Raw genomic sequence first — 72,089 nt, forward strand, 5'->3', positions numbered from 1 at the left:
CATGAAAGAGGGTAGATGTTCTAAATTTTATACAAAAATATTTACATCTTCCACTACCATTGATGAATCCTTCTTATAGACGACGTGATGATGGTAAATTTTTGGAAAAGAATGTAAATATACTTAACAATACTAGTTTTGTTCCTTATAGTCTAAAACTTCTAATGAGATATCAAGCTTGTGTCAATATTGTGTCAATATTGAGTATTCCAACAAGTTAAATTCAATCAAGTATTTGTTCAAGTATATTAACAAAGATTCAGATAGAGCTACAATTAAAATAAGTAGTTGTTCAATAGAATGTAACAACACACCCATTGTTAATGAAATAAAGACGTATTATAATTATAAATATATATATAGATATAGATATATATATACACACACATATACATATATATATATATGTGTGTGTGTGTATATGTATATATGTGTGTGTGTGTGTATATATATATATATATATATATATATATATATATATATATGTGTGTGTGTGTGTGTGTGTGTGTATGTGTGTTGTGTGTGTGTGTATTACCATGTGAGGTAATTTGGAGAATTTTTGCTTTTGACATTCACCATAGATGGTCTACTGTTCAAAGATTGACATTCCATCTTCTGGGTCATCATTCAACTTTGTTTAAAGATGACAATGATATTATGTAATTTTCAACGATTACCAAAATATGAACACTATGTTTCTAGCTTGATTTCAAGCTAATAAAACTCATTTTGAAGGAAGGTTTGACTCAGTATGAATTTCTAATCAAGTTTGTATTTATGACTTAACCAAAGCAATGAAAACAAAGAAAGCAAGGGTACAACATTGGTAAACTTAATTAATTATATTCCTTTATAATATGGTGAGTTGTATTACATGAGAATATTGTTGACAATTCAAAAGAGTTGTATTGATTATGATAACATTAAGACAATTAACGGACATATTGAAACTTATGAAGAAGCTTGTTATGCTTTAGGATTATTGGCAGATGATAAGGAATTTATTGACGCAATCAAAGAAGCAAGTGAACTTGTTTATGGAAATGAATGAAAAGATTGTTTGTTATTTTGTTGATGATTAATACAATGCCCAAACTAGATATACTTTTGAAGGCTACTTGAAAATCATTATCTGATGAAATTTTATATCAAAAGAGAAAAGAAATCAACTTGCCATTACATGTAGTAATATTTTTGGTGCTTTCACAAAAAAGGGAGAATTTTTTTGTGTGTGCATATAGTGGAACATTAAAACTTTCATGTGAAGAACATTATCAACTGTTGTGAGATGCAAATAAATAATTGTTTTAAATGTAGCTTCCAGTGATATTGCATCTATACTAACACACTCTACATTTTGCATACCAAACTTGATAAATGAGTAATCAACTTGCGACATCATCCAAGATAGTCTTTATGCCGAGCTCTTAATAGAAACCAATTGATCATATGGGATGAAACACCCATGATGAATAAACTATGTTTTGAAGTATTTGATAGAACATTAAGGGATATTACGAAAAATGTTGATAGTGTAAACAAGGATAAACCTTTTGGGGGTAAAATAGTTTTTTGGGAGGAGATTTTAGGCAAATTTTTCTTGTGATAAAAAAAAGCTAAATATGATGTTATCAAATCATCAATAAACTATTTTAAGTTATGGAAATATTGTAAAGTGTTCAAACTTTCCAAGAACCTAAGATTAGATGCTATCACAAATCAAATTGCAAGAAATATTAAAGAATTTGCCGATTGAATATTGAAAATTGGAGATAAAGACATGAATTTAAATAAAAATGGTGAAGGAATTCTCAAAATATCGACAAAACTTTTAATTTAAAATAGTGAATCATCTTTACTATCATTAGTCCAATTTGTCTACCTTGAATTTGTGATAAATATGATGTCTCATGGATTTTTTTATTATGGAGGAATTCTCTGGCCAACAATTGAATATGGAGAGAGAGAGTTATTGACTTCGTGTTATCTTTGATAAATGGTGAGAGAATTACTTATTTAAGTTTAGATACAACTTTTCAATTAGATGAAGACCAAAAAATTTAAGTTGAGTGATTTACATATGAATTCTTGAATGAAATAAAATGTTCAAGCATACCAAATCATTGATTGAAGTTGAGATCAAGTGTACCCATTATATTTCTAGGAAACATTGATCAAGCAAAAGGTCTTTGTAATGGCACAAAGTTGTAAGTTAATGAGTTAGAAAAATATGTGATTTCTGCTACTGTGATCACAAGAAAAAAATTGGACAAAAGATATTTATACCAAAAATGAACTTAACGCCTTATGATCGAACCATTCATAAACATCACAACAAATATTATTAAAAAATTTATAGTACCCACGTAAATAAGTAGTTATGAGGTACGAAATGAGAATTTGATAAAATATAGAATGAAGATACACAAACAAGAACTAGTCCCAATGAAAAAGCAGAAAAAATAGGATTCGTAAATAATACTACTCATAGACTTTCTAATATGAGATCTGACCCAAGAAAGATTAAAATAAAATCATGTAGCGATTCGGATAAATCCATTATATGTAAAAGAAGAGATAGATAAAAAGTTCATGACCTTATTGATATGACCAGGAAATAACTTGTTAAATACTAAAATTATCTGTGCATAAATTTGAACCAAATCCTAAGATAAGATATGTGAATTGTTATACCTTGTTCTATGACAACCTTATCTACAAGCAAACCTCATGGATCTCTTTCTAACGTGACCTTAGTAAAGTTCTCAGCCTGGTATGTAGAGTCACCTTGTGTTTTTATCATTTTTGTAACAAAAAAAGGACTAAAGTTATTAAAAAAATAATAACAAAATTGGATTTCAAAATCTGAAACATAACCTCAACCAGATTTCAAAATTTGGTATATAACATTAACCAGATTTCAAAATCCACTATATTCGCTAACCGAATTTCCAAAACTAAAATGGATTTCGAAAGCTAATATATATATATATATATATATATATATATATATATATATATATATATATATATATATATATATATATATATATATATATATCAAAATTTGTTACTTTTTGTCAAGTAGATTTCAAATCCGGTATTTTCCCTAAATTTACAAATATGTTGTTTCCCTGAATTAAATTTTGAAAGATGTATATATATATATATATATATATATATAAATATAAATTTATCACATTTCCTTAACCAAATTTCAAAATCTGGTATGTTCCTTCAACCAAATTTTGAAATTTTGTACATTCCATCAATCAGATTTCGAATTATGATTCATGTCCTTACGAATCTCATCCTCTTCAATAGATTTTGAAATTCGTTTCATCTATCCAGCTAAATGAACAAAATTTCATAAACCTGTTATCTATCTAATATAATAGATTTAAAAATCCGTCACCTAGCTTTTCACCTGCTTGATTATCCCCAAATAACCAAAAAAAGTTTGAAACTTTCTTGAGAGGAATGGAGTGCACGATGCATATGAAGAAGAAAGTGAGTGAAGAAGGAGATGCACAGAAGGGAAGGAGGGAAGGAAAGGACGAGGTTAAAGGTGATAAAAGGAATAAAGAAAGACAAATTTTGAAGTGAAGAAGTGCAACATTGACACTAGGATAAAAGTGTAAGGGGTAAGTGTTGGGAGGGTTAAATAAGGTGAGAGTAATTAGTTTTTAACCCTTGTTAAAGTGAAAGGACATCTAGTAATAGGGATGACAAAAAAATCCGTGCCCACGAGTACCTACGTATAAAATAAAATCTGCGATGAGTAGTTGATACCCGTGAACCATTTTAGTAACAAGTATTTTAATACCGTTTATAAACAGGTTTGGTGCAGGTATTATACTACCCGACCCGCGAGTACCCGTTGCTCGCAAAAAAGTAAAAATAATAATTTAATTTAATTTAATTTAAAATAAAATAAATTTATATTTTATTAGATTAAATTTAATTAAAATTAAATTTTGATTTATATTTAATTTAATTTATATTAAATTTTATATATATTTTTGTACAGGTTTTAAAATATCTGCAAATTTTTTTGAAATGGATACCCATACGAGGAGTGGACGGGTTGTGAGTAACTTTCATTTTACGGGTCGGATTGTGAGTAAGAACTATCTGTACCTGATCTGATCCGTTTTCATCCCTGTTTAGAAACATTTGAGTGTGCATGAAGAACAATGTGGGGTGCAGGAAGAAGGCCCCTAAGCTTTTTTTTTGTCCGTGTAAGGTTCGTTTGGAGAAAAATATGGGCTGGCCCATTTAGAAGATCAAAACAAGAGAACATGCTAGGAAGCCCATTATAATAAGGAACTTAAGTTGCATAAAAGCACCACTGGTTAGCGCAAATTTATAATTTGACATAGCTTCTTTAGTCACAGTCCAACTCGAACACGCAACCAAAGCGGAAGCCCACAGCTCCCTCCCTCCCTCCCTCTCTATATATATCCCAAACCTCGCCTCACTTTGTCCACAACTACCTCCCTCAAAAACGCAAACCTCGAACCCTAAGCTTTCTCTCGGGTTCGGTTTTTATTTCTCTTTGTTCCGCGAAACCCTAGGTCGTATTTTAGATCTATTTTCGTCTCTCCTTTCCGATCCTCTTGATTCGTCTTCGATTAGCGATTAAGGATGGTGTCGGACGCTAGCAAGAAGAAGGCTGCACAGAAGAAGGCCGCCGCCGCCGCTAAAAGAGGTGGAAAGGCCGCCGCCGCTGCCGTCGTCGCCGCTGCATCTTCCAAAGCTGCCGATAAGGCCGCCAACGGAATAGCCGATATGCATATATCTGATCGGACCTGTACCGGTGTCCTCTGTTCACATCCTCTTTCCAGAGATATTCGAGTGAGTAACACCAACCGTGACTGTTGTGATTACATAGTTATACATAAATCTCTTTGTTGTAGGGAATTCTCTCATAATATAGAATCATTTTTGTAAAATTGATGAAAAAACTACGACAAAAATTTATTTTAGTTATATCATCTATCAGAGAGACTTTTATGTTATGCTAGGTTTTTTTTTTTTCCTGAACTCTACTCCTAATTTTTGATGATATTCTATCAGCCTGCAAAATGTTTAGTAATTTAGCGCTTAGATTTTTTCGTTTGCACTTTTAATGAGAAATTATGCCTTAGTTTGTGGAAAACACAAAATTCTGGGAAGAACTTTCATTAAATATATATTCGATTTAGTGTATACGTTTTTTAGATCAAAGTTTACAGCAGACCTAACATTATTGACGCACTTGTTCCTGCATCCTTATAGCGGACATAATCTATCTTGATAATGTGTAAGTTTTCTAGAATGTGGTAGGCATTCCCGGTTTAGTGAGTCTTACTTGTAGCTTATTGTTGCTAGCGTGCGTGCACGTATTTGAGCGCCTAGCTGGGCAGTTGGGTCTGTAGCTTGGCTATTCTACCATGTTGCCATGGTTCTCCTTTGTGAATGTAACCAAATACTCACCCATTACAAACCCTTCTGAGGTAGGTAATGTTGTGCAGCAAATGGACATTTCTGCCAAATTAATTATAACTTTGTAATGCTGAAAATGATTAGTGTTTTGTATTGATGCGATTGGTCATGTTTTCTTAAATTGCAGATAGAGTCTCTGTCTGTTACATTCCATGGACATGATCTCATTGTTGATTCTGAACTGGAGCTGAACTATGGAAGGTTTGTTGTCCTTACCCTTTCTGGTACATATGTAATGCATTACTTCAATTTTTTGCCAATGATTGTTATTGCTTTGAATTTCTTTCAGGCGTTATGGTTTACTTGGGTTAAATGGGTGTGGAAAATCTACACTCCTTACAGCCATTGGTGAGCGGGAACTTCCAATTCCTGACCATATGGATATCTATCACCTCACGCGGGAGATTGAAGCCTCTGACATGTCTGCATTGGAAGCTGTCATAAGCTGTGATGAAGAAAGGTTGAAATTGGAGAAAGAAGCTGAAATTTTGGCGGCACAGGTTTGTTTAAGTGATTATTTTTCTAGATTTTACCCCTTTTTGTTTTTAATTTTGTAGGCTTGCTAACTTTGTGTGAGAAATAATTGTTCTAGGATGATGGAGGTGGTGAGTCCCTGGAACGTGTTTATGAGCGATTGGACGCCTTAGACGCAGCAACTGCAGAAAAACGTGCTGCGGAAATCTTATATGGTCTTGGCTTTGACAAGCAAATGCAGGCAAAAAAGACACGTGATTTTTCTGGTGGTTGGAGAATGAGAATTGCATTAGCACGAGCTCTATTTATGAACCCAACCATTCTTCTACTTGATGAACCAACCAATCACCTTGGTATACTCTCTACCTTGGCAATCGTCCATCTTTGGCCTTTTAGGCATCTTCAGTTTTTTGATTTAGTTATATTGAATTTGGTGTGTGCATTTTGTTCCACTATTATTGTTGTTATGATTGTTGCCATTTTTGGAAATTTCTACCTGCTTGTTCTTAATTTTTTAAAATCTGTTTGCAGATTTGGAAGCTTGTGTTTGGCTGGAGGAGAGTTTGAAGAAGTTTGAACGCATTCTGGTTGTGATTTCACACTCTCAGGACTTTCTTAATGGTGTCTGCACAAATATTATCCACATGCAAAGCAAAAAACTGAAGCTCTATACTGGTAACTATGATCAATATGTTCAGACTCGTTCTGAGCTAGAAGAGAACCAGATGAAACAGTATAAGTGGGAGCAGGAGCAGATTGCCTCAATGAAGGAATATATTGCTCGATTTGGTCATGGTTCTGCAAAACTTGCTCGCCAGGCACAGAGTAAGGAGAAAACATTGGCAAAAATGGAACGTGGTGGACTTGCAGAAAAAGTGGTCAGGGACAAGGTTTTGGTTTTCCGTTTTACTGATGTTGGAAAACTTCCCCCTCCAGTTCTCCAGTTTGTTGAGGTGTCGTTTGGTTACACTCCTGATAACCTCATATACAAGAACATCGACTTTGGGGTTGATTTAGATTCTAGGGTCGCACTGGTTGGACCCAACGGGGCTGGGAAGAGTACACTACTGAAGCTAATGACAGGTGATTTGATGCCTTCTGATGGCATGGTTAGGCGTCATAATCATCTTCGGATTGCTCAATATCACCAGCATTTGGCTGAAAAGTTAGACTTGGATATGTCTGCTCTACAGTTTATGATCAAAGAATATCCTGGAAACGAGGAAGAGAAGATGAGGGCAGCGATAGGGAAGTTTGGTCTATCAGGTAAAGCCCAGGTGATGCCAATGAAGAACTTGTCTGATGGGCAGAGGAGTCGGGTGATATTTGCTTGGTTAGCTTGGAGGCAGCCACAAATGCTTCTTTTGGATGAACCAACCAATCATTTGGATATTGAGACAATTGATTCTTTGGCTGAGGCATTGAATGAATGGGATGGGGGCTTGGTGCTTGTTAGCCATGATTTCAGGCTCATAAATCAGGTGGCCCATGAGATATGGGTATGTGCTAATCAAAGTGTGACTAGATGGGAGGGTGACATTATGGAATTCAAGGCTCATCTAAAGGCCAAGGCGGGTTTATCTGACTAAAGAAGGTAAGGTAGTAGGGATTTCTCATTGCCCAAGGATTTCTCACTCGTTGTTCATGAGTGGGTGGTACCGTTTGAGTTGGATTTCCCTCAACTTGGACGATTTCCATTGGCATAATCGGTATATGGTATAGAAAGTGGTTATGATTTTTGTCCTAGCCGAGATGCCGGGGTTTGGACTGGTAATATTTTTTTTTTCCATTCTACTATTACTATTTGTTGTGCTTATCATTTATTTGCTTGGTTGTTAACCAGCATGGATAAATGGGATATCACCTTGGGGTAGACAGTCCCTATCTGAATATCTACGATTGAGAGGCTTATTCTAGAAAATGAACTATTGTACCCAGAGTGTTATATTTTTGGTATTATAATTACTGTTAGTTCACTATTTCACTTTCTTCCCTGGTAGCTTTTCATGAAACCTTCTAGGGGGAATTTCGCAGTACATGTCAAAAGTTTAAACCTTCTACTTACCGAGAGTTAGGAGACTTTAATAAACAAGGAAAAAAATAATGACTTTTCTTATTTGCTTCTCTCGGATGAGAAAATTTAAGAATTAAACTGCTATGTTTCTATAATTTTGAATTTTAAAACAGGTAGATGTATTTTATTGAGAAACTTGAAGTATTGTAAATATCTCTTCTGTTTAATTCTTCTCAATGCTAAGACTCGTTTTTTATTTTTCTCTTTTATGAGTATATAGGTTTTATATAAACACATAATTTATATTATTTTTTAAGTTGTAAACTGCACATAATGTGTATTTAAATCAATATAAAATTAAAGTTAATATGAATATTTATATTTTTTCTATAAAATAAAGTAGCGTAAGTAGTAAGAAAATGTGGACACGCAGTTATTGCTTGTGTTATTCAATAAAACGGAAAAATATGCAAGACATGTTCTCGCCTATACAAGACATGTATCCGAAAAATGAGAAACACTCTGAATGTGTTCTAGTTAGCTATTAGTAAGTATTCTGTGGTCATAAGACTTTATTTTCGCCTTAATGCATTGATAATTCATATCTCATGCTGTTGTATTGATTTGTTGGTTCTCTCTCTAATGTTCCTAGTTGAAGTGTTTTAAATGAGTAGTCATTTTTAAGGGAAATCTAGCAAATTGTATGAGAGTGGTTTAACACATTAAAAATAATTTAACATATTAAGATAATAAAGACGAGAATATTAGAATATTGGTTTAATTGCTTTCTTTGTCTCTAGTTTGGGTGTAATGTGATAAGTTCGTCTAACCTTTTAAAAAAGATTTCAATTTCATATTAACTTTAAGTAAAAGATGACGGGTGCACCTCTGGATAAAGTGATACAAAATAAGTAAAAGATGTTTCCTGTACTTTTAATGATATTTTAAAATTAAATATATAATAAATGGAAAGACTTAAATCTCACACTCTCACGAAACTTGTCTCTCTCTCACTCTAACAAATTTCATACTCCTTTTCATCACTTTTTCTTTCTGATTTCGATCAAGAACAATACTTTGTATTATTTTTTTATTTGATTTCAAATCCAATCCTCATTCATCGTCTTCAAGCTCGAAGCGCTGGGTGAACCAACAAACCCTTGGCTTTGATTTTCTCATCATCATTCATCCGTTCAAAAAAAGTTAAATTAAAATTAAAATAATCATAAACATTCTATTATAATTAAACTTTAATTTAAAATGATTAATTTTATATAATTAAACATTTCTTATTTTACTTTAGGATGATACTATTTTACATAACAAACGAAATCATAAAAAATAAAAATATATAAGTTTTTATTTATAAATTATTTTTCAAATATAATTAAAAAAATTGTATGATAAAACATAAGTTGAAATGAATTTTATCTTTTAAAAAACAGTTTAAAAAAATTGTATCACAAAATATAACAAAATAATTTTTCTTAAAAAGGAATTTTAATTATAAATAAAGAATATATAAAATACGTTAATATTATTTTAACTAATAATCTTATTTTGATAATTTAACTTTAAAAAAACTTAAATAAAATTCATTAACAGTGATGAAGATTATTTGTTAAGGGTTTTATCGGTAGAAATATGTGGCTACAGTTTTTCTTTTTCGTCTTACAATCACGGATGTTAGATTGTGTATTTTTCTTCGTATTTATAATATAATCTAATAATTTCAATTCAATTTTAAATTACTCTATAATAAAATAATTAGTAAGATTACTGTAGTGCAAGTTTAAATAAATCAAAAATATGATTTAAATAAATTATATGACTGAAAATTATGATTTCACAAGTTTTAAAATTTTTTTACTCATTTTGTATCACTTTATCCATAGGAGAGAGAAAAAAAAAGTTAATCCATTAGTTTGTATTTAACCGAAGGGACTTGATTGAGACAAACTTTACTACAGATGAAATTAAAACTTTTAAACAACTTTTGAACTAAATTGAAACTTTTTTAAAAAAATGGACGAACTTGACACACTACAATCAAACCAGAGACAAAAAAATAAATTAAACCTAGAATATTCATCTAATGCACTGATTTAGTCAATCAAATACTATTTTAATTGACTTATTGAAAATTATATTTTAAATTGTAACTCAATATAATATTTGTAAGTTGAAATTTACATAATTTATTTACTATAAAACACAATCAAAATATATATTAATCTTGATTTAATCTATTAAATTATGTGAAAGTATTTTTCGAAACTCAGAGATTAATTAACAAATTTAATATGATAGTGCCTAGATATGCCCATAAGAGATTTTTTAGAAAAAAGAAAAAAAAAAGCATATTTTTACGTTGATCTAATATCTTTGAACAGGATTAAAAAAAATTCTTTGGCGATAAAGATCAAAGTCTTCAACATCTCTTTTACAAAAATCTTTTGGCAAAAGCTTAGTCGAAGTGATGCCTAAAACTTTTCATTTACTTTAAAGAATCTTAATAAGGGCTGTGTCAAAAGGTATACATACTTATGGTAAGTTTCACATAAGAATATCTGAAAGTGTTTATGTAAGCTAAAAAGGAAAATAAAAATTGTTGATTATTTGTTTATACATGAGTAATAATAAACTTATGAAAGTTTATTAGAATGTTAATATCTACATTGAGAGTCTGGATACAGCTCTTTATTAGGATGAGAAAGTAAATCATATATAAAGTCTTGATATATTATTATTTCTTTTGAACTCAAACTTTTTTATATATGCTTCTCCAAAATCTGAGAAATATCTTTTATAATGTATTTTTCAATATTGAAAAGTTTTAAATCAATTTCATAATCTTGCAAAAGAAATGATGATACTTGATTAGCATAATTAATTAATTCATAGAAAATAGTTTTCGATTCTTTTTAAAAACTAAAAAAATATCAATTCCCCCTGTTTTTTTCTTCTAATTACCTACTAACTAAACCCCTATTTTTAGATATTTTAAATTAAAAAGATCTTGCTTGAATACAGTAGAATCATTATGTTTAATATTTAAAATATTTAACTCAGTAGATATTTAACTACAGATTGCATTGAAACAATCTAACAAGAATTGATATATATGCACTCTTGAAACCAATCTCAGTCGTTATATATGCAGAAAACATTATAAATGTTTCAATTTATACTGTCATGTATAATTAGTAAACATTAATAATATGAGAATACTAACATTTTCAGCTATCTGCTATGAATCTATGATCCTTTTTTCCTTTTTCTGACAACTACTAATAGTACTTTAAATAAAACCCTCAATGTAAAAACTCTAGCAGTAGTATATGCTCAATATATGAGTACATAACTTTTGTAGCTTTTAGCCATGGTTTTTCTGCAGGAGTTTTCCCTAGCAGCATCAGAATCGTCTTCTTTCTTTCCATAGTTGAGCCAATAGCATCTCAAGTTCACTAGGCCTGCAAGGTATGGTCAGTGCACCATGTTGATCAAACCCATATTCTTCTGCTGCTTCCTCCAACAGCCTCAAGAATCTTGCGTTCTTTAAACAGCTCAACGGAACCACCAATCTCTTTGTCTCAATATTATCCTTTGCAATCACAACAAAATGCCCTTCTTTCACATCTTCAGCAACACACCCTCTGTGATCTCCCAATTCTTCATAATCTCCTTCACAGAAACTTGATTTATGTCTCCGCAACAAGACACTCTTTTGAAGCTTTTCCAACACACCCTTCAACTTCAAAATACATCCCAGAACCCTCATTTTCCTGCTGCTGCTGGTTCTTACGCTGAACCCCCCCATTGTTTATGTTCTACTGCTAGATTATTGCTTCTTAGGTGACTGACTGAACATATATTTATATGTGTAGTGGTGGACGAAGAGCTTGAGAAAAGAAGAGACTAATTGGAGGGTAGATACATCAGCATGTTGAACAACACTGAGACCAAACACGAAAAAGAGATATGGTACAAGTTAGTGGTTGAAAATTGTACATGCATGAGACTAGTAGTGCATGCATGTGCAGGTCCTAATTTGTCGAACTTTAATTTACCAAGAAACGTCTTTTGTTGTGCATGTTGTGTCATGTCATGTATCTGCCTGCACTTCCTAATTATTGATTAACGAATTCTTAATTAACTCTTTGAAGGAATTTCTTTTTCCATTAATGTCATTCCTTATTGAACAGGTTGGAGTAGGAACTAATATCCGTGGTGCAGGTACCTATCAGGAAGATCTTTTATAGCTACCTTTTCTTGTTTATAAATGTTTTTAAACAAGTTTTAGCAACATATTATAGCCACTGTTTTCTGGTTTTTTATATGTTTTCTCGTTTTTGATATGTTTTTAAATAAGAGTGGCATAGGGATCTGAATCACTTTAAAGGAGACCATAGAAAATAGCACTGAAAATTTTGTCCCACAAGAGGCAGGCTGACGGATTAACAAGCAGGTTTGCTATTTTTTTTTAATTCTTAAAATAACTGCAATTTAATATTTAAATATTAATAATTTAAATTACAAGTATATTTGTATCATAATATAGAAAAGTTAAATTTTATATTATTTTAATTTTAATTGAAAAGAATTAGTATACCAAACTAATATATTAAAGTTCAATTTTGACTTGTTGACAAATTAGACTAAACGAGTCAAAATATCCTAACCCAATTTGTTGGCGTGATCAGCTTTATATTTTTATACAAGTTTTAGTAATTATATAGTTACTATTTTCCTATTTATAATGTTTTTCTAAAAAAGTTTAGGATCATATTATAGCCACAGTTTTCTTATTACAATATGTTTTTAAACAAGTTTTTAACAATTTATTGGATAGTGGTTTGGGAAATAAAAACAATCACGCATTTTACACAAATTGGTCAATACTATAAATATCTACGAGAAAATAATGTTTTAACTTGTAAGATATTATTAGAAACTTGGTTAAGGGTGGTGAACAAGAAAGATATATAAATATGTAAGTGATAGATGTGATTACAAAAGAGATAGGTGGATAAAAATAATAGGTATTAGTTATGTGCTAAGAAAATGTGAAGAAGATTCAACTAAAACAAGAAAAATAAACAATGCACGAAATAAACATTAAGTTTAAATAATATAAAACTAAAGACGAGTAGTTTCAGGTTTTTTTAATTGTTAATTAAAAGTGGTCACAGTTAATATATTTTAACAGTGATTATTTAGTTTGATCTTCTGCCTAATGATAGTGTCTTAGGTCTTGTAGAGAGGAGTGAGAGTTACTTATAAGAATCAACAAGGAGATGTTTGTTTAAAGACATTTTCAGGAATTATTTCCAGAAGTGTTATTACAAGGAGTACCATTGTATAAAATGTTTAAAGATGCTTTTATTATGTTTTAACATTTAAAGAAATATGTTTGATAAAAAACAATAAGCAATTGTTGACACGAAAATTATAGATAGATTAAAATAAATAAAGTAGGCAAAATATGTTTTGAGTTCCTATAAAATTTCTAAATTATTAAATATGTTTCTATGTTGTATTATTTTGACGTGCCTGAAATTTATAAATATTTTTAGATTTATCTAAAAATTTAACATATTTTTCAATAGTATATATGTGTTCTCACCATTCGTTTATGTGTCTTGTCTTAGGTCTTCACGATATTGTTTTGAGTTGTATTTGTGATGCTGCTAGTTGAACGTACTGCTTTGAGTTGTATTTGCGATATTACTAGTTGAACGTCATTGTTGGTTGTCGCTTGTTTGCTTGCTTCTTGTAACACATTGTGTTCTCCATTCCAAGTAAGTTTTTTTAATATAAGTAGGGTTATTATTTATAAAATTAGATATGATTTAGAGATATTTGATTAGTGTTTATAACTTAAATATAATTTTTTGTTTAATGTTGTTTATATTTAGGATTTTGATAATGTTATGATGTGTTATAAATACTTGTTTTGTTGGTGTTGTTTTAAATGTCGACCTTGCTTCAAAGAAAACATTATTTGGTGTTATTATTGGAAACTCTTTTGTACCATATTATTGATCATAGTAGATTTTTCTTTGGTCTGGATGACTCGTGATTTTTACCCTTGCATTGAAGGGTTTTTCACGTTAAAAATTGTTGATATATCTTTGTGTTTTGGATTTTATTTTTGTTTTATTTATTTTTTCCAAGAAGAAAAATTAAATTTCCGCTACGTTATTACTCTTTGCTAAATTACTATATTTTTTGCCCTTCTCCCTGTTCTATAACAAAACTTTTTTTCTTCAAATCAAAACCATCATTGATAAAGCATAGTCAAGTACGTTTCAAATGACACCTTTGTTCATTCATTCTTTTATACTGAAAACAAACTCTCATTCTATGGCTCAAATTCCGTTTTCTTTTGGTATTTAATCCTTTTCTTCAATACATCATTTTCTATTCCACCTTTTCTTCATTATGTTGTTTCCTATTACAATATAGACTAATTTTTACTTCAATTCATTTTTGTAGATTTTTTATGACACAATCCTTGGATTCAAATGTCTTAGCTTATGTTAAAAAATGCAGTATTGTAACAATTTAAAGTAATAGACAATTAATTTATACAATTTGTATATGTTTATAAAGATTTGTTCAGAACTATGGTTATTAATCTTTGTTTATAATTATATATGTTTATTAAACTCTGTTTATAATCTATTAAACTGTTGTATTGAATGATTGAATAATGAATATGCATCTCACAATTTATGGAGATTGAGGCTTTTGTAAAAATAGTCATTAAAATTAAAAAAAATCATTTTTAACTATGGTTCTATAGGGAACTATTGATGTACCTTTTTGCTAAATTTTTTTTCCATATTTAACAATGGACAAAACCAAACCATCGTGGTTTTTAATCTTTTAACAACAGTCATTTGAAACAGTTGCTTTGTCCAAACTTTTAACAATGATTCAAAAACCGTCTTTCGAGAAACATTTTAACCGTCTTAACCAATATGACAAGACTACATTCTCAAATTTATATTTCAAAAAATATTTTCTTATTTCATAATTAAAACAAACACACGTGATGCTCTGGAAAATATGAAAAAAATAATCATTTTAGTAATGAACATCCTTCCTAAGCAATGGTTGTGACCAGGTGATGAATCTCTACCTAACATACTTTCCTCTTTAAAATGCTTCATTTATATTTTCTTTAAGATATTTCTTCTACGTATTTTTATAAAACAAAATGATTTTTATATCTTGTTATTTTTTTAATAAGTAACATATAAACTAAAATTTAAGGAAAATTAAATAAAAAATAATTATTATATATGAACAATATAAAAAGTAATATAGTCATTCAGTCATCTATCACTATATATAATTCATATTTCTATTTTACCCTTTATAATATAATTGTTGTTAACTGAATTTTTAAAATAACTACTATTTTTGTTTTTTTAATAAAGCTCAAATACAATTAATAACGAAAAAAAATAGTAAACTAAAATATAATTTTTGAATTATTTTTATAATGTTAAATATGAGTAGCTTTTATTTTTAATAATTAAGTATGTTTCACTTATAAAAATTAAAGTAATTAATATAATTTATATTGTTTTATGAAGTCATGCATACTTGATGCAAAAAAAAAAAAACTAAAATTATTTATAATCATTTATTAAATAATTTATTATATTAAATAATTTATTATATTAAATCAAACATATTTTTATATTATCACCTCACTTAAAATATAATATATACACAATTATTATTATTGATCTCACCGCCAAAGTCCTTTTGTTTCTTTTCTGTTTTTTTTTTTGGTTTTTTTAATTGTTCCTCTTTTGTAAGAAGGAGATACATTTGTATTCTTCATCCTTTTATTTTATAAAAAATATTTTTCTACATTTGTGATTTATGTTTTATCCATATCCTTAACCTTCTTCATCTTCATGTTTTCTTTTGTCTTTATCGACACGCTTCCACTACTAATTTAATAAATACTTTCGATATTGATTTATTACACCATAACCATATTATCACATGTGCTTATATTTAGTTTTTGGTCATCATCCATTAAAGTAAAGTTTTGTTGAATAGACATTCTATATATTAAATCACATACAAATTAAGAAGTTTCGTAGGTGTAACATTCCAATTTCTTTTCAAGAAAAGATATATAATTGTCATTACAATTATCCAAAATAATATATATATTAATAAGATATAATTATATTTATTGTTTTATACTACAAAAGCGTAATATAAACTTTTCTAAACATAAGGAAATGACAGAACATTCTACTAAATTTCAGGTCCGCGACCGGTTAGCTCATGTTCACTAGAGACACCCCTAAGCTTACACTATTAAAGTGATGCAAAAGACAAAACAAAACACACAAACAAACAACACAAAAGTAAATAATATCACATTCATAATATAAATCAAACAATACAAAAATAATCTCATCAACCTTAAACTCCAACCATCGGATATATATATATATATATATATATATATATATATATATATATATATATATGTATTGATGTCAGACTCATGGAAGACCTGCCTTGTGTGTGTTGAAACAACTTTCCCAAACCATAATACTATACCATCAAACTTCCACAGAGTTAATCCATCAAACATCTATGACCCAAACTAGTGATCATAGACTTGGACCTCCTGTTACTGTCAAAATTTGTACTCTGAAAACACATGCATGTGGACCGAAATTGCTATCACTTGGAAGGTTTATGATAACCCTTTTTCTTGTGGTGTTGCATGTGACAACATGAATTGCTATTGTTCTTATTGGTATTATATGACTTTGATGGACACGATATGTCTATGATGATTAACTTCGTAGCTTGGCTTTAGTGAAGTTTAACCAATTTTAGTTTTCTATAGTGAGTGAACTGCTAATGATGCAGGGATTGGAGCATTGTAGTACTTGTTAAGGTAACACTTTGATTTGGTGCTTTTGATCTTAACTAGTGGACTTTGATATCTTGTTTAATATGTTTAATATCTTGTTTTAATTGGTTACTTCTTTGAATAGAATCGATGGACAAAGATGTTTCCTTCTATGATTTCTAGAGTTATCAACCTCGATGTTATATCTAATGACATGGGTGGAACAAGAAATGACACTCTCTACAAGTGGTGTGTTTCTTTGCTGTATCTATGCTTGACTTTGTCTTAATAGTTGCTGGAACCGATGATTAGGATTATACATTTCAGATGCATATTGAGGTACAATTGCTTTCACCACTAGTTCCTGTTTGCCAAGTGAGATTCATACGGTTCTGTCTAAGTTCTTTTTAAGACTATTTTCTTTTCTCTTTAATCTTTACTTCAATTTGTTTATTGCTTCTTTTTATAGCATATGTAGTTTTATAAAATGGTTTATGATATCTTCATTCCTTTTTTATAGTGAACAGGGTGTTTTGACATATCTGATGTAATATTTTTGCAAGAAGTTTCACTCTACTTCTTTGTCAAATGAACTTTGTTTTGATTGATGTAACTTATTGATCCTTTCAACTTCTTTATCAAGTGAACTTTGTAACTTTCTTTAATGTTTTAGTTAATAATAACAGTAAACACAATAATAACTTATTGATTCTTTCAACTTAGTATGTTGCTGCAAACTTAGTGCAAACCATAAGGACAAAGGCTACAAACTTTCATATTCTTGTTACTTTAATAATTAGCCATGGCCAAAACTTTCATAAAAAATACCATAAAAAGGATCGTAAACAATACTAATGAAAAAAACATAAGTTTAAAATAGTAGGTATGAAAACTATTATTTAAAAGTCAATTTCAGCATGAGGGAAGAAATATCTCTCGAAGATAATCCATAAGAAATAGAATTGGAGATTTTATATAGGAATTACATGCTACAGCCCTAAACCAAGAAAGCTAAAAACGCTCTCAGTCTATTGATGAAAAACACAACATGGAGATCTTACCGATTATTTTTGTTCCACCAATTCGGCAAGCCAAGGAAAGCTCAATAGTATTATGAAGACAGAAAACCAAACTTTTATGGGAAAAATAAAGAGAATTAGAGAAGGGAGAGCATTAATTAAGCGTGTGTAAGAGAGAAAGATGAGGCGTCAACATGAATTAGAGACAAGTAGAGAAGGAAGAAATCATGAGACATGTGTAACAGAAGAAAAAAAACCTTAAAGCAGAGAAAGGCATGACTGAAAAGAAGAGTGCAGACACGTTAGTCTTTTAAATGAGCCAAATGTTTGTTGTATAAGAAGCCATAAACCACTATTTCCCTCTTTCAGTAAAAGATTTTTGTCTTTTGTTTTTTTGAAAAGAATGTGGTTGTGACACATGTAACATCCCGTAATCTCAGTTGATAATTCATAATTGATATATTGTAGCATTACATTTAAGGTAACATCTCTTAATCTCACACTTGATAATTTATAGTTGATATATATATGTTTTAAACTCAGATTTCAAATATAAACTCATAATATAACTCGAATTTTTCTAATTTATTCTTCTATCTCTTTCTTCATTGGCACTAAATCAGACGACATTCCTCCATCTGCTCCGGTATAACGAATTATACGATCATCGCACATACACAAACACAAATAAGTAGGGTGAGCTAACATGCAACCAATCATTTATAAAACATGCATAATTACTTTGATACACTCAAGAAACCTCATATAATAATTATGTCAGACACCCTCATACCATCATACAACAATCGCATCATAGATACTCATACCATCATACAACAATCGCATCATAGATACTCATCCATTACTTTGATATACTCAACAAACCTCATATAATAATTATGTTAGACACCCTCATACCATCATACAACAATCGCATCATAGATACTCATACCATCATACAACAATCGCATCATAGATACTCATCACACAATACCGCAATTACTAATAGACGCTCATCCCACAATACTTAATAGACACTCGTTCCACAATACTCAATAGACACTCATTCCACAATACCCAATAGACACTCATTCCACAATACCCAATAGACACTCATTCCGATGATATGTTGATGAGCGGTCACGGGAGGTTATGCACTTGTGATGCGTTCTACTTCCTCTTACAAATACACTTCCAAAATACTTCATACCATCCACAAGGTTAGTCCTCAACACTATGTCCAAAACCGGCACATAGACCAGGACCTCCTGCCCCTCTCACCACATAATTCATCCTTCTCTACTTGAGACTGAATGATTATTAGAGTATCAGGATAACCTCCAACTACAGGACCCTCAACATCAACATATACACAAATACCATATCATTACTGAATCTCTCCGCGAGACTCATACCATACTCATATTCCTCAACTCACATTATACGCTTACAAAATCTTCCCATAATACTCATATCATGTTCAAATGCATAAATTCAAATCCAATATAATAAAATCCAATCATCGCAAAAAGCATACAAAATGAATATATCACAATAAATTAACAATACTAAAATATCACCATAAATGGTCACCGGAGAAGAATCAAATGTTTGACGAATCAAACTCACCATAAACGCCAGTACATATGACTAGTCACAACTTCTTGGATTTGACCAGGGCTGCTCTATGATCAGGGATGTACCAACTCCGGTTTTTAAGATTCCTCTATCCTACCATCACAATTATAATTCATAATTCCATATCTACTACAATAACATGAATTCATCAGAAATTTTTATTCCAACAAGATATATTGTACAATAATTTAACAGTACATAATCTATTCAACAAGATTTAAGTTAAAAACTTGTCGAGTAGACTTCCAGGAAAGAGAGGTGCGTCACAATGGACAACTTAAGTACCAAGTCTTTCCTTAGCCAAAGTGTTCCTCAACTAGTTTTAACAAATTTCTTATTTACAGATTCAAAACAACAACATATAATATTAGCACAGAAATTCACTAGTAAGCACCTATGTTTTTCATTAACAGTATTCACACAGAATTTCAAGACATGAATAGTAATAAAATAATACTAAATCATAATATAAAAGCTTAGAAAGGTTAGCTCCCCTACCTCTATTCCAGACTTAATCTCTTGCTTAGAATTTGTTTCCCCGAAAACCCTCAAGAACTTCTACTCTTCTTGCAACTACAAATTTCTTCCTAACTCTTTCTTCTCTATTTCTCAAGCTTTCTCACTTGATTCTTCCTCTCTTTGTGCAGAATAGTCTCCCCTCTCATGGCTATTTATAGTGCAAAAATTTTATTATTCACCAATTTTTTAATATTATTTTATTATATTAATATTTTAATCACCACTTGACATATTGGATCCCTCAATAATGCCTTCTGTTTCTGCTAAATGGGACCGGGGAAAACTCCTACTACCTCCGTCCGGTCTTCCTTCTCTTGCCTCCTCTACGCTCGGTATCAGTGTAAATGGGTTGACCTGCAGCAAACACTCCGACGATGAAGTCAGAATAGGCTCTCGCAAGTCTATATTTATCAAAAGAACAGAGAGTTTACCTTCTCCTTTGACTACTATTTATATCATTTCAGAGAATATTCCCCATTAATTTACCTCTTAGTGGCTTTTAATGCACACTTTAAATGCTCGACAAGGACCGTTACCTCATTAACCACACATTCATGAGCATTCAACTGCTGTCTCCAGCCCGCAGTTTTACACAACTGCCCGATTGGATACGTTGTGCTTACGAGCTCCGATCGGACATACCAGGTTTGGAACGCCTGATCGGTAGTGTCCAAATCTTCCCGGTCGGTTGTCCACCCTCGGTAGTAACACCTTCAAATCTGAGTGTTTTATCCACTATCAATATTTTAATTATATATATATATATTTTATTATTATTATTATTATTTTTTAACGAAAAGGTAAAAGAGAGTTTGAACCCATATTCTTGAAATCACCACAATTTTCTATCAATTAAGCTACCAAAATTTCTTATTTAGCTTTCCATTCACAAAGAAATCTAGTAATAAAATTGTTACTATTAAGGTAAATATTTTTCATGAATCTTACAACACATGTTAAAAACATGTTTTTTTGGGTTTTTGTTAAATTTTTAGATTTTGAGAACAGTATTTTGGAACAAACTTTTTAGGTTCTAAAACACATAAAATAAAAAATATGTATTTTAAATTGATTGTTCCAAAATGCATATTTTTACTTTCTTGGTTACGTGTTTTGAAAAGTAAAAATATAGTTCAATTTTAGTGTTTTTTAACACTTAAATTTAGTTTCGTTTTAAACTAACATTCATTCTTTTTTGGTAGTTGACTGATCGAGAAAAAGTTAACGTAAAAGATGTAGCATTTGGCATTTCACCATATACATTAACTGCAAATACAAATGTAACAAGTGGAATTTGTCATGCTTTGTTTTTGGAAAATTATCATTTTTAGTATAATATTAGTTTATTAATTTTATGTCCCAATCCTGGAAGCTTATATGGCCCTGATGTCCGACATAAAATAGTCAATTGGCTAAAAGAGCATGCATATTCTGGAACATTTCAGAAGGGTTTAAAGGTCAATACCTTCACACTTTCAATATGTATAATTAAAATATAATGCTTTTTAAAATTTTCTTTTTCTGTATATTGTTCTAGTGTTTTGTTTTATTACTTTAACCCTTTTGCATATATATAATCAACATTCGGTACTTTTTTATAATTTTATTTCTACCTCCAATTTAAAGGTCTAATGGAAGTGGAAAAGTGGGTGATAAGAGACTATTTTGAGCTATTGACATGACTGCATTTGAGTTTATCTACTAGAAGGATTTGATTCACACTTTAAGAAGCTGAATCTAGGTGATAAATTGTCTATCAAATTCTTCAAATGATTAATTGTTACAAAGACAAGTTATTGAATTATAGTCAATGTAATTGTTAATTTTTTAAGTTCGATTGCAAACAATGTAATTTTCAATTTCTATATAACCGTTTATAGATGATTAGATGTTTCAATATTACATTTTAAATTGAAGAACTATTTTATGTGTAATTATTTATGTAAATATAGTTATGAACTTTGTTAGGTTAATATTAGGAACTATTTTGACGTATTAATAATAGAAACAATATTGATTATTTTGTTTGTTATTGATTATTCAAACGGTATTCTGAATTTTATGCAGGTCTGGATATAGATATTAGCACATACAAATTAAATATTCTTAAAAAGCAGCACTTTTTGCATCGATTCTAACACCAACAGGTATAAAAAGTAGATCTTTTTACACCAACAAGTTTTTTATACTTTTTTTTCACATATCGTAAAATACCAGACTTTTATACCTATTTTGAGCAGACCCGATATAGAAAGTTAACTTGTTTATACCTATTCTAGAACGATATAAGAAATTGAAAACTTTTTATACTTCATGTTTTAAACATGCTCGAAAACCGTTATAAAAAACCTTTTAACATGTATACAAAATCGAGCTTAGGATAATGTCCTTCTAGTTGATCCAATGAGGGTAAGGGTGAAACAACGACATAGTTAGGTTTTTATTAAATAGGTATAAGCGTTCTCCTTAAAAAATCTCTAGGTTTTATCGTTAGCTATCATCTTTGTAACATTTTATTTAATAATTTTACATTATTAAAATACAATGTTATACTTCTCACTATTAATTATAATATTAAGAAAAATATAAATGTTGTTGTGACTATATATATTCATATTTTTCAAATATTTATGATATTATAATATATTATAGAATATGTTATATTAAGATGTGTGTTAACTTATATGATATAATTTACCAAGATTTAGAATTAATGTGGTATAGGTTCTTTCACCTAACGAGAGTCTTGTTTAAGTTTCAATCATCATTGACAATAATGTTCATCTTTCATCTCGATATTTCTTGCCATAGATACTAATATGCGTGATATTTATTAATATATATGATTAGGACAATATTTTATAAAATAATATTTATTTCATAATATTTAAAACATATAAATGATTAATAACATTTATATCCATAATCATTAAAATAAAAATAAAATAATTTTTAAAAAAGTTAGACACAATCACAATAATTTAGATTATCTAGTATATATATTCAGAACAAAAATGCCAAATTTTATTAGTAGTTAGTTTTTACATTATTGGTGGTTTTGTTATATATTTGTTATGATTACGAAAATCATTGGAAAAAAAAATAATGTTGGTAAATAATTATTGATGGTTTTTATTTAATCACTGTTATTTAAGAATATTTTCATAACGTCATTACTTTTTAAAATTTTCCAAAATTATCATTGGGGTTAATTGAGGTTTCCAAAACTACCGCTAAAGTTTTCAAAACCACTCCTAATTAATGAGTTTTTTAAAATCACCACTACTTAGAGTTTATCAAACTGGTTGGAATTTCCAAAAGTGTTGAGATTGGAAATCATTTTTTTTACATTATTAAAATTATTTAATTAGCATAAAAATACTTTAATAATAAAATAGACAATTAAATAATTTGAAACAAAAATTAAATATAATTATATCAAATAAATTGTAAACATTTTTAATATAATTAATTGATGAGCATAAAAAACAACATTATAAACAATACACTGTATACTTATACCCGTATCACAGTTGGTGACTTAGACATTTTTCTCTTTGCAGTTTTGTGTAAGTAATTTTTTCTACTATGAGTAATCATTTAAATTTGAAGAAGTGTTTGATCAAAAATAAATAAATGTTTTATAATAAGTAATTATTTTACTTAAAAAAAACTAGTTATTAAAATTATAAAACTGAAAAATACAGTAATTAAGAAGGTAAAATTAGAAAATAAAAAAGATATTTTCTTTATATATTCTTTATATATAGTTATAGATGGTAAACTATTTGACATTTTTTTAAAATTAATCATTGTTTTAAATACATAATTTATTAAATTTATAAAATATATATTTTTAAAAAATGACAAAAAAAGTGGATACAAAATTTTAAGAATAAAATAACTTGTATTAGTAAAAATAAAATCGGTACTAAAATTATAGACACTAGTAGATATAACTGTTTTTTTAAAATTGATTATTTGACATTTTTTAAATTTAACTATGATTATAAATTAAAAAATATATTTTTAATAAAAAACTATTTACAAAATAAATAAAAGTTTTCTATAATAAAATTAAAAAATATTCATATTTATTTTTATAGTTATAATAATAATAGTAATAGTTTTATTATTTTCTTTTATAAAAGAAATAAACATACATGCCCTTATATTTATATCTTTTTAATTCAAAGATGTAATCAAATGGAAATATTATATCAGATTTATATGCGCATTATTTACTTTGTTAGATTTTGAAAAAAATCTAAAGATTTAAAATAATTTATTTTTAATATACTATCAATGTTTTGAATTGATTTTCTGTTATTTATATCTGTTCCAGTTGTATTTAAACACTCTACTAATTATATTATGGAAAATTCCAACTAAATTTACAGTTACATCTCATATTATATATTATATTTTATACACATATAGGAATAATAATTGATAAAAAAGATAAGTGATTGATTCCTAAATCCTTATAAGAAGTTATAAGAGGAGACAAACCCCTCAAAGTCACTCATCCACTGCTCTCTTCTTCTATACGTTTCGCTGTCCAAGACTCTGTTTTCATCTTCTTTTACACCAATGTCTCACCATGCTGAATCGTCCGACTCGTGAGTCAACTAGTCCTCGCTAATTTTCTTGTTTTTCCCCAAATGTTGAATTAGCATGCAATGAAATTGGAGTGTTTGTTTTTGTTTTTTGGAATCGAATTTCAGGAAATCTGAGAAGAAAGACTTCTCGACAGCGATTCTGGAGCGGAAAAAATCTCCTAACCGATTGGTGATCGACGAAGCGGTTACCGATGATAACTCAGTGGTTTCCATGCATCCTGAAACCATGGAGAAAAATAAACTTTTTAACGGAGATACTATCCTCATCAAGGTTCGCTCAATTCTACAAAGTTTATTTAGTTTCTGGAGTTTTCTTTTTTATTATTGTTATTGGATATGTGGTGCAGGGAAAGAAACGTAGGGACACGGTTTGCATTGTTCTGGCAAACGAGAAATGTGAGGAAGCGAAGTTAAGGATGAATAAAGTTGTGAGGTCGAATTTGAGGGTTCGTCTTGGAGATGTTGTGTCTGTCTATTGCTCTGATGTTCCGTATGGGAAGCGTGTCCACATTCTTCCCATTGATGATACCATTGAAGGTCTCACAGGCAATCTCTTTGATTCATATTTGAAACGTGAGTCATACCTTCTTCTTTGCTTTTCTGTATTATTTCATCATTTGTTTTCTTCAATATATATTTTATATATTAAATCACACCTCAAAGTATTGGTGCATGCTTAAATTTAGAATATGTCATATATTTACTTGTATTTGACCAACGTATTATATTTTTCGTTTACCACTACTTATTCTCAAATTCACTTTTTTCAGTTCATTTATTTTTTATATTCAAATTTGCTCCTAGCATTTATAAAGCACACACATTATTAACTTTAAAAGTTAAATTAATTATTCTTATACGAGGATTGTCGTGGGATGTTGTGTCTATACATCCGTGCTCTGATGTGCTTCGTGAAAAGATGAGTTTGGGTCGATAGTGTCAATTGGGCCTACGATGGTTCGGCTTTATCATGGTTTGGCCCGTAGAGGATCAAAAAATTTTGGGCCTTTTACCCTACACCTTTAAGCTTTCTATCTGAACTCCAAGTTACTAAAACTATCCTTAAATTCAATGCTTTTCTTCCTTTAATATATTCTGCATCTTCAAACCGTTGTGGATTGAGTTCGAGAGAGAGAGAGAGAGGTTATTTAAGAAAGAAGTGGTGCTGGTGGTGATTCTTGTGAGGTTAGTGGAGGGAACATATGTACGAAACATTATTATGAGATTTTTAGGTTTTAATTGGATTTCGAAATTTAATGAATCGGATTTTGAAATCCAATTATAAAAAAGGGCATAATAACCATTTTTAATAAAAATTAAAAGTACAGAGTAAAATCCTTGAAAGTACAAAGTGAGATGCCCAAAATTTTTTATTACAAAAGTTCAGATTATTAGCTCAAAAGTTTTATAGGTCAGCCCGATCTTCTTTTAAAAAAATATTTATTTTAAATATAAGAAAAAACTGCATTTAATTCCTAATTTTTTTTAAATTTAATTACTTTTAACTTATTAAAAAATTATATACAAACTATTATCTCATACTAATTCAAATCTCAAAATGATAATTTGATAAACATAAATATTTTATATTTATTTAATATTACCTTCCTTTATTTTATTTTTCTTTCTAAAAATATATCTTTTATAATTATTTTACATCTTCAGATATAAGAAAACAAAAACATTAATTAAATATGTATCACAAATTCACACATTTTTCACAACATAAAAAGTTAATTAAAATAAATATTCACGCTAATCAAAATAAATATGTAAAATAAATAATTTAGTTAACTTTAATAAATACTAAAAATATTTCATTTGATGACGTTTCCATTACATATTTCTGCAGTTGTATAAGAGGTTTTGACTACATTTTTGTTTATAATTTGCAGCATATTTCTTGGAGGCTTATCGTCCTCTGAGAAAGGGAGATCTATTCCTGGTTCGAGGAGGGATGAGAAGTGTAGAGTTTAAGGTCATTGAAACTGATCCTGGGGAGTGTTGTGTGGTTGCTCCAGACACTGAAATATTCTGTGAGGGGGAACCTGTGAAAAGAGAGGATGAAGAAAGGCTGGATGATGTTGGGTATGATGATGTGGGTGGCGTCAGGAAGCAAATGGCACAGATTCGTGAGTTGGTAGAGCTTCCTCTTAGGCATCCACAACTTTTTAAATCGATTGGAGTGAAACCACCCAAAGGAATTCTGCTGTATGGACCCCCAGGATCTGGTAAGACCTTGATAGCAAGAGCTGTTGCTAATGAGACTGGAGCGTTCTTCTTTTGTATCAATGGACCAGAGATTATGTCCAAACTGGCTGGAGAGAGTGAAAGCAACCTTAGGAAAGCATTTGAAGAAGCTGAAAAGAATGCCCCCTCCATCATATTTATTGATGAGATTGATTCTATTGCACCCAAGCGAGAGAAAACACATGGTGAAGTTGAAAGGAGGATTGTTTCTCAACTTTTGACTCTTATGGATGGATTGAAATCTCGTGCACATGTTATTGTTATTGGAGCTACGAATCGGCCAAATAGCATGGACCCTGCATTGAGAAGGTTTGGTAGATTTGATAGGGAAATTGATATTGGTGTTCCTGATGAAGTTGGGAGACTTGAAGTCCTTCGCATACATACCAAAAACATCAAGCTTTCAGATGATGTAAGCTCAGCATTACTTAACTCTCATTTATGCGATGTGAAGCTTAAACACATTTTTATTTTTCTTTTATTGAACTGTACGGGTTCCTCACTGTAGGTTGATTTAGAGAGAATATCAAAAGATACTCATGGATATGTTGGTGCCGACCTTGCTGCCCTTTGCACTGAAGCTGCTCTGCAATGCATCCGGGAGAAGATGGATGTCATTGATTTGGAAGATGAGAGCATTGATGCTGAAATACTGAATTCTATGGCAGTTTCAAATGAACATTTCCTTACTTCTTTAGGAACTAGCAATCCATCTGCTTTACGTGAAACTGTTAGTAATTTTTTTCCTTTTTGTTCTTTAAATTTAAAACACAATTAGCTGGTGAGAGTTTCTGTCTTTAATGTTCTTTCCCCTAATTGCTTACTTTTTTTTTTTGGAAAGGTTGTCGAGGTGCCCAATGTCAGTTGGGCAGATATTGGAGGTCTTGAGAATGTCAAGCGTGAGCTGCAAGAGGTCATAAATCACATCTATCTTGGTTAAAGATTTTTACTTAGTTTAATTTCAATATAGTCTGAAAGAATCTTACCTTTTTGGTGCAGACTGTTCAATATCCTGTGGAGCACCCTGAAAAATTTGAGAAATTTGGTATGTCACCATCAAAAGGAGTTCTGTTCTATGGTCCTCCTGGATGTGGGAAAACTTTGTTAGCCAAAGCAATTGCTAATGAATGTCAAGCTAACTTCATCAGCGTGAAAGGCCCAGAATTGCTCACTATGTGGTTTGGTGAAAGTGAGGCCAACGTTCGAGAAATTTTTGACAAGGCCAGACAATCAGCTCCATGTGTCCTCTTCTTTGACGAGCTTGATTCTATTGCTACCCAGGTCTCTATTTATTTGTCATATTAAACCGAGTTTTAGTTGTGTCTGTTTTTGTTATTGCTAATAACATGTTTTGAAATACTCCAATGATCTTACTCACCAAAGTTACATTTTGGATGTTATTTAATACCTTTGCAATTGTCAGTGTACTCATTTTTTTTCACCTTGTCATTGTTGTAGAGAGGAAGTAGTGTTGGGGATGCCGGTGGAGCTGCTGATAGAGTTCTGAATCAACTTCTCACTGAAATGGATGGCATGTCTGCTAAAAAGACTGTGTTCATAATTGGGGCAACCAACAGACCTGACATCATTGACCCAGCTCTTCTACGGCCTGGCCGTCTAGATCAACTGATATATATTCCTCTCCCTGATGAAGAATCCCGTTATCAAATTTTCAAGGCATGCATGAGGAAGTCACCTGTCTCAAAAGAGGTTGATTTGGGAGCACTAGCTAAGTATACTAAAGGCTTTAGTGGTGCTGACATAACAGAGATATGCCAGCGGGCATGCAAATATGCTATTAGAGAAAACATAGAAAAGGTAATATTTTGCATAAGTTAGTCACACCACTCACTTGTCCTTTGATTATTCTGATTCTTTTCCCATACCTGCTCAGTTAGTTTCTGATCGTTATGTTTGATCTGGGTATATATCTGTTGGGTTTCTTTCAGGACATAGAGCAGGAGAAGAAGAGAAGAGAAAGCCCTGGGGCCATGGATGAAGACAACGAAGAAGATGTTGCAGAGATCAAGGCTGCTCATTTTGAAGAGTCAATGAAGTTTGCGCGTAGGAGTGTTAGTGATGCTGATATACGTAAATACCAGGCATTTGCTCAGACCTTACAACAATCCCGTGGCTTTGGAAGTGATTTTAGGTTTCCAGAGGCTGGTGGATCTGACCCCTTTGCAACTTCTGCTGCTGGGGCCGAAGAAGATGATCTGTATAGTTAGGTTTTTCTTTATTTGAATAGTTTGCTCGAAAGACGTCTTTTAAGGTTTTTTCTAGATTTTAATTTTTATATACTTGAGAAAGTAACCAACAATTGTATCAGCTTTTGCAAAACTCGGATATCGGATAATTATATGATGGACGAATTTTTTATTGTGTTGGAAAATAATTGAGTATATCTTTCGTAGCTTGCTAGCCTAGTTTCATTTCAGCTGGTTTATCAGTATAACGTTATCAACCTAATTTTGAAGATTACCGTGTTACCTCCCAAGTTTTTGGATGTGATCAATTTATTGGATATCATTATACTTGGAGAATTCACATGACTGTTGTGAGAATCAATTGCCAAAATATCTTTCTCAGTCATAATTTTGTAAACAATCACTTTAATAATAAAATATTACACGTCTAAGAAATGTGATAGATATAATCAAAATGACAAATTATTATTGTATGATGTATCGGGTGTGGGTAAAAAATAACAATATAGAAACTTTTTCACATTTTTCTTATTTTTTTATTTTTATATTTATAAATTTTGAAATGACTTTTTAATTAAGATTAACATCATCATAACTACAAAATAAATAAATATATTTAATTTAAATGTGATCATTTAACATGTGTAAATTGTGATCTAAAAACTGATAAATGTATTTAATTTGTAATATGATCACCTATGATCGAAAAATGATTAGCTATTTGAATTAACCGTTTAATAGAAAATAAGTAGTTGTAGAAATGTTAACTTTTATTCACCTAATACTCATTTGAAAACGTTAAATCGTTAAATTGACAAATATTAAAGTGTTAAAATATTAAAACTCAGGAAAATAATTTGACAAATAATTAGGATATCTTTTGCAATTGGTACTAATATGGTTATAATTGTTTATGCTTTACTATTACAGGCTTAAAGAAAAGATTGCATATTGATTTGCTTTGTCTTGACATCAAATGTACATAAGCTAATAATGACATTAGTTTGCCCTACCCTATGCTCAGTGTGCTCAATATAGTACTTAGAAAGAAAAAATGTTTTATTTATTTATTTATTTTTAAAACAGGTAAATTTAGTTTTAATTTTTAATATTATTTAGTCATTTTTAGTCTTTTAATTTCAAAATGTTTTATTTTTAAATCTCAAAGTGATTTAAATAATGTTTTAAAAAGGAAAAAAGTGGTTTACATAATATGCTAAGAGGAATAAAAGTAGAGCATTTAAAAATTAAAAAGATAAACAAAAACACAACTTTTTTTTATGGGAAATTAAAACTTAATATACATCTCTGAATAAAAATCTTATTTTGGAACGTATAATATATGTGCCCATTTTTATATTTCTTTTTTCTTCCAATTAGAAGGTGCTTTAGATAAACTTGGAAAAGTAAGACTGATCTCTATTTCTTTTTCCAAACAAACAATCTTTTACTTAGAAAATTGAATCTAAGAAATTTTTATTAACTTATTTAATTATAATAACTTCAATTTAATCTTTTACTCCTTACACAAAGTGAAAAATTGTAAGCCAATGCGCCAATCACACTTAATATATTGTACTTCACGATAACATGCAAAACATTACATAGTATAATATCACATCACCCTATTGGGGTGGTACATGGTATATAATGTTCCTTTGGCGTTATTACATGCATGGCAAATATGCTGATGGCTTGGTAAAAACAAAAACATCTTCTCTGTTTCTCATGTTCTGTCAATGTTTAAACATTGACCTATACAAAACAAGAAAAGAATACTAACATTTTCACCTTACCTATGCACATCCCTCAAAATTGCAACAAATATCAATCACAAAATGCAAAGCAAAGCGACACAATCTTCTCATCTTGCGACCATTTACAAACACCTGAAACGAAAGTCTTCTCCATTCACCACGACATCATCATCATCCTCATCCTCATCCTCGTGGCTTCTCCAAACGCATTCCAGAACAGCCACTAGAACCAAGAGTATCATAGTTGACGAATCTGCTCGGAGCCGAGTTATGCCTATACCCTTTTGGCAAGCAATTCTTCACCTGTCCCTCACGGAAGACACTGTGTTTGTGACCGAGACGTGGCTTCAGATAAGTTTCAGCTTCGGATAAAAAGAGAGGCCTTGTAACTGTGCTGGGAGCACTTCGAGGAATGACCCTTGCAGCCATGGCGATGTGAAGGGAATCCAGAGAAAGGATGAGGAGAAGGGCCAGAAGGGAGATATGTGTAGTGGGAGACATTTAGATTTTTTTCGAACTTGTGTTGTTTGGTCTGAGTCTATGAAAGAAAGAAGGGGTTTTATGGTAGATTGTTATGCAGTGGTTAAACCGAGTGTCTTAAATAGGCTCGTGAATAGCTACAGAATGCAGGTATGCACAGCTCATTGGTGGTACACCATAACTTTGGAGGTGTGGTGGAGGTGAGTTGGCGAGGTTGGTGTTCTTTTTTTTCTGTGTTTCGAGTGAGGATGCTCGTGAGTTCATGTTTATTGCACTCACTCAAATTTGTGCTGTTTTTTGCCCCTAAATCCAAGTAATATCTTCTTTTTGTTCACAATTTTAGTTAGCATATGTCTCACAATAACACTGTTTTCTCTTTATTAAAGTGAAGAAAAAAGTGTTGCAGGAAGTCACCTGGTGAAAAATAATTGAGATTTTGCCAACCAATTGGGGAACCATTTAAAGAAGATTGTAGGTAACATAATAGCACAATTATGAGTGTGTTGATGAGTCAGTGTAAGAATTGAAGTGGATTAATTAACAACTTCTGTATCATCTCTATCACTATACTCTTTACTTCCCATTATATTGGTTGGCCACCTAATCATCCTCATCAATCTCTTTACAAATGCTAGATTTTCCCCCATTCACACATTCCCAAAAAACCCTCTTAATAAATAACACATTTAACTCTTCACCTCAAGGTTAGACAAATCATGGTAAAATAAAAATCTTAACTTTGCATAAATTGAAGATAAAAATTGCAACTTTTAGTGTTTTTATGTGAATATCCATTGCCCTATTAATTGAAATGATTCAACAAGTACAAGGGGACATGTAAATCTTGTGATGTTTAAAGAGAAGCAAAAGAACATGAACCCCACCCCGGAAATCTTTTGTTTCCCCTCATCTTTTTTCAAAGTTTATGCAATCTGGGAACAATTGGTTAAGTTGGGTCTAAAATTTAATAGACATGGGCTTCGTAATGCAGTTTAACTACTGACACTGCCCATAGCTACTCTCACCCAACACGTAGCTTCGTATCTCAGAATTGGACCCACTATATTTCCTTCACACATGAACTCTTCTTACTTTCTCACACACTCCCCCCAGATATGTAAAGTGATTCTCGGATCAAAATCAACCATTTTTCACTGACACTAATAATTACACAAAACTAATCTGGAATAGAAGCAGGAGAATCTGTAACAAGTCTTTGAAAACCTCACGCATAGCTGAACCACCCACAGTAAAAGATCATAAAATGTGCAAACTGTATCATTTATGATTCACATTCATCAACAAAACGTTGAAAAAGAGACCGACATCATTTTCACACTCGACTCTCTCTTAACACATGGTTATGTTTTTTTTTTTTAATCAATTCAACAAAATATGCAGTCAAGTTTTATTTATCTTTCAGTAAATTAGAAAACTCGGTTAGTTCATTTAAACATTGGACTACGAAATCATAATGCTAAGAAACTATACATTAATTTTTCCGAAGACACCGCCATAATTAGTTTGCTCACGGGAAGCACGTCACAAGTTGAAGCTACATTAGACACGGGTATGACACAATTCAAACAAGAATATTGCTGAATATTTAAAATTTTTAGGACACAATATAGTATAAGAAAAAAATAAATTCATGCGAGTTAGAACTGTATAAATCTCGAAAGAAAATATCAAGAATTAAAATGTTGAAAAAAATTATATTTTTCTTATTATTATGATATACTTATTTGCGTTACAATAAATTGAAAAAAAATTGTAAAATAGAGTTATTATTTATGAGTATTCGAAATGTTCATGAGTTGCAGCGTTCAACCTGAATGCGTTCTCTGACACACATGTGACATATACGACTGTTATTTTAAAGTGCTTGGAATTTGTTTATCTTCGTAACAAAAACTAAATTATTAGATGTAAGTATTCACACACACTAGTTAATGTATTCGTCGAAATAAAATATATGTTCAAATAAATTTGTATATATTATATAACTTTAAAGTAATAATGGAAAAATGAGTTATTGAGTATATTTTGTTTTAAAGCAATATTAAGTATAAAAACTTCATTTTACTTATCGTTATGAAAAAACATAAATATTGCTTACATTTTTTTACTACAATGTAAGACCAAAATCTTAATGTTTATTTAAACTTAGTCTCCTATTAAATGATAATGGTACTTATTAATGGACTACCTGAAAGGATTGATAAAGTGATTTAACTTAAAATGAAAGAAAAAAGATGAAGAAGTTGTGGTTTAATTCTCTTATTAACATTTAGGAGATAAAAGATAAATTTGATAAGTTTAGAAAAAAGGAAAAAGGATTTTATAAATTTATTTTTTTTATTAACAAAATATTAATAATTAATATTTATCGATAAAAGTTTTTAATTTAAAAGGTGGGAAGATTATGACGAAAGAATATTTCAATTAAATTAAGTTTACTAGAATATAAATAGAAAATAAAATATTTTTTCTTAAATGACCATCTCGATTGCATCTAAATTTTTTCAAAAAATTTCGAAACATTTTATGTTTGTTTCTTGTTTATATTTTACCAATTCAGAGAAAAAACAAGTTTAGGTATCTTTTATCTTACCAAAATCTTAATCTAAGTCTTTTTACATGCGAGAGTTTTAGTCTATATGTCTGATCATAAGGAAAATATAATTTATATTCTTTCAAATTTGAAAAAAAATATTTTAACATCTATATATAAATTATAATTAAATTTAATTATTAATTTGGTTTTAAATTAGAAATAGATCATTTTAAGAAATAAGTATTACATTGAATTAAAATTTTAAATATAAAAACTAAATTAAAAATAATCACTCTCTGTGACACGATAAATTGACATGTGATGATTTATTCTATTTTTTTAAAAAATAAAAAAATTTAAAAAAATAAATTTTTACAAATTAACACATTACATATATAAGAACACAATTTAAACTTAATGAAAATAATCAAATTAAACCTTAAAAAAATAAAATAAAAAACTAAATTAAATAAAAAATAAATAAAAAACGAAATCAAACAACTAAACAAATACGAAAATAAGAAATATAATTAAACTAAAAATTAAAAAAATAAATTACAAAGACTATTTTAAAAAGATATGTCTAAAGAAGCCAAAATATAAAAAAAATACATATTATATATATATATAGAGAGAGAGAGAAAAAAAGAACATGTTAAAATCTAACCTACCTGTATCTTGGTATACAATAATGTTAAAAGAAATATATTTTTGGAAATTGTGGGAGAGAAGATGATAAGAGAGCGGCAGAGAAAGGAAGGGTGGGTGGACAGAACAGAACCGAACAAAACATAACAGAATGGCTACCTCTGTATCACTTCCTTACTTCTCTCACACTCACTCTCATAGTAAGATGCTTTCTTCTTACTTTCCTAAACAAATATATTTATTGTTCTTCATCAATCCTTCTTGTACTTTCTCATTTCTTTATTTATGTCGTATCTCAAACGTAATAAAACAAGTAGTTAAATTTGGTGTGGATTGAAGATGGTGTGTCTGAGTGAATATACACCTATTGGATGAGGAACTAGTTCTGGTAGGAATAGCCGTGTAGTTCACGTTCACCGTTTCTCAGATCAACAACGATACTGTTTTCAACTGTTAATACAATCAATGCTGCTTGAGGGTTCTTTAATTTTTTTGTTTGAATTCAATTTAATACGCACAATTTGATAGTATTTGTTACGATAGATGAACAAGAATACACAGAACTAAATACATGTTAGGAATACACCTTAAATATACCATTGAAGATAGAACAAAATTCTGACTTCCAATAGAGAACTGAACTACTATATTTTTACTTAAAAAGGCTTGCTGGTGATATCTTCAAGATACTTATTTATAAATCTTACTGTTAATAGTTAATGTTACAACTTTCTCTTTTCAAGGATCTTCCCTCTTTTTTTTATGAATAATAGTATTTAACAACTGTCTAACATTTTCACCCGTGATGTAATGGAAACTAACCTTTTAATTCAATTCTCCCTATTCAGTACTGAAAGATAAAAAGTAATTACTTATTTACTTGATGCATAGAATATGGATGGCTCTTCCATCTCATCTGTCACTAAACAAGAGATTCACTGATGAAAACTGTTGATGTTGCAAAGTACGAAGGGGTATTTGCTATTCTCATTTTATTCATTTAACAGATGTTAAGTTACAGCTGCAAAGAAGGAGAATATCCACCGTTTCCTCTGCTCTGGCTGAGACTGCAGCTTCAATGGCAGTAGCTGTAACTTTCGTTGGTGCAGCAGCTACTCTTATCGTAAAGAGATCCAAAACTTCTGAACCAGCACAGGTCAGAACCCCTCGTTATTGATAGTATCAGAAAAATGATTAATTGTACTTACTAACTCAGCAATATGCCATGCTACTGAAAAACAACCTTGCTTGTCCAAACAATTAACAAAGGCTTCTCTATACTTCAACTTTTCAATGGTTGTTGCAGTTGTAGTTTTAGTGTAATGTATAGATTGAACTAGCGGAATTCACATATCTTATGTGACATCACTAATTCTGTTTCACTAAAGAAATTTCATGGAAAAATTAATTGTGACGATTAGCTCTAAATTATGTGTAGCAGACTATCTGCTGAAGAACTCTATCAAATGGTTAAACTGTCTAATGGAGGGGAGTAATAGACAGTCTAGAAGTGGTGCGTCAGACAGTTTATTAGGACAAACATTTATTAAATTTAGCTGTCTTGACGGTTTTCTGTTCTATATATGAATACCTTTATGAACTTAAATATTATAACTGAAATTGTGTTAGACTTATTGTGTATAGAACCTTCCAAGATCAATGAGTGTTTTCTTTCAATTTTATTCTTGTGTTTTGTTACATTGTTATTGTTGAGAACCCAACATTAATAGGGTTAATCTTTCATATCTCTTGACAACTTGGTAAGTGCTTTCCCCTCATTGATTTATGGGCCAACTCAATTTTATAAGGAAAAAGATTCTTTGACACTAATAGTTACTATTTGACAATCCATTATAGGAGTAAAGTGGTTCTAACAAAAGTGAACTTTTGCATTTGTAAAGAAAAATGGGGTAAAGAAGGAAAAAACGATGATTAAATTGTGTGCTGAATTTCGCACTGTTTATCTAAATTAAGTTTTTGATTTGAAATTAAAGATTCAATCCAAAGCATGTGAAGATTGTGGAGGTTCTGGTATATGTTCTGAATGCAATGGTGAAGGATTCGTTCTTAGGAAACGTTCTGGTGAAAGTTCTGATCAGGCAAGAGTGCCAGCTAAGAATATGGCGACTCGATTCACAGATCGGTACTATTTTCTTACATCTCTTTTCCTCAAATAATTATTTTTTCAGTTTAGCCATTCGAGTGGATTACTTATACCAGGCTTCCAAAGAAGTGGAGCTATTGTACAAAATGCTCTTCTGGTCGATCCTGTTCAACCTGTGGTGGCAGTGGAAAACTAAGTTACTAGTTTAGAACTGCATGCTGTCAACCTAGCTAGCTCATCAGTACTACCGTTTACACACATGCTCTTGTTGAAGTCACGGTTCAGAATGAGGCAACATAATGAACTCAACGCTTATTCGTGATTCACATCCACTTTGATTTCCTTGATCCATTCTGCATGAAGCAAAATTCTATGTATATGCATTTCAATGGAAGTGTATAGTGAGTTTTTACTTGATTTGGAGAGGTTTTGAGTTTAACATATGTGGGGTCTTGATAGAATAGGATTTGAGTTGAACTAACAAGCATATTAATATACTCCTCTTGCAAATTGATGGATGGCCATTCAGATTATTTGTAGCATGATAAAAAATCTACGCTTCATCTCAAGGGAGAGTATTAACATGTATGGTTAAGAAAACATGGTTTTAGTACACACAGAACCTTGAAAACAAAAGTTGTGAATCTACTGAAAGAAATAAAGATGGAGTATGAGTATTTAAAGATGAGAAATCATATATGAAAACCTATTTCTTTTAAACACCTAATGGATTTTCATTAATTATTTCTCTTTTCTTATTACATTAATAGCTATTTTTCTTTCTTTACGCATCATTTAAATATTTAATTTCGTATGATAAAAAGAGAGATAAATATGCCAATTTGGTGTTTAAACTGCTTAAGCAGATAAACAATTTCTTCAATCTTGTTGGCTTCTTCAGTGTCTGTACCATTACTGGAATGAAAAATACTAATAATTTATGTGCGTGGCCAAAAACTGACAATAGCTCACAGACATATATCACACTACTTGTACTTTGTCTGGCATTTGACATTGTCAAACACAAAGGTTAGCATTTGCCGTCCGAAGAAGTTGGAATTGAATGAAACAGGAAGTAGCATATACGCAGCATACGACAGATAGTGGTTAGCAGACGTAAGCACGTTACCCATGTAATTAACAAATAAAATTTACAAAAGGGTTCGATGCAACACTTCGGAGTTCACACTGAACCCAAGCCAAGTTAATGTTTTTAATTATTGAAATCACATTGTGTTGGTCAGATATTAGGCAACTTACCTTAAACAAATCTTCAATAATGGAGTTTAGGAATTAATATATGAATTCAATCACTGATTCCATTCCACTAATTAATAAAACGTCATCAAAGAATTCCCACCATCTAGATCCGTGCTGACTTTTTGATTGAGAATGAATTAGTGACTTTTTTATTCTCTATTTCTTTTACAAGGCAGAATATTTAACGTGCCCATCTCATAATATGAGTATATATCATTTGCACAACAAAATTCAAACACAATATGCTTTATTAATTATTTTTTACATCACTTTTTTTTCGGTATAACGATTCAGTCTTGCGTATAACACGTATATACGCAAATCCTTACACAGAAAGAGCAGACCACTCCTATCTAGGAATGTGTGAAAGACTACACCAAAAATCTAAAGCGCAAGAATCATTTTACTGTTTCAGCATTTTTTTAAAAAGAAAACTACTTATTCAACATGAGATTCCCTTAAGGTTGTTCTTGACATTTTCTACTGCAGTAGTTATACCTTACAGCCTTAAAACATGGGATCCAGATTACCTGCATTCACTTTTCAGCACATTCACGCATCAAACAATAACCGTTTGACTTGGATCAGATGACTCATATTTTATCTAAACCAAGTTTTGTTCGTTTGATCTTCGTCCAAGGGTTATAAATGCGACAAAGGTGTGAATGTGTGGAAAGTGGAGAAGCTAGATATGGGTTGGAGTTGTGTTTGGTGGTGTGAGGGCTGAGGCCACACGCTTACCTCTTTCTGAACGGCTATTCTCAGCAAATTTCAGACTATTCTGATGTAAACCCTTTTGCTTCTCTTCCTCATTCCATTCAGAAGTGTAATAATATTCTTCAGTGGACTTATTGATGTCTTTTGAAGGAGGGAGGAACATGCCACCCCACTGGGGGAAGTGAACAAGAGTCACAGGAAGAGTGCAACACACAATCATGACACCCATCAAGGAGAGACCAGTGGATGTAGAAAACCTTGAGGTTGAAAAGAAGATCAACTGGGTCAAACCAGAGCCAAAGTTGCCACCTGCACCAGTTAGACCGGATATGATCCCCAGAGAACGCCTTGAGATGAAAGGAATGATGCCAAAAGTGGCACCACATGCAGCTTGAGCGCCAATAGAGAAGAGGATCATAGCCAAGACTGCAATGGGAAGTGAGTTGGCACGACCAAGCCATATGCAGAAAACACCTCCTAAGGTTTGGAGGATCCACAGGGTCCAAAGCCTGCCCCTCATGCCGAACAACCTGGCTGCAACATCAGAAGTGTATCCACCAAAGGGACGAGCCAGGAGATTTGCCATTCCAAATGAAGCAGCGATGATTCCAGCAGTGTGTAGCTTCAGATTAAACCTGTTTATATCAAATTAACCAATTACTTAAACAGATAGTTATTATAGAAACTATATTAAATAAAAATATAAATTTTGTTTAATATTCATTCTTTGATCTCATCAGAGAGAATTAGTTAGTGGGGGATATTATGTATGAGTTCGATGATGAATGAACTAACCTGTCATAGAAATACTCAGCAATAACATTATCAGTGGTTAATTCAACTCCCATAGAGTACCCATAGAGGAGGGCAAAAATCCATGTCCTGTAATTTGTTATGGCATACCATAACACCTGAACACAAAATAAAGTCAAGTTAGATAATGAGTTAAAGCTTGAAAAAGTCTTTCTTCTTCTTCTTCCCAAAAATTTGACCAATTTTGTCTGATTAATGTTTTTACGGTCATTAGCCGTAGGCAAAGAAGGAGAAATTCATTTTCGTTTTCTATTTCCACAGTGAAATCAGATTATATAAGTGATTGAAAATAGAAAATAAAAATGATGTGAGAATTTTACAGTTACTGAGAGATGAAAACATATAAAGAACAAGGAGGCTAACCTTGGAGAATTTGTCTTTGGCAACATTACCCTTCTTCTGCAAGGTACCAAGGTTGCCATCAGGCAAATCTTGGCCTAGGGTTAGGACCAAGATCCCCATGATGACATGCAACCAACCTGGAACGAAGAAGGCAATTCTCCAGGCAGTGAAGGGAGAAGCTCCAGCTCTTCTGATCAATTCGTAGACCAAGGGCATTATGAGCTGAGTGGCTCCGCCACCCATGTTTCCCCACCCTGCAGCAGTCCCATTCACAAGCCCAATAATCTTACTGTTGAACATGGTACTCATCCAGTACTGACATGACACAAAAGTGGCCAAGGAGAACCCAATCATGAACCTCACTGCTATATATCCTGCAGCGTCATCCACAAACGACATGCAGAAGACAGTTGGGGCAGAAAGCATGATGAGGAATGCACAGCCATAACGAGGGCCCAAGAGGTCACAAACTGCACCCATTGTGAGCCTGGAGAAGATGCTGCCCGAGACAGAAGCAACCCCGGCATTCCCAATGTCACTCTTGGTGAGGTTGAGGTTGTCTCGAATGATGGGGACAAGAGGGGCTGCTGCAAAGGTTGAGACAAAGCATGTGAAGAAGGATATCCAAGAGAGGTGGAAGGTTCTCATATGGGGATTGGCCAGGGAAAACAGTTTAAAAACCTTGGCTTTGTGCTCAGAATCAACTGGCAAAGCAAAATTTGCCGTTGTGTCAGTTGGGACCATAGGGGAAGCCACTGAGGCAATGAAGGTTTGTTCCCTCCCTGTCACTCCATGCATGGAGCTTCCCGGAGATCCCTCAATATCACCCATTTGACCTTAACACTGTCTTGAATGAGAAAAAACTCAGTTGGTTTGAGATGTGATGGTGATGCTGTGAAGGAGAGACAAGGAGTGTGTTGGATTTATAGTAGTGTTGAAGTCGTTGACTATCCGCTAAGAGCCAATGAGATTCCCAACGGCTGCAAAGCTTTAAACATTAAAGAAAACTGTATTTCAGGTAATCCATTTTGCCGCGTATATTCGTAAAAGAGCCCATGCTATGTCTCAAAGGTTCATGTGACGTATAATCAACTCTGGCACATGTGCTGTTAAATTATAACACTAGCACTTAAATAGTTTTATTATTCAACCAATTTTGCCTCTAACTTAACCATTCTGATTGATTTTTGGGTTAACCTCGGTCGCTAATATTATGTAAACTTGTCTCAACTTTTACTAGAAATCTCTACATTCCTTGAATACAGATTTCAATATTACTTAATCTTTTAAATCTGATATGATAATAAGTAACTATTCCCATCTCGATGTTCGTCAAATTGTTAAAATACTTTTAATTTAATAGACAATCTAAGAGATTTATTTGCATCTAGTCTTTTGCTGCTTCTTCTTTTGTATTTGAAGAGTTTATTTATTTATTTATTTTTTTTACACAATTTTTATTCTCTCTCAATTGGTTAACACATTTAACATCTAAGTTCACTTATACCTCTAACTATTTTCCTCTTCATTACAACCTCATTTACACGATTTGTTTTTCTTTATATGGTTTTGTTCAAATGAAAGATTGCTTTATGAAACATATAAATATCAATTTTATAAAAATTAAATCGTTATAGAGTATCCATTTGATTATTTCTATTTTTTTTGTCACATAAAAAGATGACTATGAATTTCAAATAATCAATTGTATAAATCCTTAGTTAGTTTATTAGGTAATCTATAATGTCTCTCTCCAAAATTATTAGTTTTGTTTTATTTGAAGAAAACTTCTTTCATTACACTTTTTTTCATTTTCTCTCAACTCTTTGACACATTTGATATATCAGGTGTATTTGAATCTTAAAGTAATTTCACTCTCAATATTAGAAAAAAATAATAATAGACGTTGAAGTAGTTGTGAAATTTCGAGTGTTCTTCTCTAAAATTATATGCCAATGTTACTTTATGTTTTACTTTAAGATTTAGTTATAATTTTTTTCTTAAAATTTCACATTAAAGAAAAGTGAATGACATTAAATTCTTGATAACATCACACTTTTTTACGTATTATGATTTATATTTTTGGTTAAAAAGGTTATTTAATGAATATTTGAGATAATATAGGTAGAAACTCGGATAGGGGTCCCACTGGTGAGATTAAATAGTAATTCATACTTGATGGGGATGAAAACGAAAATAATTTTTTAGTTTAGAAATAGGGATGAATATGGTTAAAATCAAACATGTCCAGTTTATATTTGGGAGAGCCTGAAGAACAAATCTAAGAAAAAACCATTTTTCATACATTTTGTGGCACATATACTTCCTCTTCAGTAGCAAAATCAGTTTATGTAGCATGAACAGAAAACAAGCAACCTGTTAGATAAGTAAAATGAATTAGTTTGTCACAACAAAGTAAATCAAAATATTCATAAAGAACGAATGTTCAAATTTGTGTCAAAGAAGATTGTTCCCAAAATATGGTAACTTAAAATATAGAAGTGAATACGCACACAAACCGCAACCTAATCGAAGGTAATCGGAAATGTCTAAAATGCTTTCATGAGGATACACAAAATTTAGAAAAAAGAAAATATAACTTACTTTTAAAAATTATATGTAATCGAGACATAGTTTTTCTTATACCAAATAATCATTATTGTGTTGCTTTTATCCCATTTACATCCTTCAATTTCTTCTTATTTATTATACAACAGTGTTAAAATACATTTAAGTGATATAGTTACAAGTACTCGACTATGAGATATGGTCAACATCAAAATGTTTTGATCGAATACATGTTGGTCTATCAGAATAGACATCTAAACAATGTTGATTGGTTTGATTTAAGATCATGATAAATATGCAACTAAATAGTGTGATTTATTAAAGATTAATCAAAATAATTAGTTATATGGATCACATCCAATAAAAAAAACTCACAAATATGATATAAATAATACAATTTTTCCTCAACTTGAAGAGAACTATCCTTAAAAAAATATCTTAAAATGTTTAGAGTTAAAATCTCTAATAAATATACTTGACTCTAAGAATACCTATTATAACTACCATAAAGCAACGAAAAATGTCTTTCTTTCTGTTTTCTCGCTGTTTGTGCTACTCTCACATATCTCTAAGAAAAAAAAGTATGTTATTTTCACTTCTTATAATGAACTTTTATGCGGAATATTTAACCGGTAAAATCTACATAATTAAAATAAATAATCAGTTTGAATAACTATAAATTGTATATCTTGATATCTTTTATAAAATAAACTCCTTCTTTAAAAAATTCAAATTCAATAATTAGATAACATTATAAAATACTTATGCAGTTTTTTAGAATTGGAAGTAAATTAATATAAAAAAATGATTTTTTTTCCGGTGAAAATGCAGCTATTTATTTATTTATTTGCTTCTTTTTTCAAGTGTGAGAACATCTGACCAAATTTATTAATTGATATTCAAAAACCAAACTTAAATATGTTTCAGTGACGTAGAGTTACAGAGTTGACAAGTAGAAGAGAAGAAGTAGCTTCTCTACTAACAACTTTGGGCCCACAGCAAATCAAGTTGAAAGTCAAACAATAACTATATGACCATATCATTCATTCATATTTCTCTTAAATATATACAAATTTCAATTTCACTTAAACACAATTTCTTATACACTTATGTTTCTATTATAAATATGTGAAAAACCCACTTCAACTTGTTCACCAACATGAAAGTTTATAATAATAAATTCAGTACACCAAAATACTTACAAATCATCTTAATGACTCGATCAGACAATAGTTAATAACATATGATAATATTATTCATATATTATGATTTGATTTTATATATAGTAAGTGAAGGATTTTTCATACATTTATTCTGGGAAAGTCATATATACCTTTTTCACGTATATGACTAAATTTTTGTAAATCATTTATTATAATAAATTTTAATATCCTATTAAAAGATAAATTTAAATTGTCATATTTTTTTATAAAATCAAGTAACATAATTTAACTTTATCTCAATAAAAAAATATTTAAAAAATAATGAATATGGTGAACAAAGAAAATAAAGATATATATACTGTTATCGATTAAAAAAGTACCTACTCATGATAATAAACAAGGTATTTTAAGCAGCTAATTAGAAAAAAATTATAAAATAAATTTAATTAACACAAACAACACAGTCCGTATATAACGCGTCCCACCCTTTCAGGATCACCTAGAGTTCTTTCAATATTGTTCAACATCCACCATTAAGCATTATAATAATAATAATATTTATTATTATTAATTTATATGTCTTTTTTACATCAATTATAATAATCTTATACCTTTTCCGTATTACGTTTTAAACACGTGTTTATATGTCATTTCATTCCAAAAAGTATTTATATATTCGTATATGTTGCCTAAAGTACGAAAGTGATTTTTTGAAAATACAAATTATTAAAAATTTATAATTAAAAAAATTTACAAAAAGAAAAAGTGATTTTTTTTATAGCATGTCTTAAGTTAAGAAAAATGTTTACACATGCTATAGTAGACATCAAATTGGGTCACATTACATTTGTTATATGGATTGGCGACTTTTTCTATTTCTGATTAGCAGTAATATCATAAGTTACATGGGTATTGTTTAGCTTCTTGAGTTTGGAGTGTTGTATAATAAAAATATTGCTATATATTGTGATAAGTTCAAGTTAACATAATTAATTTATGAATTTGTTTAACTTTTTTTTATTTAACCTAAAATTTAAGTTCACTTATATTTTGAGGTTATAACAATTAAAAATAATAAATATAAATTATTATATTGTACCTAAATAGTCTTATAAAATAAATATAAATATGCATCACTTTTAAAATGATTATGTAATATTTTGGTCAGTTTTACTTTTATTCATCAATGCATAAATGTTATCTCACAAAACCATCTAACGAACATTATTAATATAACTATTCAAGAACCAAATTTTAAAACAAAGTTACACTAAACTAAATTTATCATAAGAACACCAAATTAAAATCAAGGATCGTTTATGAATATTAAAAATATATTCATAGGAACATGCTCTTTCAGTTCTATGAGTACCTGGTTTTGTCAACATTAATAGAAGATAGAGAAGAATGTTTGTGCAAGATACTTTGGATACTTTAACCTTTTTAAAAGCCTGAAATAAGTATAGAATAAAATAGACAATTATTTTAAAACTAATAAGCTGGGTTAAAATGCAAATGAAATGAAAGAGTATATATATATATCAACATATGTAATAATAATTTAATGGAACGGGTGTTTTAGAAATAGTTGATATTGAATTCTTATTCCAGTTTCAAACATCTGTTTCTAATATATATATATATCAGATCCCCATCAAACCACCCAAAACTCATTATTTATAATTGTGCCACAAGGTTAAAACGAATTTACAAACAAATATACAGTTAAATTACCAAGAAATAATCTACTTAAGTTCATTAAAATATCATTTCCAGTAATTGGAATATTGAGTCTACAATAAATCATTACAAACAGTCGTCGGTGATTAAGTTTCGAATATGAACATTAAATGCCTGTATTTCCCCTTCTTTGGACTGGTTTGTAAAGGACGACTGTAACATATTTAGAACGGAAACGATGAGTGAATCCCAAAGCCACCACAGATCTTGGGGACTCTCTATTCTCGATGTAAAGATGATTTAGAATCACGTTCTGAGGCAATGGAACTGTTCCTGCAGTGTCTCTGGTAGCAGGATAATTGAGCAAAGTGTGTTGCAAATGTGAAGGCACCATAGGCGGATCCCTTGCCTCATCTTCATTTCCAGGGTAGACATTGTTGTAACTGGATTCAGGTGATTTTGGAACTTCAAATCCCACCACAGTTGCTTCATCCTGCATATAGATAATTCTATCTTTCAGACCAACTAGGCTACTACAGACAACTAACTAATTGATGAAATTACAAAGAATAAATCCCTTGCATGATTTTCAGAGTGAGAATTGCTCATCTTAGAATTGGAATCCAACTGCTAACGGTGTGAATGCATCAATTAGAACCCAGGTGAGATTCCAATATACCTGAAGAAAGAGCAGCTTTTAATGCATATACTTGATGCCGGTTTATTAGTTAATCTGAGGCAACATTTGCAAACAAGCATTGTAATCACAAACGCACATCAAATCTAAAGCCAAATTTAAACCGACTCAAACAACAATAAGAAATCATTTGTCCTCGAATATATGTCAAAAGGCATGCGTGCAGGGGAAGATGCTAGTGCATTTGCAAAAAGAAAAAATGGACAAGCGGTGTTTTATGGACAATAGATCAATTGAGTTGTTCAGTAATTGCAATCCTAGGGTAAAATGAGCAATTGTTTTCTTCAGTCTGACACTAAGAACAAAGAGAATGCAGTTTATATCCGTAACCCGTAATAATATTCTCAGCATAAATCTTCTAGACCAACTAAATCACCACCCTTCCCAGCATGAATTGCAGGTTCAACTACGTAACAGGGACCTAACCCGCAAACTCCTCTCATGTATTCATTTCGCTCAACGTCAATGATAATAAAGAAAACAAGACACAAGGAAGGTCACTCAAGCCATACTTGATCAAAAGAAATCTACAACTTTAGGAATGAGAACTCCCCGAGTGGTAAAGTGTATTACTATAAATCTGAGTCTATATCATGTACTATTTGCAACGTTCACTCAAAAATAAGTTCCGTATGCAGCATCTTTGTTAATTCTTTCGAACTCACCTTTAGAATAAATGTAAAATGCCTGGTCACTGGCCAACCCCGCCTGAGATAACTACCCCTCCCAAAGGTGAAAAGAAATTTATGAGATTCATGTATGGATGAGAAATAATTTCACAAAATAAAGTATTAATGGCACTACTTTAGTAGCTTAGTCAATGAACGATTGACCTCCACCGTTTTTAATCATCCAAAAGTCTTACAAAATATTACAGCTATATAACTTCTTTGGACATTCCTTTATGACAGGCCATGGACCAAAGAAATAGAAATGCTGATCAACTCATGACTAACTCATAACACATTAAAACAAAGAAAGATAAAAAAACTTACAGTGTTCAATTGCACTCAATTATTGTAATCTAAAGAAATACATTTCATTCCAATCCAGCCATCGAAGTTGGGAAAAACTAAACTGTCTAATATAGGCATATGCTTGGCTTAATCACAATGGTGCACTCTAAAACTCAGCATTTGGCTGAATGTAACTAGGATTAAAATTTTCATCAATAGAAAAACTGGATATACGCAAATAATAGTCTAAAAAAACTCGCTCCACAAACACCAAGGAGGAAAGACATACGCAATAAGCCATAAGTACCGGTGTTTAAACAACCAATTATAATACAAAGACACAGGTTGAAACCATACATGTCATCAATGCCACCGCCACTCCAGACGGAAATTTTTAGATTGAATTCAGGGGAGGCACAATCCACTCAAAATGAACACAACTGAATACAATTATTAAAAACACAAGCCAAATGTACTCGGTTCTAACCAAAAATCAAGCTATAAGCATACATGAAAAATTACAACCCTCCTTATAAAGCAAAACATTAAATCCCTAAATAAGATTATAACTGCATTTCTTTCTCCACGAAAAATTGCCCCAAAATCTTTACTTCATAAACAACAACTTAGAATCATAAACCAAGATGCAGTTCCCATGTTTCCTTCTATTTCTCACAGAATCAAAAACAAAACCAAACATTCCACCCAAACAACCAAAAACCGAAAACAGAGCACACATTCATTATTTCTATTTTCGAAACAAAATACCCCAAATCGAGCATTCCAGTCCTACTAAATTCGAGCTGCAAACCCAAACTCGACACAACGGTACCACAAAAGAGGAAAACTTCCCTAATTCACAAAAAAAAAATCACCGCTAAAACGAAATGGCAGGTGCAGAGCACATTGAAGGAAGAAACGTGGAGAGAGAAAAGCAAATGTACCGCGTCGAACGATGGTGAAATTAGACGAATTGGAGAAAGAAAGCGAAAATAAAAGGCATGGATTGAAGGAAATGAGATATGCAAGGTGAGAGGGAAGAAAGGGAAAGTGAAACTTTGAAACCCTAAAATGGCGATGGGAAAAGAAAGCAATGTTTGTGTTATGTTGTGATGTGTGGTGTGTCCGGTCACGAGAAATTTTGTCTGGACAAGTTAAATAGAATTAAATAATAGGTTCAGTTATCGAGCAATAACTATAAACTAATTCAATAACATAACACCCCGTTTCACATGTCGCTTTCTTTTTTTTATTTTTTCTCATGCATTCATAATAGAAAATATAATAAGAATTTGTGAATTATTATCATTTAATTACCTATGTATGAAAATATTAAAAATTATATTTTAAATTGAATTAAATCATGTTTTTTCCACAATTTAAGTTATGAAGAAGCTAAATTTTAAAATATTTTCCCTATAATTTGTGAAAATTATGACTTTTTAAGTTTTCTTCCAAAAATATTTATAAATAATTTTTTTAGAAATTAAGTTTCTATGAAATTAATGAAATTTCATTTTGGTCTCTAATTTTCTTTCATCCTTATAGACATTTGGAGATTGTTGTTATGGTATGCAAAACTTACTATACACAAATTTAAAAGAAAAACTATTACCCTTCCAAACTTTGAACTAAATATCACATATTAATATTATATCATAGACATTAGTAAATGTCAATTAAATATTTCACGCAATCTCTCTTTGAAAAAAATAGTTAATTAATTTTGAAGAATACGAAGGACAAAAATCATTTGTATGTGTGATGGATGAAAAAAAAAGAACTAAAACTAGATCATTTTGTAGAAATTTAAAAACATGTTAAACGTGATAAAAAATATAAAATAATTTAATTAAAATATAAAAACATTAACTATTAATTTTAGTAAACAGAACAATGAGTAAGGTACGAGAATAAAACTAATTGTAAATACGTATTAATATTTTTATTATTAAATAATCAAATATATAATTTAATATTTATTTCATAAGAAAAAAATATTATTAAAATATTTCGAAATATTTTTGTCATTAATTTAGTATATTAACTCAATACAAATATTATTTTTAACCCATTAAATGTATTAAAATTTGTCTTTAATATTGTCTAAAGTAGCATAAATTGGTGTGTTTAGAACAGAAAGTGGAAATAATTTTAAAAAAATGTGAGATCTATATTCATTATAGTATGCATCACATATTTTTATTTATTTTGTAAAACTTTTGAATTAAATAATCTATTTTTGTTCCAATTTCTTATATATTTTTGTTTTTATTTTTTTCCACCTTTTTTTTCTACATATGCTTTGAGAAATAGTTCATTAAGTTGTATCCTACGAGTAAACCAATTATCTATTGTTAATAGAAGTCAATGGACAATAAATAGAGACCCATCAACTAAAGTGAGAGCCATTAACTTCTCTTCAAAATCAACCACACAAAAAGCCTAGGAGAAAGTGGAATCCCAAGTGGAAAAGATATTGATTTCTGCAAAGTCTATACAAAAATCAATAGTCAAAACCCATAAACATTCAAAGTAAAAGTAAAAGAACCAAAAATAAATGTTTTGATTTTTTTTAAGAAGAACAAAATTTGACCAGTAAGTGAAAAGATTACCTCATTAGAAGTTAAATCATGGACTGATAGAATCTCGTTCTCCTTGATGACAAGTTATATCTAGTTATGTGTTGGGTTCTAATGAAAAGAAGGTGTTGAAAAAGATTAAAATGTAAATTTTGTTTATTTCGAAATGTTTACCATTATGGAAGTTGATGACAATTTTTATTTTTAGTTTGATTTTGAGATTAGGTTGTAATTTATGTGTTAAATGTACTGTAATTGATATTTTTATTTTATTTTTATCTTGTATTATGCATAGAATTTTGAATTATTTTGGCCGAAATTTGAATTGTGTAGCATTGCTTAATGGATTAAAAATTATATTAATTTATTAAAAATGTTTTTAAGATTGTCCACTGTAAAATGCAATAATCCAGTTTTTCAGTATACCACCGTATATAAACAAGGTACTTCGATTTGGTATTAAAGCATATAATATATATGGCAAAAAAATAAAGAGTTATATTTAGTACAATCTTCCAAAATATTCATTTGTTTTTCTAAACATCAAATAAGACTTAAGACTAGTAGAAAATATAAATATAGTATTTTCAACATATATCACATTGGTCCTCTAGTCTTTAGACAATCTAACTTTGTTTTTTTATCAATACGTGTTTTTTTTTTATTAGTACAAAAATATCGTATAACGTTGTTGTTTTTTTTTTGTCTTTTACATCCAATTCGAGGTCGACATCATATTGGGAAACGTTAAATTGACGTCGAATTTAAAAAATTCGACGTTAATCAAATTGACATCGAATTTTGTTAATATTCAACGTTAAGCAATTTTTTTTAATTAATTGTAATCTTTTTTTACAACTCTACGGGATCTGAAAAGCAGAAAAACAATAAATTTCAGTTTTTGCTATTTTATAAAGCATGAATTATAAACGTGTAGTATAATATCAACAACAAACAACAATAACAAACAACAAACAAGTTCAATCAAACAACAACAACAAACAAGCTCAACCAAATAACAACAATAAACAAGTTCAACAAAAACAACAACAAACAAATTCAACAAATAAGTTTCTCAAAACGAAAACGAAAACGAAAACGAAAACTAACCTTCAAAAGGTGGGTTCGTAGGAATAAAGTGTTTCCACCAATGAGAAAGAAAGCAGAATGCGCCTATGGAGGACAAGAACAATAAAATAATAGGTCAAAATAAACGAATATTATACATAAAGTAGTTAATTAACATGCATTTGTATCAAATGAAAGAAAGATTGCATGTGATGGTCGTCAAACTTCGTTCGAGAAAAGTTTGAGAAGAGAAGAGGGTCTCGTGCGTTAAGATAAAATGAATGAATTTTCAATCTCCCGCTCAAATTAAAAACAAGAAACTTTTGGCTGACAAATAATATGTCGAAGCTCCTACAAAATTCGACGTATTATATGTGGTTTAAAAGAAAAAAGAAAAAAAGAATTAAAATGGGTTACTTTTTGGCTTCTGACTGACAAATAATACGTCAAATAATACGTCGAAGCCCTTACAAAATTTGACATATTATTTGTTGTTTAAAAGAAAAAAGAAAAAAGAATTAAAAAGGATGACTTTTTGGCTTCTGACTAACAAATATTAGGACGTACCATTGGTGGTTTAAAAGAAAGAACAAAGAGAATGACGCGCTAATTTATATAATTACCATCATAGAACGTCGAATTGAGTAGGGTTTCATCGATCATTTTTAACATTGGCTATTCAGTAGTTGGACGTTGAACGCGTGATGTTATGCGCTATTTTTGCAGTAGTATTTTTTACTCACATAATAACATGATCCTAGCATAAAAATAAAATCACACACAAATGAAAATACAAAATAAGGTAAGATAAAGCCATTAAAAGTTTACTAATAATTCGACATTATGACCACAGTAAAAGGTCACACATATTTATATAGATATACACATTATTTATGACAATAATAAAGGATTATACATATATTTTAAATAGATGGCTCCTGATGTTCTTTATCAAGATGGTGTTGAGCGGTATGGCTTCCAATGCTAAAATCACTAGAGCTTACTATTCAGAGAGTGTCCAACGACATTGAAACTGTGTGTGACACTATCTCTAACTCTAACTTTGAATTTCAAGTACAACGCATAACAGTACTAGTGTAGTGCCGAATGCTGCATCATAAGATTCACACAACTTGATTTTTCTATATTGAGATGCCCAGATTAAATTGTGTAAATGTCTCCACTCTTTTTATAAACAAATCACCAAATTTATAGTTCAAATCATCTTTTTAAGTATCGCAATATAGGACAATCACAGTACACATAATTCACCAAAACCAATTCACAATTCTTATCATCCAATGCAACCATATATTAAACAATCCTAAATTAAACAAATTCTTAGACATAATACGCACGGAAATGTTGTTGGTGAACTAGTAATGTTTGAGGTAACATAATATCATAATTGGGAGCATGTATAATAAGAGTGCATGAGTTGGTACATTTTACCTAGTTTCGAAAAAAAAATGTTGTTGCAGTGTTTTTTATAGTGTTGCTTATGGACAATTTTGTTGGTATTGTTGTCAACTGAAATTGATATGAAACAAATTAGGACTAAATGTGGTAATTACATATAGTTAATAAAACATTGAATGTGGTAAAGACATATTAGACCATCCATTTGGTTTGGGTACTTCTTATAGATTATGGAAAACTTTTTTGAAAAGTACATTTGTGTATTCTAAAGGCTTTTTTTTCATTATCATGGATTAGTATCTTCAATCTAGCTTTGCTTTGTACTCTAAATACTGCAACATATAGTTTGAAAAACATGCATACACACTGGTGGTCTTTGTTTTTATGTTTTTTTAGGTAATAAATATATATTATGTTATAAGAGATTTAAAGGTTGTGAAAAGAAAGATAAATATGTTAGACAATGCATAGCAGTGTAAGGAGTAAATAATCTCAAAATACAAAAATTAGAAAATCCAGAACAAAAAAAATATAGAGTAAAACATCTAAAAATAGAAATGTTAGCCGGTGTAAAAAAAATGTAAATATAAAGTCCCTAAAAATAGAAAGGTTATACAATGTAGAAAAATATAAATAGTATACAATCTAAAAATACATAAGATAGACTATGTAGAAAAGTGTAGAGTAGTGATTAGACAAACTAGAGTAATGTCTATTGCTAGACTCATATAATATGTATTGTTAAATTCTTTTAATTAGTACATGAAGTAACTCATCTAATATATACTGGTTGATTTGTCTAATTAGTATATGGAGAAATCCATCTAATGTGTGTTGGTGATTAATTTATCAATATGTGTTGATAGACTCATTTAATCAATATGTGGACACTCGTCTAATACATATTCCTAGACTATCAGTATATGGAATTAATCATGTAAAATATATATATGTATATATATATATATATATATATATATATATGTATGTATTTACACACACAGACACACATATACATATCAATATTTGTCTACTCAATGTATGAATAGACTTGTCTAATGTGTGTTGGAACACTCATTTCATCCGTGTATGAACATATTTGTCTAATGTGTTTTCCTATACTCATCTAATTCATGTTTGAAATGACCTATGTAATGCATTTTGTTATATTGTCTAATGATAAACTAGTTTAATATGCATTGAAGGCTCATTTAATTAATTGTCACTCTTCTAATGTGTATTAATAGACTCATCTAACGTGTATCAATAAACTCGTCTAATTTGTGTATGGACAGACTTATCTAATGTGTATTGCGAGACTTGTCTCATCAATGAATGGACATACTTATTCAGTGTGTATTAATAGACACGTCTAATTTATGTATAAATAAACTTGTCTAAAATATATTGTTAGACTTGTTTAAACAGTGCATGGATATAGATTCTTCTAATCAATAAATGATTAGACTCATCTAATGCATATTAACAAATTAATTTTATTGTGTGTGGATAAAATCATCTAATATATATGGATATATTTGTCTAATCACTAAATAAAAATACTTATCTAATGTGTAATAATAAACTTGTCTAAATTGTGTGTGAATAGACTCGTTTGATCTATGTATAAACAAATTCAACTAACTTGTATATGAACAATCTCATCTAATATATATATATATATATATATATATATATATATATATATATATATATATATATATATATATATATATATATATATATATATATATATATAATAATCTAACTTGTATATAAACATATTCGCCTAGTATATATTGCTAAACATATTTAATAATATATAGATATATCCGTCTAAGTAATAATTCATTAAACGGAGGACTAAATCAATGTGTTCTCCTATAACCAATACAAAATTATAATATATCATGTACTTACATCTAAGACTTGAAACTTAAAATAAATATTAATTTAATAGATTTATTAATAAAAGCACTATATAAATGTGCATGTAATAAATGAGTTTTTTTAAAATCAAATAAATTTGTTTATATAATTAATAATCTTTAATTTTAAAAACCTATATTTATGGAATTTATATTAAAATATGATTTATCTTGGGATGAAATTTGTATTAGATGTTACTAGTAAAATAAAATTGTTTAGAAGAATTGATTTGCTTGTGGAATGAAAATAAAACTGACCAATATATACTAAAAGAAACAATAAGAAAATATGATGACCCTGTTTTTTAGTCTTGTACATGCAATTATATACACATTTCAATGTGATTCTTAATCTTGAAAGGTTTTGATTAGAAAAGACAAAAGGATTGAATTGTGTATGGATATTTTACACTTTTGACTAGAAAAAAAAATCCTTATTTATTTCGTTAATTATTAGATATTTATTTAAAAAATATGTCTAAATATTTTAAAACTTATGAAATATCCATGTATATCCATGAATATTTAAAAAATATATTTTATAAATTTTAAAATAAAACTTAAATAAAATTAAAAAACATACATAAAATATAATAAATTAAATATAATTTAAAATTAAATTTTAATTAAATTTAATTTTATAAAATATAAATTTAATTTAATTTAATAAAATATAAATTAATTTTTTATTTTAATTTTTAGAAGATATTTGTAAGTAAGGAGGTATTATAATATCTACTATTCATTAATAATCTGTTATAGATTTTATTTATAAATATTCGTAAATATATATTTTTGTCCTTCCTAATTTTAAGAAACAGTTAAAAAAAAAGTCAAAGTGAAACTGAACAAATAAAAATAAAATAAACCTGACATCAAGTGTACTCTTTTCTTTTTCAGTTTTATACATTCAGTTTATACACAGATCAACTTAACATGACCATTAAACTTAAAAGACTTTGACGCATGAAGTGTTGAAGTTTTTTTACAGTTATGTGCCTATAAATTGATATTGATTTTTCACAAGAAGAACATCTGTACAAAATCTTGAGCTAGATTGTAGAGACTTAAAGAAAAAGTTATGGGGAAGAATACAATGAAAAGTGACAGAGTTGCAATTTTGATGATGATTATGTTGGGTTTTGTACAAATTCTACAAATCGAGGCAATCCCATGTCCTGCAAAATGTGCTATACAATGTTTAAATTCACCTCTAACCTATCCTTATTGTTATGTTACCTGTCTTGCATTATGTGTAAGTGCTCCCGCTTGTGCTACAAACTGTGCCAAAAACAAGACAATCACCATTCATATTGGTATTTAATTTATTCTCTTACCACATTCATATTTCTTTTACTTTTTCTTGTTTATACTTAAACTAACCATGTTCTTATATCTTTCTTACAATGATTTTATGTATCAGATGCTGCTGGTAATCTCACAAATGTGGTTGATTCTTGCTTGAAAAGTTGTCTCAAGTTACAATAATTTGTACCAACAATCGAGAGCAAGATTAATAAATTTTAGGTTATTATCCAGTCTAATTTTTGTATTAATTTTAAGTTAATATGTCAAATGTTTATTATGCATAGCCAAATTTGGGACAAACTATTTTTGTTATTTGATGAGTGTATCCGGAGATTGATTCTCTAATCTGATACTACATTTTCTAATATACTATATCTCTTTTTTAAATATCGGATTAAATAAACCAAAACATTTTTACTGATTCTTGTTGAATAATTTTTTTAGTTCAATTAATTTAACTAATATAAAAGAGATTCATGTTAAAATATTAATAATATATCGTTGATCCGAATGCAGCTAAGTTTAATTTCCGTAAATAATATATTCAAACTAAGAACTTAGTAATCAACTATAAAAAAAACGCATTTGAAAAAAAGAAACGATTATCAAATCAATTGACAATCAACATTTCTCCTAAGAACTTAGTTATAAACTAGTTAAGAAATATTTTACACCAATAACACAATAATAAAATAAAATAATAATAAACATTTAATATATATATATATATATATATATATATATATATATATATATATATATATATATATACTCTCCATTTGGCATTTACATTTTTTTCGAAGTTTACTCTTTAAATATTTCTTTTAACTTAAAATAATAATATTATCAATTTTATTTTTTAAGTAATCGTTTCTTTAAATTTAATTTTATATTTAACATTTTTTAAATTTAATATTTTTTAATAATAAAGCCACTATCAAAAATAAATAAAAATAATTTATATTTAATTTTATTATTTTCTATTATCATGTATGTATTCGTACTAATATATAATAAATAAAATTCCTTAATGTTTTTCTAACTACCAAGTTAATTGATATATATACATACACACACAATATAATATAATATAATATATATATATATATATATATATATATATATATATTATTGAATTAGAACATATTTAAGGTATATATATTTATATATTAAAAGATATTAAATATAAATTAAAATTTAATTTTAATTAAATTTAATCTTATAAAATATAAATTTAATTTAATTTAATAAAATATAAATTAATTTTTTATTTTAATTTTTACAAATATAGATACTTGAAAATATAAATTACCTAATCCATTTATAAATTAATATTATAATATCTGCTATCCACTGTCTACTGATAATAAATACTCATAAATACAAATTATTTATTATAAATTTCATCTATAAAAACTGGTAAATATATATTTTTGTCCTTCCTAATTTTAAGAAACAGTGTAAAAAAAGTCAGAGTGAAACTAACAAAACAAGTAAAAATACAATAAACCTGATATCGTATTTTTTTTTTTCAGTTTTATACATTCAGTTTATACACAGATCAACCTAACATGACCATTAATTTTAAAAGACTTTGGCACATCAAGTGTTGAAGAGTCAAGTGTTATAAATTGATATTGATTTTTCTTTAAGACGTCACAACAAGAACATTTGTACACAATCTTGCGCTAAATTATAGAGATTTAAAGAAAAAGTGGGAGTAACTTGTTAGATTAATTGATAAACTTACGAAATTGTACGAGTAATATAGATTGTAAGTTTAGATATTGTTCACCAAAAAATTTGTAATTGTTTAGAAAATTATGTTTACTCACTCGTTTGAGCGATTCCACGTCCCATAATCTTTATTCTCTTTCAGAGGTACTAGAATCCGTAAGAGAAGTAGGTTTCTTGATCCTTAATGCAAAAGTCAAGATTCATGTAATCAAGAAAATTTTCATATTCTTTTTCCAATTCTTAAAATTTGTTCAATTAAGAACTCAAACCAAATTTAAATTAGCATATATTAAAGCAATAATATCTTAATTTTAGAACAAGATAAATAATGTAATAAAGGTCACATCATAAATATAATAATAATAATAAATATCAAATAATGACATTAATTATCTCAAGACACAATACATTATCAATATCAAGTATTTGGAGGGTAATATCAATTGTTAGGGATATCTTGTTGTAATGATTAAGTAACAAAGCATCTCTAACAACAAACCTATATTTGTATTGATTAATCATTGAGTAGCAAAACCTTACAATTATCATACATTTAGCATTACATTTTTGTAAGCAATTCAATAAAGCATTAATCTTTCTTTGAGTCGATTAATACTTGTATGAATAAACATAAACACAAACTTTTAACATTTTCATTAATAATCTTCTCAAAAGAGTTCACTTCCGTGATTTTATGATTCAATTAACTCATTTAAAAAATATTAAAGTACCAAAATTTCAAACATTAAATATACTAAATAAAAAAAATATGTAAATATACGGATGAATAGTTTCATTTGTGCTTTAATACCAATCAAGAGAATTCATTATTATAATTTCTTGATTCAATTAAATCATTTAAAAAAACGTTAAACGGCTAAAATTTGAGTCATTATATATATCAAATCCAAAAAAATTGTATAGATACATATGAATAGTAATAATAATTAAATAAAATGTGCATGCAATTAACATTTATGTGAACAGGGGAAAACATACTGTCAATAATTTAATTCAATCGACTTTGAACAATACACGTAACAGGAAAAGATTTTAAGGCATTCATGCATGTACTTTTCAATTAAAGGCATAGGCATTCTCATAACAGCGAAAAACGCATGGCTCATTTGGGTTTCAGTCCAATTACACAATTCATTCGTCACCGCGTTTTATCATATGCACCATACGATTTCAAATTCAAATAAGTTGCAGAGGAAAACGTAAAAACCCCTAAATATAATAATTAGGGTTCATAAATTTTATAGACAAATTCCTAAATCTCACAATTAGGATTCTTTATCAACTAAAAAAAAAAAATAATTGTACCAGCAGGGACCGGACGCCGTACGGAAAGACATCCACGTCATTGGATTGTCAAACGGACCGGCCGCCCACATCAACGTATGAGACCCAAGGACCGGACGCCATACGGAAGGACATCCATGTCATCGGATTACCAAACGGACCGGCCGCCCATATTAACGTATGAGACCCAGGAAACTACACTTCTACTTACTTAGGGCGGCCACCCATATACCCCGTGATCACACTATTGTGAAAGGTTATGTATGGCAGGGTGGACACTCGCGCGCCCATACCCAGAGCTCACCCGAAGCCGGCCACCCGGGCCGGGGACCCGTCAGGATCGGCCGGTCTCAAGGACAAGACTCGTGAGGGCGGCCGGCCGTGTTACTAATCATCCTAGTTTAAGGTAAGTAGGGTTTAAAAACTATTTGGGCTAAATTGGGCCGTGATTAACTTTTCACTAATCCCAAGCCCATAACGAAAACTATAAATACAGATCCAGGGTGAGTGGTAGATAGGTTGCATTTACTGCACATTCATTACTGTCTGAGAAAAACGCCTTAGCTCTCAACTGACTTTGGCATCAGAGAATCTTTTGCAGGTCTCCCGCCGGCGAACTGAGAAGTGAGCACAGAAGATCCGACATACGAAAGACGAGAAGAGAGTGACGTGAAAACGTGGGACCAACACTGCCCCTCACATCCGAAACAATAATAATATAGGAAGATTATAAATATAACATACTTTGATATCAAGGATATACTTTTCATATGAAAAGAAATACAACATAATCAAATATTAATATTTATGAACCATTCTTCAGTTCAAGTAAAAATAAAAAACAGAAACTTACCTAGAAATAATAATTAAGATTACGAGATGAGCAACAAATATTAATCTTTTAAATATAAAACATTTTACATCTCTTTCTTGGTTTTCTTTTCTAATAAAAACGTTGATAAAAAAATTTCTTTAATTAATTAATTGTATAAAATTCATGAGGTTTTCCAAAATTTAATTTTCCCAAAAATAATATTATAAAGAAACAAAAATATATTTTTTGTTTTATGGATTGGATAAGGATTGATATTGCTCTTATGTTATTTATATTGAAAAATAGTTTAAAAATTTATTCAAAAATTATCATGAATTGTTTTGGATTTTGAGACTAAACCTGACAATAACTGACTTTGCTTTTACGTAATTCTATTTATGATGGAAAATCAGGGATGATATAGTTCTCATAGAGAAAGTTTGTTTACCAATGTTGATGTTTTTGGTTTTGAAGATTTTATACTTTTTTGATATATTAGGAATGGTGAGAAAAATGGAAGAAACAAGTACTAGGCCGACCTGGACACTCACAGGAGTACTTATGCTTTTAAAAAAATATTAATTATTTAGGAAAAAAAGTCATTAAACACTGGGATGGCGGTGTAGACGATCATACGAGTACTTATACCTTCAAAGCCATAATTAATTATTTAGAGAAAAAAAATGATTAAACACTATGACAATACGAACGATCTCATGAGTGCTCATACCTTTGTGAATATGAAAAAAAAAATTATCTTTTATTTTATAATTTATTATTTTTATAAAAGGGTAAACACATAAGATAATAAAGAGCGCAAAAATATAGGTGTAAAAATAGAACAAAAACTCTTAAAACAAGAAGAGGTGCATATATTAAAAAAAGGTGTAAGAAGATGTTGTGGGTTCAAGTTCAGACAAAATCCAGAACATGAAATATATGTAATATAGTGAACCTATACCAAAAAAAATGAGGGAAGACCTTCGTTTTATGATTTACAACAAGATATTTGTAAGTAGTAAAAATAATGCTCCCAGAAGAAAATGTCAAAGTTAAGTGCAGAAGTAAAGCACGTATAATATGAAGACAAAATATAATGCCTAAATCAAAAGAAAAAAGTGGGAGTAACTTGTTAGACTAATTGGCAAACGAACCAAATCACACTAGTAATATAGATTGTAAGTCCAGATGTCATCCCCCAAAAGATTTTTAATTGTTTAGGTAAATTATGCTTACTCACTTGTTTAAGCAATGAATATAAAAGATGATTGATTCAAGATTATTATGAACATAAGAAATTTAATGAAATTAATGATTGTAAAGCTATATGTGGGTAAAGACTCATTGAACGCAAACTCTAATAACTCAACCGTGCAATATATTTCTAATTGACAATGAACAAAAGAAAGGAAAAGAAAGGGTCTTGGTTGCAATATATTTCAAAAGACAATCAAATCAAATAATTTTAAAAAGAAGCTGTCACAATAAATTATAGTATAATATCAAGATATTATTCCTAATTATCATTAAGAATATTGCTTATAATTATTAGCATAATACTGATTCAGATTATTATCATATTAAAAATATACCTTTATCAAAAAACCAATATTTTAAAAATATTTTTCTAGTGACGGGTCCTGTGGAGTATGAAGAATAAAGAGGGATGGAGATATCCATAAAACTTTTGAGCTTTGGCTAAATTAAAGTTTGAAAATTATATATATATATTTTTTAAAGAAATTTATCTTATTTTTTTCTTTCCCTTTACTTTTACCCTCCATTAATTATCGTTCTTTTATTTTTTAATATTAGTTCTTTTATTTTTTATTATTTTTTCTTCCCCTTTACATGCAATATATTTATTTTTAATATATTTTTTAATAAAATATATCACTACTTAAGTGACTATTCTCTTAAAATAAATGTACATTTTTATTCAAATATAATATCGTTAATTTTGTCAATACGGTAAAACATGCAAAAAATAATTTTAGTATAAAAGCGTTAATTTTATTTGAACTTCGTTAGTTGCATAAGTAATTATGCATATATTTGGTTAGTTGTAAGTAACTGTCCAATATGTTTATTACAAGGTAGATTAACATTAATTTACAATTAACTTTAAAGGAAACATTTTAATCTTTGTTTTTTCTTTCTAAACTTAATTCTTTGCAGTTTTCTAAAAAAATAATTATCTACTAATATTGATTTTTAATTTAATAAATACATGTAATTATTATTAAAATCAAATACAAGATCAGTTATCTTGCTTGTTAATGAATTTAAACAAAACTAACAAAATTATTAGTTTTGCATTAAAACTTCTATTGTTTTATTTTATTAAAATAAAAAAAATATAAGAGATCTAAGTTTACTTTGGAGTACATTCATTCCTACACATCAATCTGACGTGGTCCTTAATCATGAAAGGCTTTGACAAATCAATTTTTTCTAATGAGTAACAAATAAAGTAAACTGAGCAAACAATACTAAAAACAAAAACAAAAACAAAATATGGTTGACCTAAGTGCGTGTTTTAATGTTTTCATTTACATACCTTATAATTGATATAATCGTTGTTATTATGTGTCTATAAATTGATATTCATCTTCCTTAAAATTTCACAAGAGCATCTACAGAGCACAGAGACAGAAATTTTTTGAAAAACAAGTCAATGACAGTTGTTATTGGCATTTATTCTCTTAGCACATTCATATTTCTTTAACTTTTTGTTGTTTATACTTGAATTAACCATGTTCTTACATCTTTCTTACAATGATTTTATGTATCAGATGATGCTGGTAATCTCACAAATGTGGTTTCTTGCTTGAAAGATTGTCTCAAGTTACAATAATTTGTACCAACAATCGAGAGCAAGTTGAACATGTTTCTCAATCATATAACTTACTGTCTTCAATCAACCTTTTCATTTTTTATTTAACTTTTTCAAAAATTAATTATGATTTAATTAAAATAACTATTTATAATAAAAAAAATCTAAAAAACATAAATTTACAATAAAATTATAAAAAATATTTATATTTACTATAATTTTATTATTTTTGTTATCATGTTTACAAATATTTTCACTAAAAAGAAATAAAAATAATTGATGCGTGATGTATGTGTAAAGTATTATGAAATATTTCATATATATATATATATATATATATATATATATATATATATATATATATATATATATATATAATATTATTGGACGATATTATATATTATAGTAAGGAGTTTGTCTATATAGAAGGAATTTCTCTTTTTCATGTCCATTTATTTTTTAATTTTATCCTTTAAATAATTATTTTAAATTAAAATAATTATTTTATCACTATTATTTTTTAATATGATCATTTATTTAATTTTTACCATATTTTTTGGTTTGACTGCTTTTTTAAACATTAAATTATAAAATTACTTACAAAATAAATAAAAAGAAAGTGAGAAAGTTGCTTTGTGATTGGCTATAGCAAGTCACAATAAAATTTTGAAAAGATTTTTAGTTTATTAAAAGTGATGTGCATTATTTAAAAAAGTAGACCATATTGATCCAAAATTTTGCGATGCCCAATAAAATTAGTTTAGACTCAATGAGAATGAAATAAAACACCATCTAAATTTTTCTTTTTCGTATTTTATTTTACAATCATACATGATTGAGAAACATGTTTAATCTTGTTCTCGATTGTTTGTACAAATTATGAGTAATTTGGAGATTATCTCTATGCACCTCCACGAGTTCCTGTATCTCCAAATTTTCCATTATACTATTTTTTATCAACTAATTTTGTGCATAATGGAGTAATGATGTTGTCGAACAACCAACAATATATGTAAAATATGGTTTAATATACGCTTTACTCCCTTCGTTCATTCACTCTACTTTTTCTTCTTCGTTGTTTGTGGTTGTTGTTTGACTTTATTGTTTACAGTTCTGGTAACGGGTGGTCTCAGTGTTTGTGTTCATGGTCCCGGTGATTGCGTGGTGGTCGCTGTCGGTTTAATTCATTAGAGCAAGGTTGAAGGCGGACATTCGATATTAGAGTACTGGAACATCCTTAATCAACATTCAAAATGCGGTTAGCGTTCGAACGCCAGTTAAGGTTCGACTAAACGCAACACAGTCGGCTTAATAAAAATATATTGAGAATGCATTAAAGTCTCCCACACATAACACACGAACCAAACCACTCATCATTTTGTGCCAATCATAACAAACAGGAAAGGGATTAAAGTTTTCGAATTTTACAATTTTAGGTATTTAGGAATGAATGAACATTACTTACCATATGAATGCCCAATTAACCAACTCCATAACAACATACAGTAATAGATGGCTAGAAGAACTTCTTCTTCCTCTGTGAATCACTGAACGATTAAACAACTACTAAGCAAACGATGAAGGAAAAAATGTTAGGACCTGAGAGCGAGTGCGAGAGTGTAAGAGTGCGAGAGTGCAAGTGATCTCAGTCACCTCGAGGTGCGAGTGACCTTAGTGAGGGCTTGAAGGAAGAAGATTAGGGCTTCAACGACAGTGACCTCAGTGACCTTAAAGTGCAAGGGTTTGAGTGCGAAAGAACCAGGGAACAAATGCGATAGAAGGAGAATTCGAGTGTGAGAGAACGAGGGTTGGAGTAGGAGTGTTCGAGTTGTGTGCGTGAGAAACATTATGCGTGTGCGAATCAGCTTTGTCAAATTTACTTTTAATTTTTATTTATTTTTTAATTCGTATGTAAAATCTGTAAGTATATTTTTTTTTTCAGTTATATACAGTTTGGCAAAATTCTCGCTCAAACGCGTTCACATTACATACAAAAAAATTGTATGTAATTTTCTTCTCATTACCTACATAATAACATGTGTGTATAACAATTTCTAACATCTGTAAATAAAATCCGTATGTACCATATCATTTATTTAGGGATCTGAATCTATATGTAATATTCTGTATGTAAATTTCAATTTTCTGCGTTATGATATATGAATAACATATATGTAATCTTTCAAACATAAAACATATTTAGATTTTCTTTTAATTTTTTCTTCTAACGAGGATAACAAAATGAATGGAAATATTAAGTTCTATTTTTAGAAATGAGAACTATAACCTTTTTATGTAAATTCTTCGAGTTACATTCATAATTTTTGTAATATTTCTAATTTGACTCCTTATCAAATTAAAAATATTATTTATAATACTTGCATTATTAAGATGACATATATATTTTTAGTCATAATTTTATAGTAATTATTCTATATGTTTATTATAAGTAATGTTGTCAAAATAGGTTAGAACCTATTCAACCAACCCAGTCCATCACAGATTGAGGTTGGGTTGGGTTGAAAATAAAATTGAAATATTGATACGGGCCAATTTTGAGCCCGACCCACTAAGAACCTGGATCATTCGGATTGAATCCATAGTGAGCCGGGTTGGTTTGTGCTTGCTTTTGGATTATATTTGTAGTTTAAGATAGTTTTTTTATTTTATTATATGTTTTTTTATTTTGAATTGTCCTTGAAATTTAACATCATTTTAGATTGAAATTTATTTAAATTTGAATTAGCAAAAATTTGTTATTTTTTTTTGTGCAACTGAAACAAAAAACTTGTAATTAAGTGAGTTATTGAGCCAACTCTTTTAACCCATCAACCTGTGATAAGTTGGGTCAAGTTCAAATTTTTTAGGTTCACTAATAAGTGAGCCGAATTTGGTTGGCTTACTAAGTCGTCAATTTATAATAGACCGGATCGAGTTAAGCCGGGTGACCGATTTTGACAACACTAATTGAAAGGAAGGTTATCATTAATTTACAATATCGTTAATTTTGTCAATATGGTAAAACATAAAAAAAAATAATTTTAGTATATATAAAACCTTTAATTTTATTTGAATTTCTTTAGTTGCATAAGTAATTAGGCATATATTTGGTTAGTTGTAAGTAACTGTCCCATATGTTTATTACAAGGTAGATTAACATTAATTTACAATTAACTTTAAAGGAAACATTTTAATCTTTGTTTTTCTTTCTAAACTTAATTCTTTGCTGTTTTTGCAAAAAAGTAAATATGTACTAATATTGATTTTTATTTAATAAATACATTTAATTATTATTAAAATCAAATTCAAGACCATTGTTATTACGTGCCTATACAAATTGATATTGATCTTCCTTAAAATTTCACAAGAGCATCTGTAGAGCGTAGATACTCAGAGAAAAGTTTTGTAAACAGAAAAGAAACAATGAAACCTAACAGAGTTGCAGTTTTGATGATCATTATGTTGAGTTTCGTACAAGTTCTACAAATTGAAGCGAAACTCACATGTCCTGCGAAATGTGCTGTACAATGTTTACCTTTCGTTGTAGTCTATCCTGCATGTTATGCTGCCTGTATTGTATTATGTAAAACTGACATCCCCCCTTGTGCTAGAAGCTGTTCCAAAAACAAGACAATCACCATTGATATTGGTATTATTATCTTATCACATTCATATTTCTTTTACTTTTTATTGTTTATACTAAAATTAACAATGTTCTTACTTCTTTCTTAAAATATTTTTTTTGTATCAGATGCTGCTGGTAACGTCACAAAGGTGGTTGATTCTTGCTTGGATGCTTGTCTCAACTTACATTAATTTTAGAACAAGATTGAACATGTTTATGGATCACACATGATTGTAACAAAAATACCTAAAGAATAAATAAATTTTAGATGGTGTTTCATTTCATTTCCATTGTGTTTAAGTTAACATGAATCATTTTTATCAAGCATAGATAAATTCTGGACAGGATACTTTTGGTATTTTATGAACTTGTCATGAAATTAATTCCCGATCAAGTATAGATAAATTTTAAACTCGTATTTTAAATTACATACTTTTGTAAAACAAAAACGATTAAGAAAAAAGAGATGGATAGGTGTTTACTAAAAACCATTTAATTAATAAAACACTAGATTAAGAATGATAAAATAAAAGTTAAAGACTACTTGCAAGACAACAATATAAAAAAAATAGAAAAATAAGAAAAGGAATAAAACAAATTATACTAACTCGATTATTCTTAAATTTGTGTTCATTTTTCGCCATCACAAAATATGTTCATTACTCTATTTATATGCGACCTATAGAAATTAGACCTGAAAAATATGCAATAACATTTTCATAATTAAGTTGCCAAAATCTAGTGCAAGTAGACGTAAAAAAATATTTTTTACATTTAATTCGTATAGATCATACTTAGAGTTATGTCTCATGTTTAAGGATAAAACATAAATATTAGAAAAAAGAAATAATCCATTATGCAGATCAAAATGTAATTTTCATAGTTTAAAAAATAATTGATTATTTAAGATAATTATAAATTATGTTAAGTTTTTAAAAAAACTTTACATTCATAAATAATCAATTATGATTAATAATAATTGATTATATTGATTGAAAATAATTTATGGTTTAAAACTCTTTTAAATTGGAAGAAATATTCATGTAACGTTATGCATTACATTTTTTTGGTAAAAGAAATGGGTTATCATGCTATAAGTTTCTCATTTTTCTGTTTCTTTGTAATTTCAATTTGATACATTTATACTAATACTTGGTATGTGTTATAGGTAATTGAATTTTGAAAGGTGTTTCAAGAAGCATTTTGTATATTTTATTCTATTTCTATATACATAAAATTTTCTAATAATTGAATATTTCGTGAAAAATTAATTCAAATTATCTGTGTTAATTGAACCAGTACAAAAATTATTATTATTATTAACTTTATTTTTACTTATTATCTTATTGTATATTATTAACTTTATTTTTACTTATTATCTTGAATCTTCCATGTTCTTTATAATTTTTAACCATTACACTAAAATTCACCTATTATAATTTCATAAACAATTTTGAGGAAAGTTTTCTTTAAATTTTTAAATATATTTCAATCAATCAATCCTTTCGATTGTGTACATAAAACAAGAAAGCAAATATATGTTTATTATTATAAAATCTTATTTACATGAGTTTCTTTATTGATAAACAGACTATTTTAATATGGATGTATGAGTTTTTTAGAATTACAGATTGTTAGGATATTATTAATATAAAAAATGTATATTAAAACTAACCAAACTATACTTAAAAAAATGGTGGACCTAAGTCATATTCATTCATTCTTGAAGTAAAACTAACCAAACTATATTAAAATAAAATCAAAATATGTTGGACCTTAGCTTATTTTTTGTCTTATACATTAATTTTTACACATCAATTTGACGTTGTCCTTATTCTAGAACGGCTTTTGACAGATAATTTCGTAAAACTAATCAATATTAAATACAAAAATAAAATATGGTTGACCTAGGTGTTTTAATCTTACCATTTATACATACCCTAACTTAATATGACCCTTTATAAATAATTATTCGTTTTCTTAAAATTTCACATCAAGAGCATCTATACAAAATCTTGAGCTATAGAGTGTAGAGACTTAGAGAAAAGTTATGGGAAAAAATACAATGAAAAGTACTAGAGTTGCAGTTTTGATAATTAGATGTTTTATTTATTTATTTAACTATGTTCTTATATCTTTCTTACAATGATTTTATGTATCAGATGCTGCTGGTAATGTAACGAATGTGGTTGATTCTTGCTTGGGAAGTTGTCTCAAATTACAACAATATAAGAACATTTGAGAGCAAAATTAGACATGTATCTCATATATTATTGTAACAAAAATATAAAAAGAATAAAATTTTAGATGTTGTTTTCTTCCATTTTCATTGAGGTAAAGTAATATGTATTGGACGCACTACTTTCGTTAATTGAGGAACTTGTCACGTACTACTTTCTTAAATTCGTATTCTAAAGTGCATTCAATACTTTGGTAATAACAGAAAAACATATTTTACAATGTTAAGCAAAAAAAGTGAATAAATATTTTTTTATTTTTTTATTGACAAATGTTAATGATTAGATGTTAAGACAAACAGAAATAAATAGTTTTTATTTTTTTTATTCACAAATGTTACTTGTAAATATTTTGTTAAGGAAAAAAATAAACAAATATTTTTTAATTTTTTTATTAATAAATGTTGACTGTCAAAATGTTAAAGAAAAAAGTAAATTATTTTTTATTTTTAATTGGCAATGGTTAGTATTTTGATAATGAAAGGAATTAAAAAAAGAATCTCTTTCACTTTTTTTTTCAAACTCTTTAATTAAATTTTATAACTTCAGAATTTAGTGAGTGAATAAAGGTTTTGTAATTAATAAAAGTAAAAGACTTTATTAAGAATAAGAGCATAAAAGTTATGATCACTTGTCCCATAATAAAATGCAAAAGAAAACACAAAATAAAAGAAGGGATAAGCCAAAAGAATACTAAAATTTTATTATAATCCAATTATTTTTAATATTCAATTATTCTTGAATGTGCATTTCCTTTTTTTTTTATAAACAACCTTAATGAGATTATTTAATTATCTTAAACATAATCTTACAAAAATATTTCAAATACAAAAATCCAATCATCATTGAATATGGACAACCTTATTGAGAAAGCTACCAAGAATATTATCAAACGACATAGAAATATTTACTTTATATGAAATATCTCTTTTTATCAAATTTGGGATTTAGACCCTTTGACACATGAAGGTTTTGTTCACTTGAATGAAGTTGAGGGAGAGTGATTGAGAAGATTTGAGAGGATTTGAAGGTAATCTTTTTTTATTGTTTATTTGAGTGAATTTGGAGGTAAATGAGAGTGGATTTGGAAGTAAATTTTTTTAATCTGTCACGTCAATCAAATTGTACACTAATTCTCACAAACTTTACTTTCAAATTCAGTCTCCTTACCTTCAAATTCACTCAAATAAATAATAAAAAAATTTACTTTCAAATCCCCTCAATCACTCTCTCTCTCTAAATCCATTCAAGTGAACAAGACCGAAGTGTGCGTTTGGGCCAAAAAAAGCTTCTAGTGTTCCATATGGTTGAGAAGTAATTTTTAATACGTATCGCCGAATTTATGACGAACTACATTTGTTACGAGGAACTTCTCATGAAATTATACTCCCTAAGTTTGAATAGACCTAATTGAGAAATATCTCACACCAATAGCACCATCATAAGAAGAAAAAAAACAATAACGAAAGTTTGTGCAAAAGAAACATTTAATAAATACAGTAAATAATAACATTTAAGTACATTAAATAACATAAAAAAAAACTCTACACTTTTAAGGAAAAAAAAGGTGAATAGGTGTTTAAAAAACACTTTTTATCATTAATAGAACTAAAGGACTTTTTTCTTATAACATTTTATTAAGAATAAGATCATAAAAGTTAGGAGAGCTCAAGGCTCAAATAGGTAATAAAGTTTTTTTTCCAAATGAAAAAACCTTAAAGTTCTTTTTTTAGTAATCGCAAAAAAATAGTTGAGGTTTTTTTTAAAAATAATCTCAAAAGAGGTTTTAAAACTTGTTTTAAGTTTTCCAAATTCTTGAATCGGTCTTAATAAGTTAAGATCACTTACCAAACAAAAATAAGAGAAGGTATAAAATAAAAGAATACTAAAATTTTATTTTAATCCAAATATTTTTTATTATTCAATTATTCTTGAATGAGCATTAATTTGAACTGCATCTAGCATTAGTGGTTGTTTTGGCTAGACAAATCTGCAGCATTTTTAAAGAGTTGAGGGCGGTTACCATCATAGATAAATCAGAGGTAATTCTGGTTTCAAAAGTTCTTTATTCTCATTATTCAACTCAGCAGTAAAAGTAATGTGTGATGTGCAATTTATACAACAAAAGATGATTCTAGAAAAGTAATAGTGCCAGCTGTAATAAAATATGCAGCAAGGCAAAATAACAATCCTAACAAACTAACAATAAAGTAACAAATAGAATATGCAGTGTGGAAAGATAACAGTGCCAACTGTAATGATATGCAGAAAACATGTCTTTCTCACATCCTGAACTCTTTGATTGGTTGAATGACTGTTTCTTTTCTTTGAAATTGTTTCTTTGATAAAGTTTTAGCTAGAATCATAAGTTATGCTCTAATTTAGGAGCATGGAAATATGCTCCTTTAGGTTTCATATCAACTGATGTTCATATCTTGTTTTCTATTTTCGGTTATCTTGACAATTAAATAATTGAAGTTAGGAAAGATTGACATTTTTATCTAATTAATAAATGCTTAGGTTAGTATGTTATGGCTGTATATGTTACCTTATAAAACCATGATATTGTTCATGATACATATTTGATCTTGAGCATTTATGTATTTTGGAATATTGTATTCATAATTTATTCATATACTGAAGTAATGAATATTCTTTTCTAGACTTTTATCTTTTTCATATTGTTCCTAATATTTAATATTTTTTTACATAATATAACAGTTAGATATATTATCTTTATTTCATATTTATCTTTTATCTTTAGTTAGTTTGTTATTATTTTTTATTTGTATTTTTGGCTTACCTCATATTTCTTCTATTATAAATAGAGGACTCTATGTGTATAGTTAACGCAAGGGAGATTAGTCTTATATATAATTTTCATTATATTCATTAACAATTTGGTTCAAGTTCTTTTGAGAAAAAAAAATTTGTTGCCTTTGTCACTACATCCATTGCTGCTGCCAGTGTCGTCTACCGCTGCCGATACACCTGCATCTATCACTGCCACGACAAAAGTTCTAGTTTTGACCGACGATCACATTGTTTTGATCGTCTTGGTCAAGCGACCACCATGCCATCAATGTCGTCTTTATCGAAGCTCTTACACACTCTCAACGCTTTTTAAAGTTGTGAATTTGCTCTCTTTTTCATCCTGCATGGTGGCATGTTTAGTAACAATTCAAAGCATTAAAAAGATATTTACATCGAAGAACCTCCCAAATTTGTTGCTTATGGAAAATTTTTTAGATTAGTATTTCGTCTTTTATGTTGTCTTGTAAATCATTAGCAATTTGATGCTGGAAAAATAGATATTTTCACTAAGTTCTTATATATTATATTAATAATAAATTAACGCATAAAAATTGTATGTACCAAATTAAAAAAAATTATTTGACATAGGGTATATTTTTAATGGAATCAAAACAAAAGTAATCATACTAATCTAAAAAATAATAATAATAGGTGGACCCAAATTGTTTTTTAATTTATACATTCATTTAAACACAGAAAAACAGCAGCTCCTAATCTTAAAACACGTGACACATGATTCTAAAATAGTCAAAGTGAAACTGATCAAATTATATTAAAAATAAAAATAAACAGACTTGACACCTAAGTCTGTTTTTTAGTCTTATAATTTATAAATTCATTTACTTACTCACACATCAAGTAGATGTGGCCCTTAGATTGATATTATGTGCCTATAAATTGATATTGATTTTCCTTAAAACGTCACAGCAAGAACATATAAACAAAATTTTGAGCTAGGGTGAGTTATAGGAAAAACACAATGAAAACTCACATAGTTGCAATTTCGATGATGATTATGTTGGGTTTTGTACAAATTCTACAAACTGAGGCACTCATCCCATGTACTATAACATGTGGCTTAAAGTGTTTGATTTCTTCTCTACCCTATGGCCTGTGTTGGGTTCCGTGTGTTATAAAATGTGAAATAATTCCAGGCGCTTTAGATTGTGTTAAAGGTTGTGGCGTCAACAAAACCGTCACCATTGATATTGGTATTTATTCTCTAACCACATTTATATTTCTTTAATCTTTAAATTAATTATGTTATTTACATCTTTTCTGCCTATCATTTTATGTTTCAGATGCTGCTGGTAAGGTATCTAATGTGGTTGATTCTTGCTTGCAAAAGTGTTCCAAGTTACAGCAATAATAATTGTAAGACAATTCAAGAGCAAGACTAGAATGTCTCCCTTTGATGATTTCAATAAAAAAGTATGAAAAAAAAATAGTTTTATTTTCTTTTGTGTTCGTTATGTTTAAGTTAATATGACCAACTTTTGTTATTTCATGAACTTGTCATGAAATTGGTTCTCATATTCAAGC

General features: G+C 29.2%; 7 protein-coding genes and 1 long non-coding RNA gene across 11 annotated transcripts; 4 read left to right on the plus strand and 4 right to left on the minus strand.

Moving 5' to 3' along the window:
• The first annotated feature begins 4,370 nt into the window (after nucleotides 1–4,370).
• LOC108322022 (ABC transporter F family member 1) lies at nucleotides 4,371–7,945 on the plus strand. 2 transcript variants are annotated; one of them, XM_017553966.2, is made up of 6 exons: nucleotides 4,716–4,857; nucleotides 5,374–5,498; nucleotides 5,615–5,688; nucleotides 5,777–5,987; nucleotides 6,080–6,314; nucleotides 6,493–7,945. In XM_017553966.2, exons 2-6 carry the CDS (start codon nucleotides 5,436–5,438, stop codon nucleotides 7,548–7,550), a joined length of 1,641 nt encoding a protein of 546 aa, XP_017409455.1. In that variant the 5' UTR covers nucleotides 4,716–4,857; nucleotides 5,374–5,435; the 3' UTR covers nucleotides 7,551–7,945. The 2 variants fall into 2 exon arrangements, with proteins under 2 accessions (XP_052733411.1, XP_017409455.1); XM_052877451.1 differs by lacking the exon at nucleotides 5,374–5,498 and having other exon boundaries at nucleotides 4,371–4,857.
• Nucleotides 7,946–11,100: 3,155 nt separating this feature from the next.
• LOC108321999 (auxin-responsive protein SAUR50) lies at nucleotides 11,101–11,787 on the minus strand. Its single transcript, XM_017553935.2, has one exon. It carries the CDS (start codon nucleotides 11,754–11,756, stop codon nucleotides 11,391–11,393), a length of 366 nt encoding a protein of 121 aa, XP_017409424.2. The 5' UTR covers nucleotides 11,757–11,787; the 3' UTR covers nucleotides 11,101–11,390.
• Nucleotides 11,788–24,581: 12,794 nt separating this feature from the next.
• On the plus strand, nucleotides 24,582–29,285 carry LOC108322007 (cell division cycle protein 48 homolog). Its single transcript, XM_017553948.2, has 9 exons — nucleotides 24,582–24,675; nucleotides 24,781–24,946; nucleotides 25,023–25,248; nucleotides 26,571–27,337; nucleotides 27,434–27,655; nucleotides 27,767–27,838; nucleotides 27,925–28,206; nucleotides 28,384–28,743; nucleotides 28,875–29,285. The coding sequence occupies exons 1-9, from the start codon at nucleotides 24,647–24,649 to the stop codon at nucleotides 29,151–29,153; spliced, it is 2,403 nt and encodes an 800-aa protein (XP_017409437.1). The 5' UTR covers nucleotides 24,582–24,646; the 3' UTR covers nucleotides 29,154–29,285.
• Nucleotides 29,286–30,711: 1,426 nt separating this feature from the next.
• Nucleotides 30,712–31,461, minus strand: LOC128196525 (uncharacterized). Its single transcript, XM_052877807.1, has one exon. The coding sequence runs from the start codon at nucleotides 31,388–31,390 to the stop codon at nucleotides 31,073–31,075; it is 318 nt and encodes a 105-aa protein (XP_052733767.1). The 5' UTR covers nucleotides 31,391–31,461; the 3' UTR covers nucleotides 30,712–31,072.
• A 3,153-nt stretch (nucleotides 31,462–34,614) lies between these two features.
• Nucleotides 34,615–37,189, plus strand: LOC108322009 (uncharacterized). The gene is made up of 4 exons (XM_017553953.2): nucleotides 34,615–34,774; nucleotides 35,582–35,730; nucleotides 36,569–36,717; nucleotides 36,795–37,189. The coding sequence occupies exons 1-4, from the start codon at nucleotides 34,726–34,728 to the stop codon at nucleotides 36,880–36,882; spliced, it is 435 nt and encodes a 144-aa protein (XP_017409442.1). The 5' UTR covers nucleotides 34,615–34,725; the 3' UTR covers nucleotides 36,883–37,189.
• Nucleotides 37,190–38,323: 1,134 nt separating this feature from the next.
• LOC108322012 (high-affinity nitrate transporter 2.1) lies at nucleotides 38,324–40,700 on the minus strand. Its single transcript, XM_017553956.2, has 3 exons — nucleotides 39,832–40,700; nucleotides 39,451–39,566; nucleotides 38,324–39,290 (listed from the first exon to the last, which is right to left on the minus strand). The coding sequence occupies exons 1-3, from the start codon at nucleotides 40,639–40,641 to the stop codon at nucleotides 38,624–38,626; spliced, it is 1,593 nt and encodes a 530-aa protein (XP_017409445.1). The 5' UTR covers nucleotides 40,642–40,700; the 3' UTR covers nucleotides 38,324–38,623.
• A 4,571-nt stretch (nucleotides 40,701–45,271) lies between these two features.
• LOC108322005 (SNF1-related protein kinase regulatory subunit beta-3) lies at nucleotides 45,272–48,019 on the minus strand. Of its 3 annotated transcripts, none has more exons than XM_017553941.1 (3): nucleotides 47,819–48,019; nucleotides 45,804–45,900; nucleotides 45,272–45,714 (listed from the first exon to the last, which is right to left on the minus strand). In XM_017553941.1, exons 2-3 carry the CDS (start codon nucleotides 45,828–45,830, stop codon nucleotides 45,388–45,390), a joined length of 354 nt encoding a protein of 117 aa, XP_017409430.1. In that variant the 5' UTR covers nucleotides 45,831–45,900; nucleotides 47,819–48,019; the 3' UTR covers nucleotides 45,272–45,387. The 3 variants fall into 3 exon arrangements, with proteins under 3 accessions (XP_017409430.1, XP_017409431.1, XP_052733781.1); XM_017553942.1 differs by having other exon boundaries at nucleotides 45,804–45,954; XM_052877821.1 differs by lacking the exon at nucleotides 47,819–48,019 and adding an exon at nucleotides 47,750–47,768.
• A 23,464-nt stretch (nucleotides 48,020–71,483) lies between these two features.
• Nucleotides 71,484–72,004, plus strand: LOC108322020 (uncharacterized). The gene is made up of 2 exons (XR_001831567.1): nucleotides 71,484–71,758; nucleotides 71,849–72,004. It is a non-coding gene; the product is annotated as an uncharacterized LOC108322020 (long non-coding RNA).
• Nucleotides 72,005–72,089: the final 85 nt, after the last annotated feature.

This window comes from Vigna angularis, chromosome 5 (assembly GCF_016808095.1).
Source record: "Vigna angularis cultivar LongXiaoDou No.4 chromosome 5, ASM1680809v1, whole genome shotgun sequence".
Lineage (NCBI taxonomy): Eukaryota > Viridiplantae > Streptophyta > Magnoliopsida > Fabales > Fabaceae > Vigna > Vigna angularis.

Bases quoted from the DNA above. Each gene is read 5' to 3' on its own strand.
- LOC108322022 (XM_052877451.1), top strand. From the start codon at position 4,648: ATGGTGTCGGACGCTAGCAAGAAGAAGGCTGCACAGAAGAAGGCCGCC. The intron at 5,689-5,776 runs GTTTGTTGTCCT...AATTTCTTTCAG, and splicing joins CTGGAGCTGAACTATGGAAG to GCGTTATGGTTTACTTGGGT. The intron at 6,315-6,492 runs GTATACTCTCTA...ATCTGTTTGCAG, and splicing joins TGAACCAACCAATCACCTTG to ATTTGGAAGCTTGTGTTTGG.
- LOC108321999 (XM_017553935.2), bottom strand. From the start codon at position 11,756: ATGAGGGTTCTGGGATGTATTTTGAAGTTGAAGGGTGTGTTGGAAAAG.
- LOC108322007 (XM_017553948.2), top strand. From the start codon at position 24,647: ATGTCTCACCATGCTGAATCGTCCGACTC. The intron at 27,338-27,433 runs GTAAGCTCAGCA...TCCTCACTGTAG, and splicing joins ACATCAAGCTTTCAGATGAT to GTTGATTTAGAGAGAATATC. The intron at 28,744-28,874 runs GTAATATTTTGC...GGTTTCTTTCAG, and splicing joins TTAGAGAAAACATAGAAAAG to GACATAGAGCAGGAGAAGAA.
- LOC128196525 (XM_052877807.1), bottom strand. From the start codon at position 31,390: ATGTCTCCCACTACACATATCTCCCTTCTGGCCCTTCTCCTCATCCTT.
- LOC108322009 (XM_017553953.2), top strand. From the start codon at position 34,726: ATGGCTACCTCTGTATCACTTCCTTACTTCTCTCACACTCACTCTCAT. The intron at 34,775-35,581 runs GTAAGATGCTTT...TTCATTTAACAG, and splicing joins CTCTCACACTCACTCTCATA to ATGTTAAGTTACAGCTGCAA. The intron at 35,731-36,568 runs GTCAGAACCCCT...TTGAAATTAAAG, and splicing joins AAACTTCTGAACCAGCACAG to ATTCAATCCAAAGCATGTGA.
- LOC108322012 (XM_017553956.2), bottom strand. From the start codon at position 40,641: ATGGGTGATATTGAGGGATCTCCGGGAAGCTCCATGCATGGAGTGACA. The intron at 39,567-39,831 runs GTTAGCCTCCTT...TTTTGTGTTCAG, and splicing joins CCAAAGACAAATTCTCCAAG to GTGTTATGGTATGCCATAAC. The intron at 39,291-39,450 runs GTTAGTTCATTC...TGATATAAACAG, and splicing joins GCTGAGTATTTCTATGACAG to GTTTAATCTGAAGCTACACA.
- LOC108322005 (XM_017553941.1), bottom strand. From the start codon at position 45,830: ATGAGCAATTCTCACTCTGAAAATCAT. The intron at 45,715-45,803 runs GCAAGGGATTTA...ATCTATATGCAG, and splicing joins ATTCTCACTCTGAAAATCAT to GATGAAGCAACTGTGGTGGG.